Raw genomic sequence first — 72089 nt, forward strand, 5'->3', positions numbered from 1 at the left:
ATTGGTTTTGATTGGGATCTTGAAGTATTTCTTAAATGAGGTCCATATGAAAATTAGAAAATATGAGTCTTGCAAGCCATAAGCTACAAACCTAATTCCCTTCCAAAGGATCTGGTAATGACAACAGTAACTAGGATTATCATTCTGACATCAGTTGAAATCGGATCTCTTTACAACACAGAAGAGATTAATAGTTTGCAGCAGCACAGTAATTTCTAAACCCCTTCTCTAATTTACATAAAGCAATTAATATTCTGAAAGAATGTTGTCTAGTATATTGGTGGAAATATAATTAACAAAATCAACACAGCATTTACATCAGTATTTGTTTTGATAAACAACAAAATGTGCTGAAGAAAATGTTTTTGGAACAAATTGGTATTTGTTTTTTCATGGATGGCATGAGTTGGCCTAAAAGCTTGATTATCATTCAGGATTTTAATTGCAGCCATAGCAACGAATGCTTGCAAATTCCAACAATAGCTGTTGAGTTTTTTAGTCTTAATCACTCTTCCTTCATTGTAGGGAATATGTTCTGAAAACTATTTGCTGTTTAAATAGCAGTTCACCCTATAGTGCAAAAAATATGCTTGGCAGAAAATCTTTTGGCAGTGTTGGACTCAATCTTAAAGGTCTTTTCCAACTTAAACAATTCTATGATTCTATTCTATGATTCTAGATCCCCCAGGAAGATCAATAAAATTGTAACCCCAAGGGGCTCGACTAAGGCTGACTAGCAGATAAACTACAGATGATGCTCAGAACCAAAACCAATTTAGCATGAAAAACTAAATCTAACTTTAAAATCTTCATAAAAATACTGCCTCTAAAATTCTATCTGCTTTAAGCTCTATGGAGCATCAATGGCCGCCTACTCCTGAAAAGCAACAAAAGCCTCTCTCATTGTCTACACAACAGGAACATGCTCTTTGAACCCATCAAAAAACTCTGATGTATTTTAGGTCATAATTTCCCTTCTTTCCAAATGCAGCAAACTGATCAATGTGAGTACTGATTCTATTTTTAGGAGTAATACATCTGAACAAGAAATACACAAGCTTATATTTCCATGAACCTACAAGGTCTCAATAAGGCATGAAAAAATAAAGTCTAAGTGTGCATTAGGGAGCGGAATGTGATAGATAAGATTCGATAATTACTGGTGTTTGTGAGCATGCTTAATGCAAGGATAAAATGAGTAATCAAGCAGAAATTGAGATGTGTGATAGATAACAACAGGTAAGAAAACATGGGAAATTAAGAGTTGTGTCTTGGCTTCACTGGCTTCTTGATGAAAAGTAAGACTTGGAATGCTGTTTGTCAGTGACAGGATAATTCTTGCTACTTCAGACACAACATCAGATAAATGTATTTCCATGGCAAACCCAACCATAAATCAGGTTCTGCTGTTTTTTAAAGTCTACCTAGGCCTTTCCTTTAAAAATACTCTGAAAAAGTCCTGCCATACTTAAGTACACATTTTAATGATACTTTTACTGGCATCTATCTACTTTTTACGATTATGAAAAGAAGAAGAGTTGTTTTCAGTGCTGCGATGCCGCATATGGGACAAAAGGCTGTATTAATTTGCTACCAAGTGATTTTGGGAGCACCTTAGAACAGCCAAACAGACAAAACCAAGGAGAAGTGGTTTTGTTCTGGGCTCTTTTACAAAGCTCTGTTGCCGTCCACTCCCCAGCTATAGGGTTAATATTCGTTATTTCTTTCTCAGCTTTGTCCTGTACTCTCTGCTGACATTATAGGCAGTCAACGGAAAGATGTTTTTTCTTTGTTAGGCATCTTTCCTAAATATAAATTAATGTCAATTTCTATTTAGACATTTGTTTTGAAGAAATCAATACCTTTTACATTTTTACTCTGAATGATATTATTGTATTTAAAAATGTCAAAAACTCAAGAAGTCACTGCAACATAATTAGATCATTTCTAAATGTCAATAGTCATCAGTGCTTCAGAAAATATGGACCAGTACAACTATCACAGTTCTAAGTGCTACTGTTTTTTCTAGTAATTGATTACCAAATAAGTTTCCTTTGGTTATAGGAACTGCTAATCTAGAAACACATGTCCAAATCACCTTCTCTGGCGTGGAGGCATTCAAACACACTTGCTCAAATTAAATATGTGAATAAGAATCCAGGACAACTGTATTCTTAGTTTGTCCCTTGACTTTCATGTGAACAGCATTAGGTTCTAATAGCTTTTAAATAAAAAAAAATGATGGTCAGAGCTGCTAGGTTTATTAAGATGAAACTATTCCTCCTGAAATATAAGCTCTGCTTCTTCTACTTACAGCCAATATTTAGTTTTTGTACTTTTCAGCAAGTTCTCACTCTCTCATGTGTGTAAATGAAATACTGCTTACAAATGTAATTGAATTAACAATAAATTCTCATCAAATAAAAAATTACCTTTAGCCAGACTTCAGAAGAGAGCCCTTAGTAGAAAAGCAAAGATAAGTTGAACACCTGCTCTGAAGTACATGAGGTTCTCACTCAAAGTGCTATTTTCTCACCTATCTGAAACTCAGGATTCTCTACTGCAAAGAAAAATGTCTGAAATGAATCTACCTAAATCCTACCGTAGCACTATGAACCTCATTTATAATATTTTCATTTTAATTTAAAACGTGGTCCTGAATAAAAAAATCACTCCCTTTTATCATGCCGGTTTTGCTAAGACTGTGATGTTTCTTTCACCATATATTACTGAAATTGAATAGCCTACAGATGCATCATAATGAACAGCAGCTCCACACAATCTATCTCCAGGCTGTCCAACAAGGTGACACTGAAAGACTTTAATTTTAAGTTGTATAAAATTGTCTTACTTACTGAGCTCTAAGGTATGAACCAGGTCATGTTTTGACAGGTTATTTAACAGGCTTTGTTAACTTCACAGGCAGTTTTATCTTTGACCATAAAGCAATGTAACAGGAGTCTACCAGTTCCAGAAGGAAGAAAATGACTGAAAAAATGATATAAGAAATAATAATAAAAAAAAGCATACACTATAAAAAGAAAGAAAAAAAGGCATTTTCTGAAATAAAAAAATAATTTCAAGTTCACACTTTTCCTTTTGCAACAGCTGTAACATTCAACGCAATTTGCTGAACACTCTTGTTATTCTAGGGCACGTACCCATGACCATGTCACAATTTTCCTAATTAAAGAGAAGCAGCTTTCTGAGTCATATCCAAAGAGGGAATGCAGTCTTGTTAATACACCCACACGTGCACATGTGTTGGAAAGTCTGTCACTCTAAACCAGCCTTTTATCTAATTCTCACGTGGCTAAACATCTCACATCTCTGTCTGTATTTCTTTTTTGAGAATTCCCCTTTAGCCCTTAGTTCAATATTTCATATAGCCTTGAAGAGCAACCTTGAACATTTTCTTTCATGGGAAGTTTTGTATTCTGTATATGACTCAAACAGGAGATTCAAGATTGATTTTTTTCTTTTTTTTAAAAAAAGTACATCACCAGAAAAACTACTCTATAGCTAAATTAATCCAAAAAGTATGTTTCCATTGTGCAAAAGGCAGTATTAAAGGAAAAGTTTGCTAAAAAGAAGAGGATAAACATGGAGCTATCTCCATCAGATAAGCGGTGTATGAAAGAATATCAGTAAGAAGTAGTACACTATAACACAAAATATTAGATTTAAATCCTCAGCCCTGTAATTACTCTTTGTGACTAAAGCACTTTGCTCAAAATTCTTAAAATATAACTATGCAGTAAGCCTGTGTATTTTGATTTACTCTCTAGTAATATTTCAGAGTTTATGAGAATTTTCCCTGAATGTTTCATGCAAATATAACAATAGGTATATATATACACACACACACATATATATATACAAAAGGTATTCCTATGCATATGTTCTTGAAGTTGTCATGCTTTCATTGTAGACACAGTATGGGGATTACTGCAAAAATATCACCAGATATGGGGAAAAAATAGGTATAGCTATCAAAATAAATGAAAAAGAAGAATCCTCACTTCAATTTTATTACCGGAGAGTGTTAATTTCACACAGTGATACTTTAGGAAGATCAAGAAAAAATTTGTGCAGTCCACTTACTGTTTTAAGATTGAAGTTCCCTACAAATTTAAAATATTGCTTTGTACACAATGTTAATATTTTGGAACAGCTGAGTGATTTTCATTATCTATTAAAGAGATTAGGACTTTCAAACGAGGTGATTTTTAATCTGTCCCCCAGGAAGGAAGAATCTGGTACTCAGAACACAGCAAATGTAACATCCATGTTTGTAGGTACAGCGCCCAGAAATGTTTCACTAAAAACAACCCCTAAAACCCAGACCAGAATAGGAAAAGTACTACTTGTGCCTGCTTTTCATACAAACTGAGGTGGTGAAGGTATTCCTCCAGGTGTGATGACCTATTCTAGGTTGTTCTTAGACTGATGCAAAGCTGTCTTCCTCGGAAAAGGCTGTAAATTATCATCAGATGTTATCATCATCAGATTACAGACTGCTCTGGGGTAAATGGGATTCACACTTCTGCAGCCAGATCATCACCCAGTCAGATGCATTAAATGGACCAAGAGAGAAGCAAGGCTTAGAGTCTTAGGTTGCTCTCCTTCTGTATGAAAGGTGCATTTTATAATCCAAATAATATTGGGGATTGGTCTTATCTGAAATGAGGCAGATAACAGCTTCCAAAGAACTGCCGCCTTCATAGAAAAATAAGACACAACAGCAAGAAATGTTTACTAAGTGTACTCTAAATCAGCAAAGCGGGATGGAAAGGCAGTTAGCAAGTATTTGTTTTGGTTTGTTTTTTTTTTCAAATATAATGATTTTTCCATGCTGTATAGCTTCAGAAAACTTACAACATAACTCTTTAAATAATTGATCAATTTGCAAAAAATATATTGACCTTTCTCAGCCAAACAATTCCTTTCCCAAAACAAGAATAGATTTTTTTAAAATAAGTATCAATGTATCATACAAAAGGCTGAATCAAAGTAAGAACAACCTGGTAGATTCATACAAAATATTACAGAAATATTACAGAAAAAAGCGGATCGGGTCCCAAAGCTTAACATCGATTTGCATAATTTGTGCAATTTCCACTCCAAAAGCTCAGTTTCATTGAGCAGAGTAAGACTTAGTAAGTACCCTCAGGTATGAGAAACTTGGGAAATAACTGAGGCTAGTATGAAAAGCTACAAAGAAATAATATGCAACATTTCATATTACTGAGCATCAGTGTTCAAATCCCCCTGCAGCCATTGCCATACGCTATCCAAGTGTTATGATGAACTTGTACACAAATGTTAATTAGAAATTTCTTGGCAGTTTTAACAACAGGAAGAGTTTAGTGAGCTCTGACAAACACTCTGGTGAGCCACATGTCCTTTTCCTAGCGTGGCTTACTGAATTAACATTTACTCAAATGCAGCTACAGAAGGAACCCTGATTCGGTTCAAATTTATACCACCTGGTTCATGCACTAAAATTCAGATGCAACTTGAAGTGGCGCACACAGTTATATTAGGCTGTATATGTGGCTGATACACCTTAAAATAATTTTATATAGATTTCAAAAATGTCCATGCCAATCTGTTAGGAAATACCTTTGGCAGCACCGCAGTCCTGTTTACCATGAACGTGTAGGAAGCATCATCCATGTGACTGACAAAGTAATTTACAACAAGCTGAGCTCAGCAACTTCACTGTCACCATAGAGAAAGTCAGGTAACCACTACCAGCTCCACACTAACTCAAATAGGGACTTATTCCCAGTTACCAAAGTTAAATGCAAACATTCTTCCAAAACATGTAAGCACAACTTGAACAATGCTTTGCCAATGCTTTGCACACATCAGCACTTTGCACATTTTTGCATAACCCGTCCATTTTAACTTCTGCCTTGGTACCATCGAATTTCATTCACTATGCCAGAGAAAGACATTCCTCTTGAGCAGTCCCATGACTGTTAATTAGTCAGTTCACTAATTTCAGTAAAGATAGAAGTCAGATATCTGCCCGATCCCAATTCTTGTCTACAATTAAGTTGGTCTGTGGAGGAGATGTTATGCACTGCACTGCATCCATGTTCTCAGCAGCCTATATCCGTGTCTGCTCACTGTCCCCACTGTCACCTGGATACCAACCACCACCACTGGGAAAGGAAAGAGCTTCCAACTAATCGAAGAGACTACAAATCCCAACGGTCACTTAATCTATTAGTCTCTCTTGCTCACTGAAGTAGAAGACTGTAAAATGTGGAGACAGGGAGCAGCTCAGGGAGTTCTAAGCTGCAGGATCTGTCACCTGTTTGTAGCACCTTTCAGTCACTCTGTCCCAATCTTCTGTGGCACTGTAGTGTATTTAGAAAAATCGGTGTCTGCCTGCTGTGTAATCTGGGCTATAATAAGAAAGTTTTGCAAGTAATATTTGCTTACACTCTGGAAAAAAATACTTAAAAAAAAAAGAAAAATATTAAAAAATAATATTTTTGAGGATATAAAGAGTCTTAGCATTTCAATTCTAATCTCATAACAAAAATCACAACCATTTATAGATCACGTCCACATTTGGATATAAAAATATTTAAAAGAAAGCAATGAGAACAAAGAATAACATACATTTCCATTAAATTTCAAAAGTATCATGTGCCATAAGTTTCAGTATGTCTCCTGCTCACACATTTTCTCATACAGAGGAGCAGCACTTTGATTCACGTCATTTAGAGAAATCTGAATTAACAGGTCAAAGGATGTGTTATTAATACATAACACATCAATATATAATCACTGGTACAACCAAAACCAATGGACTCCTTAAGACTTCATGGAGAGGAAAAAAACCATATTTCAGTATCTGTGATTTTAAACAATGGCTGACTATGTCTGAAAAGCTTGAAAATACTGCTGTATTTTTTTCTTCTGTTTACATACTGTATATACTTCTTCACAGACGCACTTAATTGACTGGAACAATTCTACTTGGCTTCAGAGATTTTATAATTTGTCATAACCACCTCACTAACTGTTGAGGAGACAGACTTCTTCCCCACACTGCCAAAACAATCCTGTGAAATATGGTTTGGTTTAATTAAAGTATAATTAATACCTTGAATTTTAATTACTTCTGCTGTGATATGGAGATGAAAATATTCTTCTGCCAGAATAATACATTTAATGTGAAATGGACATGCTTAGTATTAATACCCATTCTTTATTAACTTCAGTAATGAGTTTCTTTGATGGAACAGCCAGCATTTGGAACAAAAAATCCCACAAACCTACAGCTTTTCTGCCTGTCAGAGTATAAATGTAGTTACTGAAAAATGGAACTTATTCATTTTACATGGCTTGCAAAAATAAAACTGAAATCTGTTTTTGAATGCTAAAGGCTATCTATTAGATATTTCTTTTTATCTAGTGATGTGACTTGGAAAAAATATTTCATGGTTAACAGGCAAAGAATGTTGAGTGACATGTTGACATCAAAATATTTTTGCTAAATGTACATGTTTTAAATTTTAAACCCATTCTGGAGGGATGTGAGAAGGGAAATTCCCTACTGAATTACATACAGAGCACTTTTTCTTTAGAGTAGTGATCTCATGTCAAGTTACTAGAAAACAAAGTGGAAATATTTCTTGCACAAATTGCTAAGTGTACTCAGAATTTGGCTGCAAGACATCGTTATTGTCAAATATGACATGGTTAACATACGGTTTACTACTGTTGACCAGAATTTATCAGCTGACAAAATAATGGAGACAGGTGGAAAACAAAGCAAAACAAACCAACAACAAAACAAACAAAACCCCCAGTTCATTCAGTGTTTACCAGTTTATCATTACATAAGCTTTTTTTTCCTTCCTTTCTGATCTTGTTAAATATTTTTCATTATGGAAGAAAAAGCCCATACTTTTCAAAAACAAAAAGAGAAGCAATTTTAACAGCAAGTCACAGAAATGGAAGATTCTAAAAAAAAAGAAAAACAAATAAAAAAATCTAAGCTCTCTCAAAGGTACCACCAGCTTTCTGTCGGAGTAGCACAACTTTCAGTTTGCTTTTGGAGATGCATGGGGATAGAGAGATGCTCAATCCTTTAACATTATATCAACATGAGATACAATTTTAGCTGAAGTAGTTAATTTAGGTTTTTTATTGGCTAAATTTCATGGCTCAAAATTACTTTTGTAAATGGGAAAAGATGGTATTTCTACCACTTAAAATGAGTGTGTAGTATATGAAGGATTTCTGACACAATCTCTTCTGTACTAAATCAATGACCTGAAAAAAGCTGTGCTGTTGTTGCCACCACCTTCCTTTCCTTCTTGTCATGCATTTGTTTCCATTTATGCCTCCTTGGGATTCTTTCACTTACTCCCAGAGGAGAAGGCTTAGCAAGCAGAACTGAAACAAATTCAAACAGTGACTCTAAATGCTAATTCCCCTCAGGTTGAGAATGAAATACCAATATATGCAAAAAAAAAAAAACAAAAAAAAACTTACACATACAGAAAAACAGAACCACAAACATATGCAGTGACATATGCCTTAAAATGAACAGTATAGTTCTTCTAAAATATTGTAATGTTTTTAGTTTTTGAAGACAGGAAAACATATTAACTAGCAGTAATATCATTAAAAATCTGGCAAACTAAGTTATCAAATGTTAAATACTGAAATTTATTGCAAATGTGATTTATAACATGCCAGCCCTTGGCTTCTATTTTGGCTGCTTTATTTAGTGTGGAGAGCCCTCTGGGTCAGCTGGAAATGCCCGTGATGTTGGGTAAGGCTCAAAAGCCTGCTGTGACAGAGGCGATGGAACTCCTCTGCTCAGCACCGTTTAACTAGAGCTAAGGTATATCTCCATACCTTAGAAGTACAGAAAATTATATTTTCAAGATATCTTCCAGAGCATAATTTCAGAAAAACAACAACAAACAAATCTTTTTTTCCCCCAGATTTTGTGTTTCCTGCAGAATGAAGGATAGAAAACTAAAACTACATTAAACACATTTGACAATGAGGGCTCGTCACTATGGTTTTTAGCTTCCAAGTAACAGAAGTAAATTGGGAATGAAATTCGGGTGGAATCAATGTTTCATTTATTTTAAATTGTTCAAAATTGTGAAATCAAATAAAATTTCCTGTCCCTCCTACTAGTGCAGTACTTGTACATAAAAGCAAATGTTCTGTTTCAATTTCTTGTAAACAGCACCTATAATCAAAGAAATTCTGCCAGTAATCCACATTTGATATCTCTTCTGCTTCAATCTCAAATACACAACATAGCACTTTCTCAGCCTTAAGCAGTGAGCTTCTACTAGATAAATTCTTAAAATTACTCCTCCACCTACCGATCACCCACAAAGTTACTTTAACATATTGAAATGTATATATACATATAAATATATGAAAGTAAAAATGTTATGTAATAGATAACATATTGTTTATATAAGTTATCTAATATACATTACACATACATAAATATTTTAGCTTATTAGATGTAGAACAGGAAAGTCAAACAATTGAAAAAAGGTAGAATCTTACTGGTAACCTAAGTGACTCCTCTGTTAACCTTGTATTATGGATGCACCATAAAAAGCTTAATGTCAGGGGAGGTGTGGTATTTTATTAAATGCTGCCAATATAAACTAGATCATGAGATAAATAACAAAAGAATTTGTGTAAATATGAACTAAACCTGGTTCATTTCATACCATCAAGTGGAAAAAAAAATCCAAACTAAAAAAAAAGTTGTTTTTTCTTGCTGCCAGCAAGAAAATGTTATTGGAAGCTTTGATGCTTGTGGCACATCATATCAGTCATCATTAATTTGAATGAAACTGTTGGGTTTGCATTACTTGACATGCATTTCTAGTTGGGGCTTATTTTCTGTGCACATTTTGACAAGCGTATCGCAGTACAAGTATTTCAAAACAAAGAACCAGTTTAGGATGCAGTCAGAGCAGTAAGGTATTTGGGCTAACAACCGCTTTGCACGCAAGTCTGGAAGCTGGAATGCCAAAATAGATATAAATATTTGCAGAGCAATAATAAACATATATGTGGAAAACAGTTCTTGAGATTCAGAAACCTGAGGATATAAGCACAAATTATGTAACTAATTCTATATCTTTTAGGTTTTTTTGATGACCAGCACTGTGCTTATTTGTGAAAAAACATAAGAAAGAACCGATGCTGAGTTCAGCATCACTGCAGTACCCTGGGGTCTATGCTAGTGCTGTACTACAGTGTGACTACTGTTGCTATTATCCCACAATGCTGACAAAATTATCCCTTCGTTTGGCTAATAAGATGGGGTTGGTGTCAGCCATAGGAATATTTGGGAAGGCAGACTGTAGATCTGCCAACCTGAAGATCTCCTTTTACTCTGAATTGAAGATCTGCAGTACCTGGTCTGGGGACAACTCTGTTGGAACTGGATGCCAGTCAACTGTACTTCCTTTAGGACAGCACTTCCCAGCCTCATCCAGGTCACTATTCGCAATTAAGAACATGTGAAGATGACAGCACCCTAAATTCAGATGCAATTCTAGAACAAAATGCAGAATGATCTTTCTAACTTAAAATGTCTGTGAACCACCCACCCAATAGTTTAACCGACATAAAGAAAATTCACTATCAAGATAGAGTGTGTTCTTTTTTCTTTTTATTATTTTATTTTCCAGATAGCTGTTCATATTCTCAAATCACAGTCTATTTTTGGAAGGGCCTGCTGAACTGTTCCAGGACAGAACATATAATACCCTCTAAGGTTGCCTTCAGCATTCAACTGTGGGTGAACTGGCAGGAGGTTCAGTAATACAGTGCGAGATAATGGGTTGCCGTGGCAACTCTGCTGCCTGCTGCCAAATTTTGGAGCTCAGGTTTAAAAGCTGATCTCGGACCAAGGTCTTTTCCAAAAAAATCACCACCCTCTCCAAGCCCTTATTAACAAAAAGCAAACACACAACCATATTCCTCTAAAAAAAATCCATCCCACATAAAAGGAACCAGTCCTTTCTTGGTCACTTACCGCAGTGCTGTTCCCCCAGCTCTTCTGACCACAGTATTGCCTTCTCACATTGAAATGCTGTATTGCTATTATGAATTTGCCTGACTTAAAAATCAAACATACAATATTTATACACTTCTATTCAAGAATTTAGAAGATATAGATGCCATTTCTCAGGCAAGCAGCAGAGTTTAAAAGGCAGTTCTTTTACTGTGGCTTTTCAGAGCACCTTTTTCACTGTACTTGAACCTTAGCACAGCTCAAAATAGACATTTCCAAGTAACTAATTTTTCAGTTTCCTAGAAGTTCTTAAAAAGTGGTAGAAATTGTTACCTTAAATTTATGCAGCTTAGGGGAGTGTGAAAAAACTCTAGACCTATCCAATAGTTTTATTATAATAATACAGAAAGTAAGGCAATAATGAGTTAAATTTATAACAGGACTTGAAAGTCACAAAACACAGCACTAGCACAGTTCTAGCATTATATTCTCACTGTGAAAGCATTTGAATTTGGGTTTGCATGTCCCTGCTCTAAGTTCTCAGACAGATAATATAGATTTAAACTGCATTGCAACAAAAAAACCCTCAACAATCTGCAACAACTCAAAAACCCTACAGAGAGAAAGAATGACAGGAGATACAGTACATAATGGTATTTTTCTTAAGAATATCAGTCTCTTTCTACTGTGTCTTCAAAAAGGGTCCACGCTTGGAACGAGCTAAAAGTAAGAGATGCAGTTTAACAATCACTGGCAGTTCAGATAAGAATGATCTTCATCATCTTCAAAATTCCTCTTGGTGATGGATACGCCTATGGATTTTCTCAAACTGTTCACTGTCAAGCAAATGCAATAATCCCTACATCAACTGGCAAGGCATCAGCAGAGCAGAATTTCAATCCACACGGTCTGCCTTGCACATCTTGCTTTTCCAGCCTAGAAACAAGACGCCTGCAGAACGCCTTTGCACTGCTCAGCACTTCGAGAATCCTGCACCACAGACCAGGATCATGTCTTAGTTGTGATAAGTAAAGGAGGCAGTTTGTATTCTCCAAAAAGAGAAGCTCAAATAAAAATGAACGTGGTGACAAGTCTGCAAAAAGTGTGCTCTACTTCATTCAGAAGGCTTCCCAAAAGCAAAAATATAGAGATTCTGAACCCAGAATTTGCTCTTGCCTATTTTTCTCTTTCAGAACATGTTGGGTCTGTATCACTAGGATTTTTCTCTGCAGATAACATCACAATACCAAGGTCATGGGGTGGACTACAAATATTAATAAATTCAATTTAGTCACAACAGGAGTGGTGAAATCCTAGAAAATATGAGGGAGTTGCCTTTAACAGCTTCATGTTGTGGTACATAAAGCTATCTGCAGAAGTTTTAGATTGTTGGGATCTGTTTGCTGCAAAAGCAATGTAATGGGGACACAAAGCACAACGGGTCTGGCTGATTCATGCATAAAATATAAATCAGATTGCCTCACAAAGTATTTTTAAAGAAGTATCTTGGTGAAATACTTTGTTCTGGGCGGTTTATTATACAAATAACATTGACTAAAAGTAGAATAATTGTTTTGTTTCATTTCTTTCTGCACTAATTGCAGGCATTATTATACATATTTTCCTAAAGCCAACTGAATCTCCTTCATCAGCTATAAAAAAATCCCTTTTAAACTATTTAAATCATTAACATCCCTGATTCTCTGTTGTGCAACGCTTTACACAATGGTCTTATTTCTACTTCCTATAATTATATAACTGCACATCTGCAAATGTGTATATTGTTAACAGATTGTGGCAACACATTTGAATCTCTAGAGGAAAGTTCAAGGATAATGTTCCACACACACGAGCAGTACAAAAGAAGACTTTTTAAGACTCACATTAGTTTCTCTGCAAGAATTTTAGGAAATTATCCTGTCTTTAATACCTTAGTAAAAATCTTAAGTACTTATAAATTCTAATGACTTATTGGTATCCACAAGTTTCACTGGTTCCCACACGTTTTTGAGCACGTAAAAGCTTTGTAGATCCAGATCAGAGAAGACATGACTTAAAACTCCCCAGAATATATTCTTGAGGTCAAGCAAAAAAGTACCTGCAACATTGTTCTGAAAATTAATTCCAGATAAGAGATCAGTAGGAGTTCTAGCAGTTTCATTCACATTTCAAAGCAAAATAATATAAGCACAAAATAATACCTGCTTTACTTTTGTGGTCCTGATCATAAGACAGTGAAAAAACATCTCAGAACCACTACAGCTATCCTCAATGTAGGTTGTTAACTACCTGAATCATTTAATATTTGATGAAAACACACACAGGCTTTGAGTTCCTGCTCTCTCACATTTAATACTGACTTTAAATCAGGGTGTTTACAGAACTGTGTTTCCTATTGGCATCAGCCATCTACGAAAGTACATAAACAGCCTGATGAGCTTGCCTGACATTTTTCCATTTGACTAAAAAATAATGGAACTTGTGGTTTTTCTTTATAATGGGAGGAATTTAGCCAGATGAATTTATTGGCAACAGGATTTTCTGAAATACAAAGTTGTATCAGGCAAATATACACTAGTCAAAGAAAAGTTATGTAGAATTATTTAAGTACCATATTTTAAGAGCAAAAATTTAGGTAGCTTAACAGTTGCACTAATGTGTTCTGTTCCATCACATTGTTCTCCAGTAAATCAAATATCTTGTGTCCAAAAGCACTTCCACTGAACCCCTTGATCAAAGCATACTGATGAGACAGAAATATTGCATACTGTCTTTTGAAATTTTCTTCTACTCAGGGGTATATTCTTGCTTAGTATTGGTTACCCAGTGAAATAGAGGGGAGAAGGATTGGCTTTGGCATGTAAATGTGGATTGGAGACATTAACACTTTTTGGTTCAGTCAATACCCTATCTGTCCCAAGGTGCTTTCTTCCTGGATGAGACAGATATATGGACATGGACAATGGTCAGGCCAAATTTGTTATTGAGGCCATCTGCTCTCTGGTGCCTGCTTTAATGAGAGAAGAGTCACAGAGAACATAAAGGTATTTTATATATTGTAAGGTAAAGACAATAGCACACTACTTTTCTAAAAAAAATCATAAAAAGATTTCTGAAGGGGTTCTTAGAGCCTTAGATCAAAGATCCTTAAAAAATACCCAGTACATATTATCATTGTAACTTTTAGACCAATACTGTGACATTCTTTGTCAAAAAATCCCAATTTCTTTAACAGATTGCTTTTACTTATTAGGAATTTAAGTATTTCTTATCTGTAGTTGGGCAAACTCACAGGCCACATTTTGTACCTACATAAGGAGACAAGTGAGAAAATTAAACCTACCACAAATACTTAAAAATAACAAGAAGGACAACAGAAAGAGCTTTTTCAAATACATGGCAGATAAAACTAACACCAGAGACAATATAGGCCCACTGATAAATGACGTGGGTGCCCTGATGACAGAAGATACAGAGAAGGCAGAGTTACTGAATGCCTTCTTTGTCTCTGTCTACTCTGCCGGAGGCTGTCTTGAGGAGCCCCGTACCGCTGAGGCCCCAGAGGAAGGCAGGGCAATGGAGGAGTTTGCCTGGGTTGATGAGGACTGCGTTAGGGAGCAGTTAGGCATTCTGGACATTCATAAATCCATGGGTCCAGATGGGACGCACCCGCGGGTGCTGAGGGAGCTGGCTGAGGTCATTGCTGGACCACTCTCCATCATCCTTGCCAAGTCTTGGGAAACGGGAGAGGTGCCTGAGGACTGGAGGAAAGCAAATGTCACTCCAGCCTTCAAAAGGGCAAGAAGGAGGACCCAGGTAACTATAGACTGGTCAGCCTCATCTCCATCCCTGGGAAGGTGATGGAACAACTTATTCTTGGTGCCATCTCAAGGCATATCAAGGATAAGAGGGTCATTAGGGGCAGCCAACATGGCTTCACCAAGGAGAGGTTGTGCTTGACCAACCTCATAGCCTTTTATGAGGATATAACAAGGTGGAGAGATGATGGCAGAGCGGTGGATGTGGTCTACCTTAACTTCAGTAAAGCATTTGACACAGTCTCCCACAGCATCCTTGCTGCTAAACTGAGGGAGTGCGGTTTGGACAATCGAGTAGTGAGGTGGACTGGGAACTGGCTGAAGGGAAGAAGCCAGAGAGTCGTGGTCAGTGGGATGGAGTCTAGCTGGAGTCCTGTATCTAGTGGAGTGCCTCAAGGGTCAGTACTGGGGCCAGTATTACTCAATATATTCATCAGTGATTTGGATGAGGGAATAGAGTGTACTGTCATCAAGTCTGCAGTTGACACCAAGCTGGGAGGAGTGGCTGACGTGCCAGAATACCGTGCTGCCATCCAGAGACCTGGACAGGTTCTTACCAAAGGGGAGGCAGAAAGTATCAGGAAGCTGTAATTTTTCCTGAAGGATGTGAGCCTCAGAGAGGCAGCGTTTGGGTTTTACACATTTTTACTGAAGGATGAGCAAAAATATTGTATAGAGGTTTACAATATGTTATTAATTGCAGAAAATGTACAATGTACACAAAATACAAAACTATATTTAGGAATTACAGATTATCAGAGAATTGTAATTCTGTACTCTTGAATTAAGTAGATTAATCATAGAATCATATAGGTTGTAAAAGACCCTTCAGATCATCAAGTCCAACCATAATCCAAAGATATGTGGGAAAAATAATAGAATTTTAAACATCTAAAACTGGACTGAATAAGAAAATATGTAATTGCCATCTATACAAAGCTCAACTATACATCTTTAAGTACTTAAATAAAGGCTGCAGTCTTCATGGAGTTGAAAATAACATCAGAGAAACTACCATGACACAACATAGTACAAGGAAAAGACATGAAGCTTACTGTCTGAAACAAACTACTTAGAAAGACATTGGGGGAAAAAAAACTCATTTTTTTTTCTAAAGGAAGGATGGATGTTCAGAATGGAGAGATGATATGTAACATTACATCAAATCCTTAAGAGGTACTCAACAGACTGCATAAGTAGCTTTTGTTTAAAAAAAAAATAGTCTTTGTTACAAAAAGGATCTATTTTTTGGCTTTTTGTACAAAACTTTTGGTTTAGTGCAACAGATACATTATTATAAGTTAACCAATATAGACTGTATACATTTACAATATTAAATGTAAACTAAAAGTCTCTCCGTGCAAGTGAATTTATTTGTCTTCATTTTCAGATGTAAACTATTGTAAGAATGTGTTTTTGTATTCTGGGCTAGCATCACAAAGTGCAGCCTCAAGGCATCTTGGCAGCTGACAACAGCTAGAGCCAGGCTGAATGACAATAATATTGTGATGTGGATCTGTATGGCTTTTTGTCTAAGTGAAAATTGAGTTATTCTGTGCTTTTACAGGTGGCATGGCCAAAATGATGGTGTTAGGATGCTGGGAGACAGTTTGCTGACAAGGATATTGGTTTACAGCACTTTTCCAGATAAGCTTTCACTGTGATACTTACAATCATACAATTTTAAAAAGTATTGTGTCCCCTGCATTCTTATAGCATCACAAAAGATAGATCAAACATCTGAGAAAATTGGTAGGAAAACTGATGACAACTGTGAGAGAAACTGAAGGGAGAAAAAAGATTGATGGATTATTATGCTACAAAACCCCAACAATAAAAGCCTCAAACTTACTTGCCTTACTTGTAAAGAAGTTGCATGTTTCCCTATGTTAACCTAAAGGTAAACCAGATGGCCCACCAGAACGCCTGTTTCCACACTTGTAAATACAACAAGCCAGCTTGCGTGGACTTGAATATGTGTCTGCGTTTGAATCAATCTGTGTACTGGAAGTTAGATAAGTCATTAAGGAGAAAGACTTGAAGTGACTGTCTCAAACCTCTCAGACACCTGCCCCAAGGCAGCTCATTTTTCCATGAATAATTGAAGAGCTCTGTAACCTCTGGTGTCAATGATTCAAAGGAGATGCATGGCCACACATTCTAATTTTTTTTTTTTATTGACATATACAGCACCTTTCTTGAGCCTCAGAACACATTTGTGGGCTTAAGAATGAAACACATCTAAGAATCGCTACCTTCTACAATGCACAGAAGTACAACTGCCTCAAGGGCCTCCCTCTCTTGAAATTAAAGGCAGCATTTATTACTTCTTAAGATACAATGAACTAGAGTCACATTCAAATATCAAAGAACCTTGGGCATAAGTCCTTATTCTGTCAAGGCTTTGAGATGGCATATGATACAGACCTATACTGACAAGTGTCAAATCTAAATACTAGGTTTTGTTGAGGGTATGCTAGATCCTTTCCATGCTCTTTAATATCCAACGATAGTAATTGGTGGTTAAATAAGGGTTGTTATCGTCAGTGAATAAGCAGAAAACTCAAGTATTTTCTACATGAACATTTTCTACGTGCCTCCAGGAAGATCAGCAAAAAGACTGAGCTAGGCTTCTCACAGAGCATGGTCAGAGGAGAAAAGATATCAGGCAGTGGATATAAATTAAAGCAAGGGAGGTTCATATCAGTTGTAAGAAAAACGTTGTTACTATTAGGACAGTCAAGCACTGGAACAGGTTTCCTAGAAGTGTTCCTATGTCTCAGTCCTGGAGTTTTTCAAGATGAAAGTAGAGAAAACCTTGAGTGACCTGCTCTGACCTTGTGCCAGGCCCTGTGTTGATCAGGATCTTGTAGAAATGCTGTGATTTTTTCCAGTTTTGGCATACAGCTTTGTAGGTGGGTTGCAATCTGTAGTACAGCTTCCAGTTATTTGAGGAAGCAATTGTGTTTAAATGTGTCAACACTTTCCCTTAAGTGGATCATTTCTACTGATTCCTTTGGTAGTAAGTGTCTAAAGTAACTGATTGTCTTAAACTGATTTGTGTTTGCTGGGATTCAAAGTTGAACTTTCCCACAGATATTAAATAGAGCTGTTTGTTTTTATCCTGTTCCTTTCCATTTGACTGTGACTTCTGTTCATGCTAGTGCTGTGCTATGCAGATGTTTCCTGGAATATCTCTTTTACAAAGGATGGACTAATGGGAGTTCTCTTGAAGCACCATTTTCAAAACAGTGTAATAAAAATATTCAGCTTCTTGTTCTCTTTATCTGGCTCCACATGCAGTATAAATGGGCAGACTAGGTACACAAACCGTGAAGACCTTGTACGATAGGTCGTTTGGGTAGAGTGACAGCTCTTCTACATAGGACTTTAGTTAGTTAGCAACAATCTCTACATATGTAGACCTCATTATAATTATTTCCCCAAATGCAAGCACTGTATACAGTATTGATATGACTTTGTCATTAACATGAATTTCTAAAAAACATTATGTCGGGATAGACTTCAAATATCTTGAAAAATAGGAGAAAACATTCTTTCTGTGCTCAGCTTGCTTTTTTGATTGTCTCATTCAGCATATGCAGATTTTTCCTATTTCAATCAGCTTTGCATTGAAGACCTCTGGTCCAAAGCTATCCTTGACTTTTATCTTCCTGGTCTGCCTCACATCCAGCAAAGATCTACTTCATTAGCTCTTGCTAGTAACCTAGTCCTTGCAATACTCCTGCCTTTGCAGTCTGTAGATGGTATCTTTCTTGAATTATTCTACAAGAAAGTTTGATGATTCCTTTTTATTATTCTTTGCTAGGCTTGTGGGAACAGATATATATATTTTTTTTAATAGGCTTTTCATACAGAAAGTGTACTATCAGCTCAGGGCAAACACAAAAAGAATAAGAAATCATTTGCTATGTCTCTTCTGAGAGGAGAATGAAAATTATATAACTGCATGAACATACTCCCCTTGCTTAAATTCTCAAAAAAAGAAATTACTGTTATTAACTAGAAAATCTGGACATTTTGAAATGCATTAGAAAATTCCTTTCTATAAAGTGTTTTGGTTGCAGATGAACATGGGAGGCAGATGTAGGTGGTTTGTGACAGAAAAAAAAATTCTCAGTTACTTCTTATGGGTAGTTTGTGACAAAAGTATTTTTATAATTTTCTAATTCAAATATTGTATTAGGTATTTACACTTGTCATCTTAAAATTATTATAAATACCTATTTAGTCTCTTACTATTAATACATATCTTTCAAATTATCTGGATGATCACAATTTTTAAAGGGTTGTAGAAACGTGATGTCCGACTTCCTGCCAAATGCCAGTCTACCATCATATTTAGTGTGATTTCCTAACCAGATCAAAGATTTTCCTGAAAAGCTTATACCCATTGAATTGGATGGAGGTTTTTTAGAGAATGAGGATTTCTTTGTCCTCAAGTCATTAGCAAGCCTCCTATGGGATGAACAATTCAACCCCCTCTCACCTGCCAACTGCAGGCAGTGCTGCTTAGGTCTTTTGCTTCTGAACTGGAATTGAGATTTCTGGAAATGTATCTCTTTTTCATAACTGACAGCTGCATTAGTTTTCCTTGGCTCTACTGTAGCTGTTAGATAAAGACCTCAAACACTACCTGGCATGTCACATAGCCACAGAATAATGGGTTGGAAGGGGCCTTGGGAGCTCACCTAGTCTGACCACCTGCTCAAATCAAGCCCAGGTAGAACAGTTCCACAGGATGAGTCCATTTGGGATCTTTCTCAGAGGAAGGAGATGCTGTAGCCTCTCTTGGCAACCTCTTCCCACCTGCTCGATTACCTTCATGGGGAGAAAGTTTTTGTTATGCCTCACCAGATTTTCCCATTTTTCCATCACATTCCATCATATGCTCTAGCTGTCTGACCCTCCTGGTGGCCCTGGCTAGACTTGCTTCAGCCATAGAAAATCCTGTTCTTTGGAGATTTCCAACCATGAGGGTAAAAAATAACATCATTATTATAGTAGATGTTTATATAAATGAGACTAAACATCTTAAATTAGGAATATCAATAACAGAAATATCTTATAACTTTTCACATCTAGAAGTTTGAACCCAGTCAGAGATACACCTAAAAATACATTAGAGATTTATAAAGAAATCATCAAGAAGTAAACACTCACATTGTATTCAGTTTCAAGGGAACTTAGTTTTTCTCACCAGAAGATAGATATAAATGATTAAAAACAGGTATGTGGCATATATATGTGTAAACATGGTACAGCTTCATACCACATACCTGCTCCTAATCATGTCAAGAATGAAGTTTTGGATTATCAAATCATTTACACTGCCCTAGTACAGCACGTTGAAATTTTAGCCAGAATGTTAACAAGCTGTGTAAAAAATAATTTACTTATGCCCTACTGGAAACATGTTCTGTGCTGATTCAAGCTGATTTTTTGAGCAAGAGAGTCTCTTCAGCAAATGTCCAGTTTTACTATTTTCATTTCAGCTGGATACTCTTTACATCTGCCAAAACGTGCTGAATTAGTAAGAAACAGACCCATTCACAAACAGAAGTACTGTTTGTACATTCTTAAGGAAAATTCAAGGAATATGCTTTTGATGATATCTTGGAGTAAAGGATAACTTTTGCAAAAGGGATTTAATGAAATGAAACCAACGGAAGCTTTGTGAGATGGTGAAAAAATATGGACTAAATGTATCAGAGCTGTTGCTAAGTGGAACTGACAGAGCTGCTGAGAAAGCTCTATGAACTGATTAAAACAGTAGCAAGAACCTATGTTGTCTGTCCACCTCTACAAGATTTTATCATAAATTATTTTGTTAACTTAGTATACAGAGACTCCTTCATTAAAATAAATCTCAGATTGCCATGTAGGCAATGCTGAGGAATATACATAGATAGCACTAAGTATCATTACATTTATGAAATTGAATAGGATGATATCCATAGGCATGTAGACTGAAATTAAAAAGTTGAGAGACATTAATTTAAATATAATATTTATTTAATTATTTTCAATTTGCATGTGAAAACATTTCGTGTATGTTATTTCAAAACACATTGGGAACAGTTTGCATAGCCCTGCCTATTAAAGAATGTATGGGAAGGCATATACATCATCTATTAAATTTGCTGAAAACATGTTGCAGTGTACACTAACAAAAGAAAGGTGTTTTCTAAAAAAAATCACACTCATTTCACTGTCCATGAGAAATTAAGAGCAGGATGGCAAAGGGTGTTTACACAGGCACTTAGCCAGGAAACAGTGTGTTTTCCACAGATACAGTCATTCCGGGAGCACATCTCTCATTTTCATGAGCTCTCCCCCTCTGTTCTCATACCCCTCTAATTATATCAAGAAATCTATCTGTAGGTGAGAAAATACATACAGTTCTGCACAATGTATTCAACTGCTGCCTCTTTCCTTTAGGTAAGTGCTACCACACTGAGGCCATTTGTAGGAATTTTACACAGCACGGTAAACAAATGCAAATCCCTTAAGGAAATACATGAACTGCATGAGAGTTTCACAGTGAATCGTTACCAAAAATCTGCGTAAGGAGACTATAAAAGAATTCTCTCTAAATCTTCTGTGCAATGCAGCATTGCTTATTAGCAGGCTTGATGGAAAACCTCGTGAGATAGAAAGTCGTGTCACTTTATTTGTCTGTGCTTTCCTGCATCTTAAGTTGCAGCTTAGGATCCCTGAGGATCATGTGAGGCTGGGTTATATATGAGAGAGCGGTGCTATAGTGCTGGGGGTGTGTAAGCCAGGCAGCTGGGTAGTGTTATGGTTGCTGCTTTCCTGTGCTAAGCTGATTTACTTGTTTAAGGTCTGACCTCATCATCCTGTCGGTATGGATTCCCACCTATACAGTTAGCAGCAGCTTAGCATCGGCTTGAAGAGCTTGCAGTATATTAATCAGAAGAGAGAGGGAGAGAGCTACCGGTATTTGTTCTTTTGTTGTCTTTTCTTAAGAAGAGGAGTTGAAACACAAGAGATAACAAAGAATTCATTTCCTTTCTAAAAGAATAGGCTTTTTTTTTTTTTTTTTTTTTCCCCTTGAAAAAAATGTCAGTATCTGGAAAGAAAGAGTTTGATGTGAAGCAGATCCTGAGGCTCCGCTGGAGGTGGTTCAGTCACCCCTCGCAAGGCTCTACCAGCACAGGGGGCTGCCATCAGCAGGAAGGATACGAGCACAGAGGGACACCGGTTCAGAGCAGGTTCAAGAACCACTCTCGGGACAGAAATGGGCTGAAGAAAAGCAGCAGTCCTATCCACCACAATATCCTGGTACCTGTGCCAGGTCCAACCCCTGTGCACCACCGATCTATTCAAACCTGGCATCAACAGAATCTCATAGAACAGCTTCGATCAAATGAGGATTTTCCCAAAACAAGCACAGAGGAAAACTGTGTCAAAGAAGATTCAAGTAAAACAACACAGGAGTTGCAGATGATCACAGAAGAAAATTCAGATGAATCTGCAGAGAGGTAGGAGTTTTAAAGTCTGCACTTAGAAAGCCATACTTCTGTCCAAGTTATTCCCTTAAGCTGTCTTAGTTTTTAACTAGAGTTCCTTACTGCATTAGTCTCACTTATATATGTGCACACCCACAGTCAAATGAATATGAACACACATTAAAAAATGAACAGGAATGCTGCCATGAAATTTTGATCTTTGCTTAAGATACATCATTTCATGACTTCCATAAAAATAACAATCTGCCAGTTCATCAATTTTTCTCTGTCACAGTTTACAACATATTAATTTTTTGTCTTGATTTATTATGTTAAAGTGCAATGAAAAACTGAGCCTTCTGAAATCCTGTCCTCATTCTGACTTTATCAATGGGTGCAACTCTGACAAATGGGAACTGCTGGAGGTGCACAGTCTGTGTGGTTGCCCTCAGTGTGTCAAATTTCTCACTGCTTTTTTTTTACTGCCTTCTTGACAAGTAAAATTAACCTTGAACTAGGTGGAAAGGAAGCATCATTACTTGCCTTTTTTTCCAGATTTATTTGAAACCACACTACTTTCACAGCTTGTTTAGTATACTAAGAGACAAACACTTTCTGCAAGGTCAGGTGAAAAAACATTACAGCTATGAGACCTTAAAGGTACAAGCACAAAGGAAGAGCTATTTTTAAGATGTTAATACAGAGAATATTATTTGATAAGGCATGCCTTTTAATTTTTTATGATCTTTTTTTCAAAATTGATGTCAGTATTATTAGCTTATACAACAACTTTACAGCACCTTGGACTCAAATTATGCATTTATAATGTGATTATTTGTACCATTTAATGAGATTGTCATCCATATTTGGGAATTATTTAGGTTACTTACATTGTATTTAAATACAAATCCATCTTACTTGAAGCTACAGTTTCAGTGGAAACAAAGCTGACAGTTTGTGTATTTTTAACAGTTATTATTTTTCAAGTTGTACATCTGGTATAGGGAACAGCCGCAGACTGAACAGAGAAAAGGGCATTCCAAAATGTCATTTTGAAAACAGTACTAGTAATCAGTGTGTACTACAGAAAATCATTAGAGAAAAAGATCAGTGAGGTAGGAATATGATACTTCTGTATGTTTACATACTAGTTTGTACTGTGTAAGAAGCATACACTTAGTATACCTTATTTTGAATAACAGTACAAGAAAATGAACATTGAATAATCAAAATAAGATTCTATATCAGGTGAAGAAGAAGGTAAAAAAAGAACCATGAATTTAGTTTAGAATGTAATAAGCCACTGTCTTCTAAAATAAGATGTGACATTTCCTGCAGCTATATATAAACTTTCTGCTGAGACTTCATGAAATTTTGTGCCTTTTTATTAATTAAAAGTTAAGTTCTTCTCTTGAGCTGTTTAAATTTGCAGTTTTTAGAAAAGTTTTGGTAATGTATAATATATATCTTATGAAGTCTGTTTATATTCAAATAAGTATTTTCTGTAAAGTTATCAGTAAAAGCTTTAAAAGACTAAATCTGTAAGAAATTGTTTAGAAAATTATTCATGTCTATGAGTTTCTCTATAAATAAAATTTTATTTCAAGAAAAAAAATAGATCAGTAAAGACACCTCAACCTAGTTCCAAGTTCTTAAATATGTACCAACAGAAATCATTAAGTAAATCATCATTCTCTTCCCCTATAGCATCCAGCACAGGCCACACATGAATTAATATGCTAATTGGCTGGGTAGAAATGAAATATTGAGAAGAAGAAATACAGAGAAGCAGCCTTATATCTATATCTTGTTGCTGAATATATTTTAATTGCTTTAGAACAATGCCTTATCTTATTCCTTTGAAATCATCCTATTAAGTCATTTTGGTTCTCCTTTTTCTTTAGAAATTCCAAATGGTCACGAATGATTGTAATCAATGGGTTCTGCTAGTAATTAACACAGCTGAAAAATGAGGCATTTCCAAGATCCCCTGGCTCCATTTTCTCATGTTATTAAAGCCATAGCATAATGAACTATACAACTATTGCAGCCAAATGCTCTTTCACGTTCATACCTGAGGACACCAAAGAAAATCTCATACAAATTTGCCTTTTATTCCTTAGAAGTGGTTGTGTCTAATGCAACGAGTTTACCTCTACCTGTTTTGAGCTGGGATTTAAAGCAGGACACTGTTACATGTCACTTGGACATTGAAAATAGTAGAAAAGGATAGAAAATCTGGTCAAAACCTCAATCTTGAGCAAACTATGAAAGCAATTTCTAGTAGCAGCTTAACACTTCCTACTAAAAAGTTCTGGAAACATGTAAACAATATTCTCAACTTCTCTAGAAACCACAGGTCTTAATGCTTTCAGTGTCACAGACATAAGAACATGAGGCTTGATGAAAAAGGGCTTGTTCCTAAATGATATGACCAATGACAGGTAAAGTCAATGAGGGCTTAAGTTCCCAAAACTTACTGGTTTTGTAGTAACGATAGCCAGTTAGGGAGTGACCAACCAATAAATTCTAGGTGCATAGCAGATAAATAAATTGGTTATTGGCACAGAGTAAAGCTTCCCAGAGTGCCTATCCAGCATTGCTAAGAGAACACACTCAACAGATATCAAAATATCCTGTAGGAGTAGTAGGAGTAGTTACATTTATACAGTCCTAAAATTACCTCTGGCCCTTTGAAGGCAACCTCGAGGTTGACGGGGCCCCCAGTGAAAATGAGTTTGACATCCCTGCTCTAGAAGCATCTAAAATGGTGGGCCTTCACCTGGTATAACATCCTTATGGAAATTGCATCAATAGTTGTGAAAAAAGCTGAACAGTGAACAATACACATTTCATTGACCCAGGCTGATTCTCACTAATCTACTCCTTGAATGAGGACTGGAAACTTTTCACAAGTGCAAACCAGAGAAACTCGCTAACACATGAAGAGATATCAATTTATTTTATTTAGACTGTACACTGTATTCCCCACTATAAAATATTATGGTATTACTGGGATGGTCAGAAGGCTAAACCCGCAGAATGTGGCTGTGCAAATGAAGAGTAAAAACCTTCAAAGATTTTAGGTTTTGCTTTAAGTAGGACCTTAAGTGATCTCCAAGACAATGCATGCTAAATAAACTGTGAAATGCTTCTGGTTCAGAAGGCACAGTTGTGGATTTTTGTGGTCATCTCTGATCAACTCTGTCTCAAATCACTCTGAGGCCCAGGCTCATCAGTCAGGAAGACCTCGAAGCAGTTCCATTTCTTTCAAAGAAAGTGATGTGGCCCTGTGTCACCATTTATACAAAACCAGGACACACTGGTCCAGAGACATGAGCAAAAACTTGAAGGATTTAATTGCTAGATTTTATTTGACAACAGAAAATTTTCTTCTGTGTGCAACACACAAACACACACTTGTGCACAAATAAAGCACTGATACCTCTTAATAAGAAGAATCCACAATACTGAATTACCTTGGTAAAGGTTGGGCTCACAGGTATGGCTGTATTGACCTTTCAATATGAGCACTATGCCTAGTATTTATTTACATCATACTACATTGCCACATCAATTGATGCATGCCTGCTGGGAGATATATTATGATTCTATATGTATACTGTCAAAGACCATGTGTGCTGGTAAAGGATGTGTGTACCTCTTTTCCCAGTTGCCCAAAGGCAGTTAGATTTCAATAATGAATCCATTCATCATTTTTGTCTTGCATATTTTTTTCTAATTATGTGGCTGAAAAATTGCTGACAGACCCTAGTTTGGTTGACAAATCCTAGTTCTGCTAAAGATACATGCTTTCTAATATCCCATATGAGGCAAAATATACTTCTAATTAATTTTAATATAAACTTTGGTGCCATAATCCAAGCATTTGGTACTGACGTACATGGAAACATATATTCAGGAGTAACCTCTTAACTGAGGTGATGCCTTTTCAGTAGTGACTGTATATGATGTTCAGTTCTTTTGATAGTTCATCTCAAGGCATGAAAACTTGTCTAATTGTCTTTTCATTTTTCTTGTCAGCCATGTGGAAACAACTAACAGACCGTTTCCCTTACTGTCTATGACATATACATATATACACATATACATGACTACTTTGGATATTATCCCCAACATGAGGGTTTTCCCTGGAGTTCTGTTTTTATTTCTTGGCTCATATTCCATTGTGAAATAAAAGTACCACCAGAAAAACCTATCCCTTTAATTGTTGCAGTATCCCAGAAGATATTGAACTGGTGGAAGAGAAGAAATCAGTGTGCAGTGCCAAACCCCAATTTCTTGCACATACAAAGCCATCTTGTTCAGTTAGTTAATGTGGCACAGATGAAAGACATATGATGTCATGTTTCCTTCTGCTGAGGACTTTTTTTGGGAGGAGCCATTACCCTACACGCTCATTACATCCTCTAAAGTTTGTAACAGATACTCACTGAAATGATATCTTAATTTTTCAATAGAAAAGACCATTCAAAAGAAAAGAAAACAGGTGATAATTTTCCTAGTGAAAGTGGAACATACGAGTTATTCTATGAAACCACCAGTCAAACCAGATTGAGAAGATTTTTTCATTAAGAGTACAGTTCTGAGTATCAAATAAGCAGAGTCCTACCACTGATTCATAAGAATGACTGAAAATTAATGACAATGCACCTGGTAAATGGAAGGACTACTGTGTATCCTTTGCAGAGGAGATGATGAAGTGCTGTATTCAGAGTAATACACATGACACTATTTTCTCCTCATGAGTAAGATTCGGTTTTCTGAACCATCTCTGACACCTAATGCAAAAGTTTACAAATGTTTATTCCTAATCTCACACAACAGCAGCCTTTATCTTTAGATGAAAATATAACTGCTCCAATTTTATTTTCACTGAGCTTCCAATGTTTTTTTTTTTTTTTTAAAAAAAAAAAAAAAGAAAAAAAGACAGCTTTCAAAAATCGTAACTTAAACAGATAAAAGTTTTGCAAATATAAAAAAGAATACTGGACACGTAGTTAGACAGCATGTCAATCCTATGACGAAGTTGGATCGACTATATTTAGGTGCTTACTTATCTGTAGCACAATTTGAGCTCATTATTGCCTTGATCTTTCCCCCATGACTATAGACAGCATATTGTTCTGCTTGTTCTTTGTATTCCTACACTATTCTTTGCACATTCCTTTATATGTTTCAAAATTGCTATAAGTCTAAAGAGCTGCAGCTCTTTTTTCAGAGGCCTATGCTAGAGACAACTGATCACTTTCAGTGCCCTCCTGACTCCAGTGTGCCTGTGGGTTACTTTCAGTGCTGCAATCAGATCTGGAAATGTGCTGCTTGAAGCCTGACAATTCTGGTGTAAAGGGCAGGATCACTTTCATGTCATTCTGACTATAAAACTGCTTTAATATCCTCCTCAGCAAGGGGTTTTTTTGCCTTTTTGTGTGTGTGTGTGTGTGTATCTGTGTGAACAACACGATGCTATTGCTCATGCCTGCTTTGTGATTCATACAAGCCTCCTGACCCTGTACCAAAGACCTGTTCCCCTACCATCTGTATAGCTTTGCAGTAATTTGTGCCTAAATATAGTATTTTGCACAAATAAATTCCATCTTATATTTATCAGATAATGTCTCATATATGCTGAGTTAATATTCAGTTGTGATCCTATTTAATGTCTCCAATTTACTGATTTAATATTCAATTGTGATCTTATGCTTCAATATACTTGTAGGTCTTCTCAGTTTGGCATGATCTTCAACTGTAATAAAGTCCTGTCTAAGGTTTCTCTTAATTTCCTCCTCCCTCCAAGTAGCTTAGAAAATTTATGAAAAGTAATAGTGGAACTTCAGAAGTAGCAGTAGAACTTCAGTGGGACATTCCTTAGGAACACAGTTTGATTTAGCTTCCTATTTATCAGTGAACCATCTATAACTACGTTAAAGGTCTGATTTCAAACCAGTTTTGCACCCATGTCATAATGGTTTACTGCAGACAGTACTTCAGGTTGAACTTAGTGCTATCTCACATGAAAGAGTGTCAGATTATATTCAGATTATATTCTCATGTCCAAGATATAAATTACAAGTACTTTTTTTCTGTTCTCTAGAATGCATACTACAACTTTTTAATGAAGGACTTCAATTTATTTTGACATATTATTCTCCACAAATCCTTGCTGACTGCTTGTCTTTTTTGAGTGCTTAGAAATAAGAATTATATTACTTTTACACTGCAGAATTTGGAAAGAAGAAATTACACTTCTATCTTGGGGAGAATTTTACAGCTTCTTTAATACTTATAACAACTTAATATATATTCAGAAGTGTATTTTAGAGGGATTATTTTATGCCAGTCTGCTATAGATAACCAAAATTCTTTATTATTACTCAGGGACAAGTGAAAACTAATTGTCTTCTAAAGATGACTTTTATCTAAAGGTCAAAATATTAATTGGAAACTGGAGACATTTGAAATGGGTTATTTATGATATTGTAGCTCATCTCTCAGAAGTGATGCTTGAGCAGCTCGTGGCCTTTCCACACATCAGTGCAGTGCAAGAGCAGTTGGCAGCAGGGGCATAGAGGTGACACTCTGGGCAATGTAGGTTGACGAACATCCCATTGGCATTATTGAGATGCTGCACCTGCTGGTGCCAGAGATTACTTTACCTATACTTATGAACAAAGGCGCATGTAGCACATGAGATAATTAGTGACATTAATCTGAATTTTAAGAGCATTTTACTGAACTCCAGTCAAAACTGGTTGAAAAAAGAGAGTAACCAAGAAAATTTTCCTTTAGTATCTACTATTTGCTAAGCGTAGAAAATTTATGAAGTTATAGTAAGTGACATCTGATGCAGGATTAAAATCTAAGAGGAGAATTACCTTTTTCCCAGAAGTTGATAATTCACAAGGAGGAATAAGATCCTTTAGGCAATGTGCAAATGTAATGAACAGTGACAAATGGAATAATTCTGACTAAACAAATGTTGTTGTCTCATACAAGAGCTCTTGGTACTGAAAAGAGAAACAATATGTTTCAAAGACATCCTCAGCAGATTTTATTCCTATTTCCTCCTTCTATTATGACATCTTATGAGGAACTTGAAATGGCCAAACTATGTAATGTTGAAGTGGGTTTAAATAGTTATTAAAAATAAAGGAAGAAGCAGGTTTGTATTTTGAAAATAATTTTATACTTAGCCTGTGAAAGGAGTGGATATTTGTTCAAAGATTGTTTTCATAGCTGAAAGCATCCTCTGGATGTCATCTAGTCTAACCCCATCTCTGCACATCCCCCCAACAAGGCTATAATGAGAAATAATATGACTTACTAAAAACTCACAATATTTTGCAGGCTTACATTTTACATGCAGAGCTTTCAAATATGAGTTATTATAGGCAAGGGAAAAAAAAACACCACCTACATTTAATAGCCATTTAAGAACCTAGGACAATTCTATTCATTTCAAAACAATTTCTTTATGATTCAATTATCTTCTCATTTCCACTCCACGGAACGGCTCACTCTCAGCAAAGACAGCTGTTCAATTACTTTTTAAAGAGTTATTACTGTTCTTAAAATCACTTCTTAATGTTGCCAGAAAAAGCTAAGGAGATGATTAAACACACACGGCCAATGCAGAGCAGTTTTTACAGACACGCTGAGCATATGCAAGTGTAAAATCAACAGGAAATCACATGGTTGTTGAAGGATTCTTGGAAAAGGGGCAGAGAGTTTGCTTGATTTGAAACTTGTAGCTAGACAGCATTTTGAAAGAAATGGATAATTTATTTTCAACATTTTGTGGCTGAATTTTTTGCTTTGATCTATTTGAAATACCATGATGAAGAACATTACTAAAATCTTTCACATTTAAAGAAATAAAGGCATTTGTTTCCTACAGTCAAACAGCTAAGTTAGCCTAAGATATACCAATTCCGGTTAGGTCCTTTCATTCTGCTAGAACAAAATAATGATACTATATTTAGAAAATGACCATATCAGGTGATAAAGAATAAGGCTTGCATCAGGCATACCTCTAGGTATGCAGACTAAATAAATACAAAAGTAAAGCTGAAGGACTGTCAGGATTCATAGAAAGAGCTTGAGTATAGGAAATAAACTTGAAAAATAATCTCTAAAATAAGGTTATAACACAGCTCTGACAACAAATCTTCTTTCAGCCCACCCCTTTCCCTCCTTTCCCAAGCACAGGCTTAATAGTCAAAACTCTATTCAAAGCTAATTCAAACAGAACAAGATCTTACAGCCTGGCTTTTTCCAACAATTCCACCTATCCAACAGTTATTAGCATAAACCATCTTTCATGTCATTCTAATAACTGTTTCCATTATATACAATAAGTCAGGATATTTCACTAAATGTCTGTATGCTACTCACAGGTGACAAGAAGGATAACTAAAACTATTTAAAGAACACCCTACCTACCATTAACTAGAAGTTTCCTATTACAATAAGCAGTAAAAACCACCACCATGCTTATAATGAAATGTTTTGAAGAGCAAACATGAAGGGAATACAGTTGATAAAGCAGACAGCCACTGCCACCATTGCCTATGCTTCACTTTACCTGATAAATTAGAAGACAAGAGGGAGGCATTCTTGCAAGAAATGAACATTTTGAAAGCCTGTTCATTTTAATAGAAGCTGAGAAAGAGAAGAACTGGACAAATATACCTTGATTTGAATGGAAATTTTGAGCAAACCACTAAGAAATCCTAGGAATTGGAAAAAAGCTATTTTAAGCTATTACATATGGTTTGCGTTGCTAGGGAAACCTCTTTTACAGTGTTCGTTTAGCACAGATGCTCAGGAAAGCTCTGTGTCTCCATGTCATACTGTTTCAGAATGCTTCAGAATGTGAAGAAACAGAGATGCATGTGGACAAAAATATCTCTGTAATTTTGTCTTAGTCATGTTCTATGTCTTTGCCGGAAGTTAGTGCTCTCCATTTCTGCCATGCCCACACTGATAAATCAAAAGCCTTGTAATTAAAAACCTTTGTTTCCAGACTGAGGATATTTGCTCAGACATTACCTTCAGTTTGGATTCATTTGTCTTCACGTTTTAGTCATCTATTTAGAACAAAAGATTTTCATTTGCCATATACATAGTGAAAATGCAAGGAGAAAGTCCAGCTGTGGTGAAGCCCTTTCTGGCCCACGTGTTTGACCCTGGGGCAGAGATGACTTGCCAAAATGTATTATATAACCTGTTCCATGCAGGCTGTGCTGTCAGAGTGTTCTGCATTCTCCCCTGAGCTCTCTGGTGCCTGGGTGGGTAACCTTAGGTGTGCATCCACACACCTGGCAGGCAGCTGCTGCTGGCCAGGATTAGGAAACGTGCTCTGCCTTTGCTTTTTCAGAGAGCAAGAGCTACAGAAATTTACAAAACATCAGACTTGAATTATTGAAAAATAATTACTTGTTCAAATTCTCAGTACCGCAGTCTGTCAGTTTTAAGAGACTTTGTTTGTAGTTTGGGGAATGGCATATTGTTACTGTATGTTGTTGTCTACTCTTGGTGCACAAAGAAAGTGCATTCTCACTCTGTGTCCAAGCAAGGTACATTAAAACAATTCATGAATTCAGGCAGGTGAATAGTAACCGCTGTGCCAGATGGACCTACAAATGTATGCAGAATCACGTTTTGGGAACACGTGTGCATGCAGTCACATCACAGGTATATAACTAGTGTTATGAGTATGCTGCAAGCTCAGAAAGCAGCTTTTGAGGGTTTTTTTATTGGAAAGGTTTGCTGATTTTTGCCCCTACTGTCCTTTTAGTGAATTCAACAATTTACACCACCTCCGTGGCCTTTCCCAACCTATCATTCTGACTTACAAGGGAAGCCAGTTGACTCCTGATTTTTATGTTTCTTGAAATTTGCGAATGGGTCTGCAATAAATTGCAGTTTTAAAAACTGAGCCTCCAAACTCAGGAACAAAATCTCATAGACAGTGACTCTTGAATAGGCATTTATATAATAGTGAAATTTTTAAATGTTTGTCCTGAGCAGTTGAACAAAAATTATTCGCATAATATTATAGTGCGAGTAAAGGTCTTAACCAGATCTAACTGTGCTTTTACACAGTAATAAGTTACAGAAACTCTTTACTATGTACATAGGAATCTCCCATTTCATAATTATCTGTATACAGCAAAATGTGCACAGAGAACTTTACCATAGACACCAGATGCTAAGAAAGGAACGCAGGAAACTTTCAACAAACTGTCATCCTGATAGCAAAGGATCAACAACTGAGGGAGTACACATGCTGATGAGAACAATCTGCACTGCAGTGAGCCTGGGAAATAATTTTATAATTAACCTCCTCTGTTAAAAAAATAAACATACAATTTCCAAAGGAAAACAGCTTAGTGGGTAGAGTGTTTGGATCTATCCCTCTTTGTAACAGCAACCCATGATGTGGCCACAGCTGCCAGGAGCGCTCAGGGGCTCTGCAATTTGGTTGCAGACTTTTTTCTAGCAAATTTCCCACCAAACGTGTGCCTTCTATTCACAAGAGAATTCAAGATACCCTAACACAAATTCATCCTAATATGAATCATAATGGCATTAATCTGTATATTATAATGTCTAGGGGGAAGAACAAAACTCAAAACAGCCACAGTACTTTCAGCAGGATGCTGAAGCTACTGCATTTACTCATATGCACACTTGTAATCCCAAATGGGAAAAGCTATTTTAACTAATGCAAACTGAGAATAGTGGCAGGTTTATGTTAACACTAGCAATAAAAAAATATTAAAACCAGGCAGTTTCAAGAGCACCAAGTTTTAAAAGAATTGTCAGTATTAACTTTCAATTTAGATAGGTTAGAAGTCAGCAGTCTCTCTGTTACTACCTCAGCAGTCATCAAGATATCATACAATTTGCAAAATTACTTTGCAAAAATACTTTTTTGGACCAAAGTTTTTTTACCCAACCCTAAAAACTTCAACACAAGATTTAGGTGTTACATTTAGAAAGAATAAATAATAAAGGCAACAATTGCAGTAGGAATTTGAAGGCAGAAGTTGGGACAGTTACTGATATGACATAATTATATCAGTGAGCAATTGGTACAGGTGCATCAACTTTATCATTATTTTACCTGTGTTCAGAAATGGCTTCCTGACTAAAACATTTTCCTTATTTCTCAGCTAGCTGATGCAGTTTATCTCTAACAGATGCCATGGTCCTATGACTTGAGGTAGGAAAACAGCAGCTTGCAGCCTCCAACCCAGCAGACAGAGGGTCAGAGCCCCAACAGCTGCACAGGAGATGCTGCCTGCATGGGGGCTGACTGTGGTTTCCTTGAATAAGCAGAAAAAAAATAGAGGGAGAAAAGAAAAAAAGATGAGTTGCATTGTAAATATTGCTGCACAAACAAACAGAACTGATGAAGCTGCAGTTTTGTCCCATGTCCTGTCACCGCTGAGGCGCATCCAGTGCCCCACAGAGCTGAAGTCACACTGCTACTTTCAGCTCTGATCAAGTCCTTAGGATGTCTCGTGTCTCAAACTGGTTTCCAGTTTGCTGCTGGTGGCTGCTCTGATTTACAGTGCAGAGCTGAGGTGATCCAAAATAAAAATCTGTGACACTGATAGCTGAACTGTTACTTGATTAAACTGAATTTCACAAATGTTATATCAGATTAGATAGGTACATTCAACAAATACCCAACAGGGAAGTGGTCACCATAAATATATAAATAATAGCCCTATCAAGAACAATAACATTAAAATACTGCATTTCATCCCTTGGTTTTCATGCAATACTAAGCTTCTAAGCTTCCTTATCATCAGATTTTCTTTCTGATTTTTGGCCATAGGCACACTTAATGAGGCACTTTAAGAACATACTGAATTTTAAAAAGGGCATGGCAAATAAATGGCATTTCTGTTTTATCATGTTCTAATTAAATAATGAGGAAAATTGAATTTATCCTTTATGTACTGATTAACGAAGAGCGCTGTGCTGATTAATGAAGAGTACTTTATTAAGACAGAAAATAATTCTAACATAATTCAGAAATGTAAGGAATTGTAGGAATGGAATGAAACATAAAACTCATCACATTCATTTTCCTGACTAACGAAAAGAGGAAGCTTTACCTCCACAACACCATTTTGAAACACGGCTTATTTAGGGTCCAGTATGTTTTAGCTATTACCTCAACTTTCCTTTTGTAGCCTGTTTCATTCAGGTACTTACACACAAGTGTGAGTATGTCTTAGAAAAGTAAAAGTTTGCCAATAAGTTCAATAAGGACAAGGGCAAAGATGGCTCTCAATTTAAGTTCTGTCCCCCAAAATTTTGCCACTAGTTATCTTATGTCGATGTAACAATTAAACACTATTTCTATTGTATGCTTGTCTATAATAAAAATATGGAGCAGCATGAGAAGCAGAATTTGCCTGGAATGCATTCAGAACGTCATCTGCCTTTCAGAGTGAATCTCTGATAAATTTTCATGAGTAGCTATACCAGTTATTCATATCTCTTATATTTATTACGCTTGAAAATGTCATGTGAAATGGTGTCAGAAGTCATCCAAAAGTCAAGATGACTTCTGACAACTAATGTTTTTCTTCCAGTAAGCTATGTTAGCTTGTCAAAAAAATATGTTATGACATGATTTGTTCTGAACAGCCATGCTGGCTGGTATTTATGACCTTGTTATCATCTAGACTTCTAATGTTTTTTGATTATTTCTTCAAGTTTTCAGTTTATATTGTCTGTTTCAAACTTTTGTGTTGCTTCTTTTGAAAAATGGTACCATATTTTCACTATCCTTCACAAATCCTTACAGGAAAATTCCGAAGTTATTTCACTTGGCTCTCAACCTAAGATGAAATTTATAGTGCTCAGCTACTTTGGAGTCATTCAAATATAGATTTATCTCTGCTCTCTCTAGGCTAATCTGCCTTCTTAAGCCATTATTGCTAACGCTAATGGTGTTAACACCACTCAACATCCTAGTGAGCACTAACGCAAAGATGTCATTAAGCAATTTGGGTTTCTGATTCTACAGAACAATTAATTGATCATTTTCCCTCCCAACTTAGTAGAAAACTAATTCCTTGGTCATCATAGGACTAAAGCACCTTTGAAACTTCTATTGCTCAATATTAAGTTTATTTGTTTGGGTTTTTTTTGTCCAAACTACGCATTTTAAAGAAAACAAATATTTCTCCATCTCCTACGTGCTTCCCTTCTGAGTAGGTTGACATGAACCTCGAGTTCTCTCATTGTGTTCTCACCATCTTGTCCCACACACAGAGAACAAGATGTGACAGGCAGACGTGTTCAGACATTTGCTGCCAGCTTGCCTATCTTTGTACTACAGGCCACAGCATCCCCTGTTACAATTCTACATAAAGGCATTGAACTCAAGGATATTTTAACTGATTTCTTTCTTCAAAGTACTTTAAACACCATCTTTAGTTCATTGATCTCCAGTACTATGTTTGTAAGTTCTATATTTGAGTTCTCTGCAGTGATATTTGAACATTAAGGAAAATATATACATATTTGAATTATTTTTTTTCCTTCCATTATACACTATAGCTGCCATTTTGAGTCAGCTGTTGAATATTAATTTTAACAAACTTAATGGAGCATTATTTTTTCCTGGTATTTTTCATTTTCTGAAGGCATTTGCCTTTAAAAAAATTGTTAATGGTATTTCAGCTGCAGTTAAAGGTCACTCTAAAAAACATATGAAAAAAGTTTCCAGGACTGAAGGAAATTCTTAGACTTTAAGTCCCTTTGTAAATGTTTGCAGCTTAAAAATGATTGCTCTACCCACAAATATATAGACACTGTGGGAAATTATTTATTTCAAGAAGTAAAGAGTCTGTTTCTCTGGAGACATTCAAAACCTGCTTAGACACGCTCCTGTACAACCTGCTCTGGTGAACCTGCTTGAGCAGGGGGTTGGACTAAGTGATCTTCAGAGGTCCCTTCCAACCCCAGCGATTCTGTGAAACTTGTACTGTGCATTTGCAATAGGGACGGTTGAGTATTATTTTAGCTGATTTCTGCAAATCTCAAGGATAAGTGCAATATAATACATACTTAAATACAACACTTAGAGTGGATATAATGATTCTAAGCAGAGATATTTTTGAAGAATTATTATCTGAAAATTGTTAAAGAAAGTTTAAGAGGTAAATATCAAAATGTGAATGTTACATAGTATGAAGTTGACATCAAGTAGCTCATGCAAAGCTAATGAGCATCTAATCCGATTTTGCGGCTTCTTCATTTTCAATGAAGCATTGAAGGAAAACAAATAAAAAAAGTATAGTAATTAAACTCACTGAGACAAATTAATTTTTGTAAGCTCTAAACTACAAAGGATACACATTATACGTGAACTTGATTTGCCCCTTTTCTTAGAAAAACAAAAAAAAAAAAAAAGAAAAAAGAACAAAGAAAATCCATTTGAAATTGTAATAAAGACCTTCAAAAGAAAGGTAGAGAGTTTGTTCCACTGGTCTGGTAAATCTTAATGTGTCTGCAATTAGTATAAACTCAGGTTGCCCAGACAGAAACACATGTGCATCCACTGTGCAGATGCACGTGGTGTCTGAGGATCTCAGTTGCGTCAAGTGTGCTGTGTCTCAGGTGACACATACACACATCTCGGGGCTACCAGATCTCAGTTCTACCAGGAATGATGTGTCTCTGCAGACTGTGAATGATCTTACATCTCCAGTGAGTCTGTCAAGGCCAGGCCTGGCTGAACACACCAAACTCTGGCTCATCTGAAAGGCATCAAATACATGCAGGAGCTGAAGGCTTTTGATGCACCAGTGTCTGAAATGTGCCATATTCCAAATGGGCTGTGAGATGTATATAAATACAATGAGAAATCCAGAAAGCTTCATATTGATAGATTTTCAGATGGAAAAAGTAGCTATGCCTGGAAAAACCCAGACACACCATATCCATACCAACTGTGATTTTGTTGTGTACCATCCAGAAAAGACTTACAGAAACTTTCTGGTATTGCACAGGAGACAGAAAACTCTATTGTGTTTCACTTGAATATTACATTATAATTTCATTTCTAATTATTCACCTTGAATTCTGATTAGCTATTTAATGACGCATGATCTTTGAAAATGTATAACCTAACTTCTCTCTGTTTTCTGATAATTTAACTTATTCAACCTGATTTAACTACTTGTATTTCTGAATTTTCTGAACTGGATGGTCAATTGTGAATGTAATCCAATATTCTGCTAAATTAAATATGTTAATTTCATTAGGAGATTTTTATCTCTCCTAATAGTTTATGAATACGCATTAATAGTATCAAAGACAATGCCTAAATTTAGTCAAACAGCTGCCATTATTTCCTATATGGCTTTGGTAATTAAAAACCACCAACAACAGGTGCTTTACTTTTTCATAACATATGATATTAAATTGAGAAAACATTTTTCTAAAGAAAAACTTTAACTAAAAAAGTGTTGAAGACAACATTCTTTTCAGGATGTAATATAAATGTAGATCAACAAATGCATTACTATTTTACTAAAAACAGATGGACATAAAAATAAATATTTTTGTAAGAAAATATCAAAAAGGCATTCCATTCTGCAACCTAATCCATATAAAAAGGCAATGGGAATGACGTCTCAAAAGAGAGTGATAAATTGTAAGTGGGACAGCTAACAAAATTCTGGAGTGGAAGGAATATATTTTTAAAGTACCTTTCCATCAAAAGACGGAAAAAATAGTTTGTCTTTATTGTTTGCATTTGGATTTTAAAGGCTATATAATGTACTGATTTGATCAGTTTTTAGTTTGGTAATTTGTCTAGAATTACATGGTCCTTGTCAAATTATCTTCTGATTCATTCCCATTTAGTAATTTATGAAGTATGAAGAGACACAGAAGTAAGACCTAAAGACACTTAATATCCAAAGTTTCATACCACAAGATATTTTAGGTGTTAGTGCCACAGGAAAACAGGTTCACACATCATTGACACAAAACTGATAGGAAAATGAAAACTACATAGCACCACCTACTACAGTTCACTGCAGTAAACTACAGTTTACATGCAGCCTTAGAAATGAAAACTCTCAGATACCAAACAGAAAAAAAAAAAGGAAGAAGGCATCATAAGACCAGGATCATAAGAGCTTTATAATTTTAAGCATTTCTGGAATGTCATTTGAACAAAAACTATATGAAGAATGTAATCAGTGTTTGTAATGTGGAACTTCCCACACTGCCTTGTTTCCTTGCAGGCTGTCAAGGACCAGCAGCTCCCTGCTTGGAATGAGCACGAATGGCTCCGATGAGTATTTCCACTCGACAAACCACGCGGAGCAAACTTTCCGCAAAATGGAAAATTATCTGCAGCAGAAGCAGCTGTGTGATGTTCTTCTCATAGTCGGTGACCAAAAGATCCCAGCTCACAGGTACATTTCCCAGTGTTGTTTACATGGGTTCAAAGCCTGACATTTCCAAATACTAGGTCAATTTACACCTACCCTGTTTAGTTATGAATGAATGGTTACTATAGTAGCCTCATCTAAGTGCTCCTGCTCCAGCAGGGGGATTGGACTGGATGATCTTTTGAGATCCTTTCCAATCCCTAGCACTCTGTGATTCTGTGATATCAGCTAACAATGGAATAAAATTATGTGATCAATATTTCATATTCATTATTTCAAATGGAATGAAATTCAAACATGAAAGATTGATATTGTCTATCTTCCCATCTTGCTGCTGTCAAACTAGTGAGATCAGTGAAGAAAATCTGCCCAAGCAAGCACTGAGAGAAAATTAGATTACTAATTCCACTTTTAAATTTATTGCTCTCTGCAATAAGATTTGAATCCTATGCTAAAGATAATGTTTCTATTACACACACAATTTATTACATAATAATAATGAAATTCATGCTTGCTATTGAGATTATGAACTAATTTGCAGTTCTCCTAAAATGCTTTTATTTCAAGGTTGGTTCTCAGTGCAGTGTCCGATTATTTTGCTGCGATGTTTACCAATGATGTGCGTGAAGCAAAACAAGAGGAGATTAAGATGGAGGGAGTAGACCCTGATGCGCTGAAAGCTTTGGTGCACTACGCCTACACAGGTAATTCTTCTTCCATTACTCATGTCCTTGTTGTAAAAGAAGATAAAATCTGGTCAACACATACATAGTTGTTCCTTCTTCCATTTCATACCAGCACGTAAACACATGCATAAATCTTGTATATGTGATGTGAAACTTTCTGTAGAGTGGATGAATAAATACGACTGTTTTATACAATAACAAATTCTAGAAGATATGCAGAAATATTAACATACAAATTCATATTGGGCATCTTTCTCTAACTAGATATGAATTATTTTAGGAATTCTAATAAAAGAAGAATGTATTTTGCCTGTTGCCCACCTCATGTAGTGACACAGAAGAGGGTACCATGAAACTTCCCGTCACCAGTAGCTAAAAACATGGTCTGCCTGGGTGGCAGTTCTTGGCTCACTCAAGGCTCTTGAGTAGGAATAATAAGAGGAAAATAGGAATAGGGTCACACTCATGAGTAGAGCAACCTTAACTATGAGAAAGTGCCACCACATTCTGAAAAAGGTTTACTTATGTTCTCTTGAAATATTATAGAGATTTTATCTTAATGAAAATGACTATTTCATATTCTTTCTTTTTCCTCTAATTTATTTTCTCCTGCTTTCAACATTAGCCCCTGTATTGCTGAATCCAAAGTGATTGAAACAAGCAGCCAAAAAGACCAAGACAGAGAACTGTGAAATCCCTTTCATCTGCTCTACAGTAAACAGGGAAAACCGCTGTAGAACATGACCGCTATGTTAGCATATATTACAATTAGAAACACCCAGATCGTTCAAACATATGCAGATTCTGTAAGTGTGCACATTGTGGTATCTGGCCAGCCTCTCAATGCAGATGGCAGCTACTCCAGCCAGAAAGGTAAAAGGGAAACCTTTTATCTGTGACACAAAAATGTCCAAATCTCAAAAGAGAAAATTACTCCCTCAGGATGTACCAACACTTAAGTGATCAGAATAACAGCTTTATGAATTTATGGACATCTGTTTGTAAACTGATCCATCCCCTCGGTTAACACCTAAATTACTTTCACTATATCCTGTCATCTGATATCCCGCACAGAATATTACTTTTTTGCTTTTGAATGAAAGAACAGAATTTTGATACCAAAACAGCAAGGCTGGAAGAGGTATCACAGGTATCTATCAGTATTTTTAGAGTACTTTAAAAGAACTTAGAATAACTAAAAAAAAAATCAAAATAAAACAAAGACCTTATTATAGTCACCATATTGGCATGAAACAAAAATGAATTTGTGAATCACAGAACACTTCTCAAAATTTTTCAGAGGAGGAGAAAAATTGGGGAGTGGGAAGCTTTCCGGTAATAAAAATACAATGACAATGATGAAAACCTTTTTTTTTTTTTTTCCCTATATACAAACTGCACAGGTATTCTAGAGTTAAAGGAAGACACTATAGAAAGTTTGTTGTCTGCAGCCTGTCTTCTGCAGCTCTCCCAGGTCATCGAGGTTTGCTGCAGCTTCCTGATGAAGCAGCTCCATCCCTCCAACTGCCTGGGGATTCGCTCTTTTGGAGATGCTCAGGGCTGCACGGAGCTCCTGAAGGTGGCCCACACATACACCATGGTAAAGTGACCCACCGAAATGCTTCACAATTAATGTTAACAGCAAGTGTGAATAATCTCCTGGAAAACATGTGGGCTTTTTCTCAGCTGAGCTGGCTGAGCAGGGCTCAGGAATGCTCCTCTCTCTGAGACTGATGCTCTGCTCTTCCTACACTGGCAGGGGCAGTTTTTGGAAGTCCCCGATGCAGGGATCTCTCTGCTCAACTCCAAAGGGAAATTAAAGAACTGTGACTGTTACAGAAGTATGAGAAGGAGAAAAAAGTATGCTCAGAAAAACAAATGTTCAGTTTTGTTTCCCGTTTCAGAGTTCTGCCTTGTAGAAGGATATATTTATTGGATTTAAATTTGCAGTATGATTTGCACACATTTCTTACAAAAAAAAATGAGGCCTTAACATGGCTAATGTCAAGATGCAAACAGCAACTGCCCATTCTTATGCTTTGATTCAACACAAAGAAAATTCTAAAGCTGATTTTAAGGTGAGACACACATAGAAAGAGACAAAATAAAGAATGTATGGGAAAGATTTGGAATGCTAAAAAGCAGCACAACCCTGACTGGAACATAATCCTGCTCTGGCTCAAAGCAAGAAATGAATATTCAGAGTGTGGGAAACAGAGAAGCAAGATAGCTTGCTGTGAAACCAAATTGAGGGATAAATATTCAGGGCAAAAAGATGTGCTATAGCAACTTTAAACACAAAAAGAATGGCAACTGCTACAGCTAAGTTGATATAAAAAGAACTACTTGTTAGGAGACATATGGCAACTTTATGCTTGAAATATTAGCGTAGTACGTCAAAACCAGTTTGGAGGTTTCATAATGCTGAGAGCATTCCAGTAAGAGGTTGTCCACACGCTGAAATAAATGACAGTGGCAGCTGCAGGTTGAGGGCACTGGTTGTGCCCTTCCTGTCATGCTAATGAATGATTTGTTTAACAGCAATCTAGATTATTTTTATATTTTAAATTTTGAAAAAGGGCATTTAAGATAGAGGTTCACTCAGCCTCTACAAAATTGTGTTGTCATTGCTGCTCCACACCATTTTATACTCCACCAAAACCAGGAACTTCCCCCCATGGCTGTTGCCTTTTTTCTCCCACCAGCACCAGCACATGGGCATCAACTTTAGGCATTTAAAATTCACAGTCCAGATTTCTGCAAAATTGAAATAAAATCATATGATTAGACAAATGATTTTATAATGTCAGACAATAAGAGAGGTTTTTTGGTTAGTTTTTTTAACCAGATGAATCCTCAGATCTTTCCCAGGAGTTAGATTTTACAATTTTTTCAAACTGTTTGTCATAGAAATGACAGTTGGGTCTTTAAGAACCCTGGATAATGTGAAGGATCGTGGTGACTCTGTGATACTCAGCAGTCCTGGGCATATGTAAGCTTTACACTATGTCTTCCTGAAACAACCAGGAGCATTTCCACCCCCAGAACCACTTGTGTGCAACGCAGATTGAGAATGCTGCCATGACGAGGACCTTGCATGTCATAAAAGCACCTGTCAAGTTTGTAGCTACTGACAGTTCAAAGGTAGAAAAGGAAATCTGCACCCTTTGAAACAGCCTTTAAGAAAATTTTCTTTTAAACCCTTGAAGTAATTTAAAAAAAAACAAACCCAAACTTAGAAGGATAAGAGATCATAACAATGCATACACACCCAAGTGTTGTGAAAGAGGATAAATAAAACAACCACTTGAGAATATGTACCTTAGAGGAAAGTCTATGAAGTTGTAATGCAAATGCAGAGACCATTCAAATGAACTAGTAGTATTCAAATATTTTCAGAAGACAATCAGCTATAAACACCACATCCATTCAATAAAAACAGACACAATGGAGACCTTTCCCTTCAATTGCTTTGGCCATTGATGTACAGTATTAACAGCTTCCTGCCTGGTACCTTTTTGTAGAGATAGAACTTGTTCTGATAAACATCTTGTGCTATATTTGTAACTAAATGTGGACTGGCCTTGCTGTGCCTATTCTCTGAACATCACAAAATATTGAAGCAGGGTATACATAACAGGGCAAAGTTAACATCTCCTTTAGTCACTGACACTTCTCTATTTACATCCTTGGTACTCTTGAAAAGAGTTACCAAAAGCTAAGAAACTGGTGAAAACAAAAAGTACCAATAATAGTTACAAAAATTTCTTCATCTGCCCTATTTCAGTCTGGTTCCCAAATAAAACATATTACTCCCAGGTACATAAACAAATAATATTTCAAATATAGACATGAATTCTTACATGCATTTATTTGCAAGTAACATAAAACCCCCCTATCTCTGTTAGCAAAATTTATTTTTTCCTTTGGAATTAGCACAAGTAAGCATACTTAATATATTTTAATTCCCATTCTAATATTATAGTAACTTGACTGTACAATATATTATTTTAATGAAAAATAATTATTTGAAAGATTCTAGGGATTAATATTTGTGGCCACTTCTGGAGCTGGTGAATTTTATCATAGCAATAGCTTAAACACTGGGGTCCCTTTGTTCGGACTTGTCCAATTCTCTGTTGCTGAAAAAGTGCTGTTACAAAAGTGAGTGTAGCTTCCCTTGCTCTACTAAGAGTAGAGATATGCAGTCAACACCTGGCACAGCTCATTGCAAAAGGATTTGAAGATTTCAATGTAATTTTCTTAAAATTCTTGAATTATAACAGAAGTTACACAGTTTATTTGAATGCCTGCTTGGCATTCTTAAGATACACATTGTACCTTCAGATTGTTTTCCTATGTTATTATAGAGTGTTAAGATCCCATTGGTGGACAAAACTGCCAGTGGCATGTCCCTAAGACAGGACATAGTGACAAGAAGCTTGAAAAACACACTGTAGTTTGAGAATAATCATTATTCTTCAGTTCTGTGAGAGTAAGGCAGCAAAGAGCAACCAAAATCTCCTTTAAATGTCAGCAGAAGATTCAGTGATCTTTAGATCACTGCATTTCCCTATGCCATCGAACAGAACAGGAATGAAATATATGCAGAGCCTACCTTATATAAGAAAATGTTATTTCACGTTGTGAAAATCATCAGTGCGTTGATTTTTTTTTTTTTTTTTTTCATTTTAGGAACACTTCACAGAAGTAATAAAAAACCAGGAATTTCTTTTGCTCCCTGCTAATGAGATTGCAAAGCTCTTGTCTAGCGATGACATCAACGTGCCAGATGAAGAAGCCATATTCCAGGCGCTAATGATGTGGGTGAGGCACGATTTGCAAAACCGGCAACGAGACCTGGGAATGCTCCTTTCTTACATCAGACTGCCTCTGCTTCCAGCCCAGGTACGAGCGCGAAGGGCTGACAGGGAACCAAACTATCTACTGAAATGCCACCATCATTTAGATAGAGAAAAGAATTCATTGGAAAGGTTTCGGCTGGGGTTTTTAGGTTTTTTATATATATATATATATATATATAAATATATTTGTTTGTTTTTTTTTTAAATATAGTTGATGTGTTTATTATTTGTAAAAACAGATGAAAAAATATCCCCCAATGCCAGTGTAATTACTAGGCTCAGAATTACCTCTATAAAAATGTCAGGCTAACAGTATTAGAAAAATACAGTGTTTCTTTGCTGGGTAGCAATGGTAGTAGTTTTCCTCTAATAATACAGCAACTTGTATACCATACAAAGATATTTATTTCAATATTCCGAACTGCAGTAGAGATAAGGCACAATACTTATTTCTTTATTGCCATATAAGTAGACAAAACCAAAAGGGCTTAGATTATTGCTGACTGTTCTGAGCATTGACATACATATGTTAGATTTGCTTATACTCACATCAATAGTTCTTAATTCAGAGGGTGCAGTACTATGTTTGCTTTATTTTTTCTGAAAACTTTATTTTAACCTTTATAAAAGGTTAAAATTGCAAAGACATCATACTTAAAGTCTTTGTTCCTCCCTTTATATTGTTTTGATTGCATTAAAGCAGAGTTTCCAGCAAAGCTCGAATCAGAGGTGAACTGAAAATAGGTGCTTGTATCTACAAACATTTTAGTTACTAAAGTATATACAATGTTAATGATTTAGAGATATGTAAGAGCCTCACTTTTCATTTCTTAGCTACTAGCCGATCTAGAAAATAGTCCAATGTTTGCAGACGACCTGGAGTGTCAGAAGCTTCTTATGGAGGCCATGAAGTACCATCTCCTACCAGAAAGACGGTCCATGATGCAGAGCCCTCGAACTAAGCCTAGAAAATCTACAGTGGGTGCACTTTATGCCGTAGGAGGTATGGATGCCACTAAAGGTAAGTTCAGAAATTAATTTGTCTTAATTAATTGCATTACAAACATCCAGAAATATATGACAAATATTTAAAGATGCATGTTAAGAAACCAACAAAGGTTGAGGAAAAGATAAATCACAGAACAACAACAAAAGTTACAGAACGTAGATGTTATTTCTTCTTGCAAGAATCATCTGTTTGTAAATGATATACACATACCTTGAAGTGCAGACTAAACAAGTTTGATTCATATGGGTGATTTTAAAATTAGGGTTTGTGAGAATTCATGTGTATAGTTTGAATTTACAAATCAGAAGAAAAAAATAATATTCAAAATATTTCAAGATTTGTTTAATGTTGTTTTAGAACCCTTTGCTCCACTTCCTGACAAAAGTTAGAAGGCTGGAAAAGTTTGTGGAGAATAGGAAAATAAAACCAAAAAGCATTACTGAACTAGTGAGAACTCTTAGCTAAAGTTTCTCAATACTTGTTATAAAACTTCAGATGGAGAGATTTGTATTTTTTCATAAGTGCAACAGTATATGCAGCTTTTTGCGGACTTCATACAAAGGAGTTTTTTCAGGTTTGTAGTTGAAAGTTGAATGTAATAAATGTATGTCAACTTCTATTATTTGATTTTCACAACTGTAATCATGTTACAGCTTTATACATTACACTATTCTATTTAATAGGCAGTATATTAAATAATTTTCTACAGAAACCTTAACTTCAAACCCACAGCTTGGAGCCAAAGAACTATAATTGTTTTATAGTCTAGCAACTTGCTTAACAATCCTACTTTTATCTGCGTGAGTTCACTTTTAATAGAATCACAAGGAAGCTAATCCATTTCATGGTTTGCAAAAGTTGCTGATAACAGATTTTTCCTGTACAATAGATCTTGCAGTACTACCTTACAATTTCTATGCAACCAAATCCAGTGTAAAACACCCATTCATCACCATCACTCATTCCTAGGAGAGTTTAGCAAAATGAGGTTAAACTGTAGCAATTAGTATAGTTTCATTAGTGATACTGATTATTTACGAATTACACAAACCAACCAAGAATTCAGGGTAGTCTTTAACTTCTACCAAAATAAAAGTTTTCCAATAGAGTTTTCTCAGTATAGGTTATATAAAAGAAGGGCTATTTTGGTCAGCATCTGCACTTCCTGTTGGTGCCTCTTTTACTTATTACCTCGGAATAAAGCCAATTGTTTGAACTTTTGCCTGTGCTGGCTCAGAAGAGCAGCACTTCCTCTCCTCCCTGCCGGCCTCTGCAGCTCTGACTCACATTTCCAGCCTGTGCTGAGCTGTAAGATAAAGGAAACAGCACCTCGGAGACAAGGATGCGCTGGAATAACAGCTTTGAGAAGGGAGTAACTACCACCTCTGGCAATAATACACTTTCTGTGATAAAGAAAACTCTCAGGGAATGATAGGTTTGGCTTTGTGCTTATCTCAGGTGGTATATGAAGTCAAATCTCAACTTCAAATGATCAAAAGAAGATCAAAGAGCCACTTTTGGGCTGGTATTTTGAAAAATGTGATTGTGACTAAACCACATTAACTTCCAAAACCTACCTTCAAGTCTCTGTAAAAATTACAGCCCACAGGATGTAAGAACACACTGTATACCTGAATTTAGTTTTCCTGTTTTTTTAGCTAGTGTGCGGGATACTTCTTTTAAAGCTGAGAACTTTGGGGTGCTCACGTTTTAGCATAGAATAAAAGAGAAGGAGTCAAAGCAAACAAGAGCAAACAGACTAGTAAAATGTAAAGCACAGTCAAAGAAACCCAATTGCTCAAAATAAGACAGGAAGAGAGAAAAAGAATTTCTCTCTTTTATTACAGATAGATGTGGTAGTTTCTTTCCCAGTCTATGCATCTGGAAAAGCAGATAGAGGAGAGAAAATATATAATGAGATAAGCTCATAATACTTACATTTTTAACAGGTACCACTACAATTGAAAAATATGACCTTAGGACTAATAGTTGGATGCAAATTGGTACCATGAATGGCAGACGATTACAGTTTGGAGTCGCAGTAATTGACAACAAGCTCTATATTGTGGGAGGAAGAGATGGTCTGAAAACTTCTAACATTGTTGAATGCTTCAACCCTATCACCAAAGTCTGGACTATAATGCCTCCGATGTCAACGCACAGACATGGCCTAGGTAAGAGGTGCTCTTCCTTTGGAACTATCTTGGATCACATACAAGTGAATTTTGATTGACACAAACACTGTTGGTATCCCTTTCTAAAGCATTTAATAGCATATGGCAATATTTGTAGAAGATGTTTTTCAAAGACAGGGTTACCTATTGCCATATTTTAATGACTGCGATACTTATTAGTATTCACCTAACTTGCACTGGTCATCCAGAGTTAATTCTTCTTTTAGAAAATTCCAAAATATAAGCAACAGTGAAAATAATTGACTCTTCATCCAATTTAGTAGTCAAGAGATATGTTTGCAATACAACAACAATCTGGTTTTCAGGTTTTTCTAAATTAAGACTTAGCACATAGGTACCAAATGTGTCTGAAAATCAGATCAGAGAATTATTCACACTGAAGACACCATTGTGGTAAGGAAATAAGTATGACCTCACAAATGTTAATGTTGTAATTACCACAACTTTTACAGAGCACTGTCATGTCTTAGTGTCTATGGGTCTTCACTGCACAATAATCCTTAATACTATTGACAGTGCATGGATAATATGAAATCTAGAATTTATTTCTGGATCTATAAGAAATGAGAATAAGTTTACAGTTGAGGAAACCATAAGGGAGGGAACATGAGAATTTCTGAATTATTTGTATAGCAAAGTCCTTATGAAAAAGCTGGCTTCTCTTAAGTTTACAGGAACAGGTAATGTTGGAAATCATTGGTAAGTTTGAATGGCACAGAATATTTTTATTTTAAGGAATAATAGAAAAAGCTTGATCCAGAATTATTCAGTGAACCTTTGTGGCCTGTGTTACCTTCCCCATCACTTGGTGGAGAAAGTACAGAGTAGGGCTCTTACCAGCTATTCTGTCAAATTTATAAAAGTGAATACTAGTAGGTAGCAAAGGGAAAGAAATGAGAACAGATGAAATTATTCTCATTGAAGTCTTCATAATTACCAACTGCAGGGGCACAATTCTACCCAACAAGTAGGTCTCAGTGGTAAATTTGCGTGCCCACAGTTAGGCTTCTATCTGTGCATCAGACTGTTTTGCAAAGCTGCCTTACAAGAGTTCCTATTAGCGTCAGTGTGATTTTGTGGGGAGTTAGCACTTTTGAAAAAATCAGGCCATGTATATTTAGGTCTGAAAAGACAGATTTAGAAAGCTTTTAAGCAGCCAGATTCAGCCGTTTTGCCTTACCTAAGAAAGGCAGTGAATAGCAGCAGACCCCCAAGGGGAGGTACCAAAGCCCTTCCCTCAATGACCCGGGATCTGTCCACCCAGAGCTCTGCAGAGACAGCCAAGTGCACTCTCCTGTGCCTCAAGGACACCAGACACAAGCCAGTTCTCATCCAAAAGTGTGTTCCCCTTATAGGCATTGAAATGTTACGGTACTTTAGCTGTAAGGACAGCCAGCTGCCCACCCACTCGGGCTTGCGCTGGCGGGACTACAGAGCTTCAGCTGGCTCAGAATTAGGGATAGGTGGTTGGTTCAGGCATATTTTTCATTGCCAGGCTCAATCTTTGCCTTGCTTTGAAAGAATAGCATTGTTTTTCATTTAGGGGCTTAAATTTGCTTCAGAACAAGGTCAACAGAAGTGGAAGAGATGAAAGTCCAAGAAGAGAACATCAAAACTAAAGCAGCTTTTCTCTAATCTTTTGGCAAAAGAGAATGCTTTTGCAGAAAAACACTGTATAAAGTATTTTGTTTATCTCTGTTTATTCTGCCAAATGACAAAGCAGCTTTTAAATCATTTAATACCAGCTGAAATTGCTTATATGCATAGAGGGAATTAAAGTGTGAAGTTAATATGCTATTGGTCACTGAAATGATTGGGTACTGCAATTTGTCTCTAATTCTATCTTTGAAGGAGTAGCAATGCTTGAAGGACCAATGTATGCTGTTGGTGGCCATGATGGATGGAGTTACCTTAATACCGTAGAAAGATGGGACCCCCAAGCACGGCAGTGGAACTATGTTGCCAGCATGTCAACCCCTAGGAGCACTGTAGGGGTTGCAGCATTAAATAGCAAGTATGTCAACAGGAAAATCTCTCTTTGGTTTTTCATTTGCTTCCTTCCTTGGAAACAGTTTCTTAAATTTTCAATCTTATAGTAATTAATCACCTCAAGAAAACAAAGAGAAAACGTAATGCACAGAAATAAGAAAGAAAAGCTTTTCCTCTGTTGTGTAGTATTTCTTTTTTTCAAACTTGCAGTCATGTTTTAAACATGTTTCAGCCCTTTAGAGTTATAGCAATTTACAAATGTTGTTACACGCATATCAGAATTTTACCTAGAATATAACGTATAAGGATATAAAATCACTTGCTTTAAAGAAATATTCCAAGTTTATGTTTACATTTTAAAATCAATGTGTCTAAGTAAGCAGCATTTGAAAATCTGTACAGAAACAGTCATTCCTCTGTCATTTTACACCTCCTGCATGCATCTACAACATTAACATACAAGTTCACAGTCAAGAATCATTTTTAAAAGGCTAAAGGTATTTGGTGTGTTCAATGAAAGAAAGACTAGTTCAATAATTAGGAATGGAATGAACAGCCTTCTATAAGTCTTAATTGTATCCAGATTTATTTTGCCCTTCATCTATTGCTCACATACACTGAGCTCATGTGTTCACTGTCCATTGCTTTTCCCAACAAGATTTTCAAAATTTATTTAAACATCCTCCTAAGACACTAAAGCAACTCAGGCAGTTTTACACGGGAAGTATGAATCCAGTGTGTAACCAGTATTGAACACGGTGTTACACCTTGTTGTACGTTCCTACTTGAAAGTAGTTGTATTTCAGCACAAGAAAGAACAATTCATAAATTGATGCTTCACAGATTTCTGTTTTCCTCTTCAGCAACATGGTCTGGTGCTGGAAATACAGAAGCCTTGTAAAAGGCCCCAAATTATATTGGATAATATGGCTTGAGCCAACCTCATTCTTATTTAAATCTGTGGAAAGCCCTTAGCAATGACAGTTTGTAGGGGTCAAGAATATTACAATTGCAGGCAGATAACCACATTTATCCTGAAACTTCATCACTACCTTCCCTGTTCACTTCTTAGCTTCCAGAGAAAGAGAAGGAGTAGAGAGTAGAAAGACGTCAGCAAACAGATGTTAGCAAATACAAAACTTCATTATGTACAAGTCAGGATTTTGCATTTAAACATGACATGATTTTAATCATCAACCCAAAAGTCCAAGAGAGGCAGAAATGCCAGTTCAAGTCCGTGTTGTATCTCAGAGGAAACATTCTCAGTGTAAACTTCACCAGAAACTCCTGTTGGTACCTTCCACAGCCACATGCAGGAAATACTTTGTCAAAGAGGAAATCCAGCCTGATCCTGACTCTGTTTCTCAGTCACTCCTGATAGAAGCTGTCTCCAGCCTGGCTTAAATCATGTCTGTTAGTCTGGTGATGTCATTTCTGGCATGCCAGGGGAAGCTGAGATCAAATGTCCATCGTTAAGTGCTCCTGCTGTGGTCAAACCAAGCAGAATGCTTCTCCTTTTCCTGTTTCCCTAAGTCAGACTGTATTTTTTTTTTTCTATTCAGCCCCACCAGAAAAAACTTTATGTTTCTGTTGGGCAAGGCTTTTTGACCAATCTGATGTCTATTGAGAACATCAGTCAAAAATGCTATATTTGTTCTTTTCCATAGAGAATGGGAAATACTGCCATGTTTCTAGACATGTTATGGAAAACAAAAATTACCAACCAATCTGTTTGTATATACAGTGATTTCCTCTCTCTGAAACCTGTCTAAACAAGTGGACTGTAGCTAATGGCATAATGTGAAAAGAAAGCAAATAAAATCTTCAAGTTTTTAGGGGTCAAGCACCAAACTGCACAACAGAACTCGTCTGTCTTCCATTCACAAACAGTAGAAGAGAGCACTGTGTTATTCTAACAGTGGTCAAGAATTTTCTAGTTAAATACAAATCAGAGCAGTCTAAAATCTCTTCCCGTCACTGGAGAAAAGCAGGTACTTCTCAGGCAAAATTCAACTGACCTGTTTTAGGTGACTTACTCTGGACAAGCCTACGTATTTCCTTCATCTCTAACTAGTGCACTAAGTTAATTCAACTTAATGATGGTAACAGCCAGGATTCGAAAGGAACCTGAACAACTGGCACACTTGACATGTAAACATGTCTGTTGACAGATCCAGGATATTAAACAGCATCCAAGTTAGCTTGAAATAGAAAAGAAATACTTCTGTCCAGCAGATTTTCTCTAATACAAATATGGAGGAAAATATATTTAATATATTTTGACATATGTTTTTGATATATAATAACATTATTAAAAGTCTTTTAAATATTAACAGTGTAGGAAAAATGCTTACTGCAATATTAAGGTGTCAAATAGTCCACAAGCCTGTCATAGGGAATAACACCCACGTGTTTCAAACATACGTAGCATCTTTCAATTAAATTCCATCTATAGGTCACATGTCAAGAAGCTGATATGCATTTTTAAATTAATTTTCATGTGACTGCCTGAAAATTTACACTGCAAATGAAGACTATAACCTTCCTTTAGATAGCATGCAAAACACTCTGTGCAAAGAAAGTTCCAGAGTGTAGCTGTCAGATAGCAAATAATGGGCATCATCATAATTTTGATGTGGTCTGAATGAAGTTAGCCAAATAAAATTCCTATCAATATGAGAGAGTAAAGACTGAAATTGTTTGCTTTCTTGTGGGTTATTATCCCAGACTATATGCTGTTGGTGGAAGAGATGGGAGCTCCTGCTTAAAATCAATGGAATGTTTTGACCCGCACACAAACAAATGGAGCATATGTGCATCGATGTCCAAGAGAAGAGGTGGCGTTGGTGTTGCAACATACAATGGGTTTTTATATGCTGTGGGAGGTCACGATGCACCTGCTTCCAACCACTGCTCTCGCCTTTCCGACTGTGTAGAAAGGTAAGCATTTTTTTTTTTAAATTCCAGGAAGGAAATATAAAATAATTTGTAGAAAGGAAGGTAAAATCTCAGTATCTCTTCACGATTGGAATGTTATGTTTGTCATACATATTATGCTTTTTAAAATAATATTTTGAGCAGAACAATTGATTTCAAGTGCTGTCATGGTAACAGATCAAGTAATCTGTAGAAGAAAATTCCTCCCAGCCCTGCCCATGTGCCAGGTAAAGCCAACTTAACAAGAAAGACAAATTCAACATGTGACCTTTCTATTTCTCAAGTGCCAAACCCCAGGTTTGGGCTACTTGTGTCATACATAGTAGGAACTAAATATTTTTCAAGTGTCTCTTCCTCCACTATTTGGCTGATATTGACAGAAAGGTTAAAAATATAATAAATATCACATATTCAAACAGGCAGTGGTCACTACACGGGTGTTTTCTGATAGAGGAGACTGACAGAAAAAAACTAGTTTCTGAAAGAAACTATGTTGCTATAGGAAACCAGGCTAAAACATATGTAAGTATCTGATTTAAGATTAAAAAAAAAGTAAACATGCACCAAAGCAAACTACTTTAACTTCAATTCTGACTTTAACACTAAATAGTGTATGAATACTTTGGCTTAATGATTTTAGTAGCACACAGCAACTAAGCAGTGAAATCTTGGCTTTATATCCGTTTCTCAAAGTAATTACTCTTTTGCTTGAAAATACTCCTTAGCTGATCCTTTTTTAATCTCATTTTTGTATTCTTCACTGATGAGCACACTTGTTAAGAAAATGCAAATATTGGTCACTTCCTTTCAGAAACATAAGTATTGTGTGCCAAGTGTTGCTTTGCCACCACAGTGGCACAGGATGGGACACGGGACAGCACTTGAGCCTTGGCTGAGAAGGGGACATGAGGACTGGGGACAACTCTGCATGGTTAATGGGCCATGGGAATCCAGACATCCTCATGTCATTTGGGGACAAGAAAGGAAAACTGAGCAAGTATTCAACTCCCTGTTGTGAATAACAATGGCTGAGTTTTGATCTCAGTTAACCGGTGTAAAGCTGGAACTACTCTGGAGTTCACTTGAATTTATATTGGAAACTGGCTGACTACATATTAGAAATAAAATCAACACTGGCATAAAATACTGCCATGCATTTTATGTTATAAACTTTTAGCAACTATGTGAGATACTTAACTTCTTTTACAGTGAAATTTTCTGAAGACATTAGTTCTGACAGGAAGAGAAAACAAAAGTCTGAGTCAACTGAGGGCATTGCTATCACTCCATGAGCCCTCATTTATGCTCAAAATGTATTGATTGTTTAATCTGATAGAAATGGAGAGACTGTAATCAAAAAGCAAATATATGGGCATTTTTCATGTACTTGAAGATCCCCCTAGTGGCTAAATTAAATATTTATCATTTTAGTCCTAATTCTCTATACTAGTTTGTGGTGTAAGGTGAACTACAACACAGCAAAAAATAAACAAATATCAGTCATTTAAATTTGAAATAGGTTTCTACAATGTACTTTTTTCTAATTTTGGTCATAAAACATTCTAGGTATGATCCTAAAACAGATGCTTGGACAACAGTGGCCCCATTGAGTGTACCTCGGGACGCTGTTGGGATTTGTCCCCTGGGGGACAGATTGTATGCGGTCGGGGGCTATGATGGCCACACGTACCTGGATACTGTGGAGTCCTATGATGCTCAAAATAACGAGTGGACGGAGGTAATGGGAAGAGTTACCTAATAAATATTGTGAATTCTTCCTGCACATGGGAAGAATTTTGTCTGAATAATGGACACAAATGATTGTGTATCAAAATTATCAGTGGCGGTGTGGTGACCCCGGCTGCATAAATCAGTCTGTGCTGGAAGTGCTGAGATTTGCCGGGATGGCTTGGCCAGCGATGCCCTCTGCTGGAGCCACTTCCAGGTGCTCACCTTTATGACCAAGTGCGCATATTCGTGATCAAGAGGGAATATTTAAAACTGCCAAGATCCTTTTGTAGCTATACAGTCCACATTTTTTGAACTAGGATGTGAAGGTCTATTACAAAAGTTAAGAGCATCAATACCAGCCTACACTCCTGAAACTCTCAGCAGCTGACAAAGTTGTTTCCCCAAAAGCCAATACTCTTATCAGTGCTTCAGTTAAATCTATTTATTTTAGCAGTACAGTAGTTTAAATAAGCAAATTGCTTTCCTTTTTATCTACAAATAATTTCTTTTAGACCTATCCCATAATAAAACTGTTTCCTCTTTTTTTTTTTTAAAAAAAATTTTTATTTTATTTTATTTTAATTTTTTCAGGAAGTTCCTGTCAATATTGGAAGGGCTGGAGCATGTGTCGTTGTTGTGAAGTTGCCCTGATGACTATAAATATCATGAAACTAGACTGAGTTTCATGAAGACCGAGTCAGGAAGAGAAGAAATCTTTCGAGAAAGCAGTACAGACTATACACATCTTAGCAGCCCTCTGTTACAGAGAATACTTATCTCTGAGCCATCATGGTATTAGAGCACAAACGTGTCTTCCTGCATTACAGAAATGGGAGAATTTTGCATAAGTGAATTATTTTCTTATGCCTAATGCATAAAAATTCAATAATATGTTTAAATAGTTCAAGTTTGTTACAAAAGCGTATCCGTTACTTATAGAATGCAGTAGTGAAGTGCTAAGTGGGTGTATAAGATTTCATAAACTTATTTCTTTTCTATGTTGGCAATAATGCTAATGTTTATAAAAAGAGTTTTTATATTTTAAGCAAATGAAAATGAAGAAGGGGAAATATCTTCAACAGATAACTGCACAGAAGGAAATACTTGCCCATAAATATAATTGGCAACAGAATATTCTCTGCAGAAGTAACTTCATTTCTATATTTAGAAATTAAATTACTTTAGAATCAAATCAGAGAAGCACAGAATTTTGTTGCTATTCAACTTCTGGCATTGTTAGTATTGTGACAGAATATCCATTTTTAGCAGTATATTCAATTGAATAGTGCAAGTAAAGAAATAGTAGGACTAAGGTATCTTTATGTTATTAAATACGTGTCAAGAGAAGAAAAAAAACCCAAACCTCCTTTGTCAAAGCAGGATGCTAATTTGAGTTGCAAACATTTTAACACTGCAGAGATATGTTATATTTTAATACTGATCAGTGTGTCAGGTTATTCACGGATTTGTCTTTGCCCACTAACCATCTGTCAGTATGTGCTATACTAATTTACTATACTTGGGATAATCACCACGCATTAAAATTTAAAACAATAATATAATTACATTCATCGAATATAACTTTAAAAATGAAATTTTATATCATATTGATATGACAATCTTTGACCTCAGCTGAAGATTACCAGCATTCTCTCATGTACAGGAGAAATATGGTAAGCAAAAAACCACATCCGCTGTGTAACATTATATACCCTTTATATAAGCATGTTTATGTTTTATGAAAAAACAGGAAAAGTCACTTGAAAACAGCACATAACATTCCACATGCATGATATTTTCTTTTTGTGTGCCAATTTTAAATGAAAATTTTGATTTGTTTTGCATTAATTTCATTTTTTATATTTGCAATTGCTGAAAGTGTATTTTAGAAAAAGAATGTATGTAAGATATTCTATGCTGTAAAGCACAATATTTGGACAGTATGTACTTTAGTGTTTGATATGTTGCTGTTTTGTCAGTATCAGAAAAGTCAGGACAAATATTAAAATTCTCTGAATGTGTAGACTAACTTTCCTGATAGAATACTGTGTTTTCAGAATTCAGCAATATGTTATTTTAAGAAAATTATAGTATTAATCTTACTGAATGCTTCTAAAGGCAAATCCTCATAAGCATATTTATAAAAGGAAAAACATTTTTAACTTTAAAAATCTATTATATTTATATGTAGCATGCTACATTCAAATAAACTTTACTTTTTCTGCTATGAAAATTTAGACTATGTTTTAAAAAACTTTGTGGGTGCTATTTTACATCTTTTCAAGAATAGAAAACACAGAAGTATCAATCTCTTTCGTACTCTGAAAGAATAAAAGATCCTGTCTTAGTGTCCTCACTGCATCTAGCCCACATAAACTAAAATTTAACTTCCTTCTAGCACTTTTTGAATAAAGTTAATATTTTTTCTTTCTTTGAGTCTAAAAGAGTTACCAATAGCGTCATTTCAGGTTGCCTTCTGCTGCCCTACGATAGAAACTTATCGGTGTGTCAGCTTAGAACTACCTTCATTTAGTGGTGAATTTCTAGATTGGTGCACAAATTTCTTTCTGTCTCATTTGGCCAGGAAATAAACTTTATTTCATGTCCATTTTCATATGGTATTGCTCTGTGGTGAACAAAAAAAGGTGGGGGGAGATGACAAAAAATTCCTACAACCCAAACCAACACAGAGTCAAGCAAACGGGGAACAAACCCTAAACTAGCTGGTGGGTCACGAGTTGGAGAATTCACATCAGAGGAAGAAAGTATTTTTACCTTCCACCAAATCAATAATCTGAAGCCAATGTAAGGCGTTGGCTGCCCAGCTTGACAGTGAATCTGCAGAGTAAGAAATTTGTGAACGTGAGGCAAATATTCATTTTATCTCTCTCCCCTGTCCTAAGGGCACCTGTCTGACCACCTACCTAGAACATCTTTTTGCCCTATTCAGTTTTATCGCTGCTTTGGTCATGCAACAGCTGTGTGCACTCTTTTATGTAAATAAAAATCTGTGTGGATCGGAGGGAGTGGGTCACTATTGCTTATCATTCCAACTCTAAAATCACTCTTTTCTTCTTTTCTCCTATAACAGCATATCACTGTTTCCAGTAACCAGTATAACCTAATTTATTCTGCTCCTGTTTGGAAAGCACTGATATTGAATGCCCATTTTCATAACTCTAAAATACAAGTTATGAGAACAATGTGCAACTAATGTCAAGACACATGCAAGAAGCACATCAGAATAGACACTGATAAACTGCCAGTGCCTTTGTGTTGAATTTGATGTTTGCTTGGGGTAAAAGGCAACACAGTCTCAAGTGAGAGAATACAGGTATGGGCCTTTAGCTTCTAGAGTGTTTTGCAACATCTAAAGCCACATCCAAAAACCTAAGCAAGTCTACAGTAAGGAATGAAAATGAAGATTGAAGCACAGAAGAGGTCAGTTTTGAAGAACAGGAACCATAGGTGAGTACCTTAATACAGACATGAGAGCCACAGGACTTACACATGTTATGACTGAAGAGATGACATGGAATTCATCTGCCATTGTCCGCTCCTCCTTTAGCTTGCAAATGTTATTAAAAGTTTTATTAGTAAACAAGACATGAGACACTTAGAAAAAAAAACCCCAGATGTAAACAATCCCTTTAAATATAGATTTTAATGTGCTACCATTTCCATAGTTGAATAAAGTCTCAGAAAGAGTTTCAGAAAAAAATTATAGTTTCTGTATTTCTTTACTGTTCTCTAAAGAAATTGCATCATGAGATTTGCTTATTTAAAATATAGCATAAGAAAGAAAAAACGTAGCATTCTTTTAGCTTGCAGCATGCAGCTACTTTTATTTAAATTCAGTAGCTCTTCCTATCATTGAGCCACAGCCACCAAGACAGAGTATTTGTGAATATTTGCATGTGTGTCTTATGTGATGAGACGGTCTACTAAGGCTGTAGTAACTCACACACTTTTTAAGTTTGCGGCTGTATTTTGTAATAGGAACAACACAAAGATAAACATGGATAAGGGGAAATGGGCGAAGAAATGAAGGATATGAAGAGAAAAGTCAGTCTAAACTGAATGCAACCTTATAAATGGAAGCAGTCAGCTGGGGAAAAACTGGATTTAAAAACCACATGTGAAGAAATAATTCTGCAACTCTGTCTCCTTGAGTGAAAACTCAAGCTTCAATCTCTGTCTGAAGAGGATGTACTGAAAGATCCGCTATTAAGGTGCCAAGAGAAGCAGAAGTAAAGTTTCTTAAGTTTTAGAAAACATCAAAACAAAATTTGAGCAGATACTTGAATTTAAGCAATAAAAAGGCACAACTGAATTTCCTAGAGAAAGGAATTCCTCGGTGTTTTTAGTACTAAAGTTTATTTTAGTTTCTCTTCCATTTTATTCGTAGAGCAGTGAAAAATCATGTGAAAGGAAACTTGTAGTTCACAAAAGGAAACTAGACACTGAACAGGAAGATGGAAGAAAAGCAAACTGAGGAGAATTTGGAGATGTTTAGACATTATTATGTGAGAGGAAATACTAGAGATTCTCTGATGAGGTGTCAGCCCTTCATATTTCCTGTGTCTCCAAACATGAGTAGGTGCAAGAGTCATGTAACATCTTTGGTGACTGGGTACCCAGACAGCTGCACGCTCTCTGCTTTTTATCATGACTCTTGCTGGCAGAATGATTATTATTAGTGCTATTCCTTTGTCTTCCCCCGCACCACTCATTGTGTATTCTTTCCTGCTAAGCCCTGGCCCTTAGCCCACCTTTTCCCTCTTTGGACTGGGTGATAATCTCTGCATGAACTGGACCAGCAACGATATTTTCTATAGTGTAATATGTGGGAAGCAGAGATACCACTTACCCCATGAAATCAATTCTGGGGATGACTGAAGCTTTAGCTTAACCACTGTCATGTCTCTATCTACCAGCGGGAGATACTTAGGCAAAGAGCATAAGAACCAGCTAGCCCCTAGGAAATCCCTTTCATTGCTTTAACAATGCTACTTTCACTGAATTGTTTTCAGTTTTTATGCATATGAGGCCACCTGAGTTCCTTGTAGGAGTTTTGGTTTTGTGGTTTTTTTTTTTTCCACTTGATTTTCTATAACCTGTTTGATTTGTGTGCACTTACAAAATTGCTACCCTTTGGCCACACAATTTTCAACCTTTACAGTATCATAAGCATCTCTCTATTCCACTGCAAAATAGACCGTTACAAAAATATTGCGACATCCCTGTAATGTCTTGCCCAATATATAGCCCAGAAAGCATTCTGTAGCATTAAGAGCAACGCAGAAAATACAAAAAACAGCATAACCAAAAAGAGTATAATTTTTCATTTCTTGCATAAAACCCTTTTTTCTAAACCACAATCTCGACTGATGAGTGTTACATGTCTTAGAATTGCAGAACCAAGGACTGAATAGCCTACATTCAAACCCTATGGCAACTTTGTCAGCGTTCCTTCAATCTGTGCAAAATGATATATATTATTATCAATAGGGTCACATGTGCTTCATTTTCTACATAGGATTTTCTCATTGTGAATTTCCTGAGAGTTACTTGATGTTTGCCAGTGAATTTTTCAGTCAGGGAAGACATGAACCTGTTAAACATAGACCCACTGCTTAGTAATCTGTCCTTCTCCTCAGCAAATTGGATACAAGTTCGCTCATAATCCTGTGCTTGAAAAGTCATTTATTGACTAATGGAGGTTTTCTCATATTGCTTTAGTGTCCAGTGAGTCACATGAATTCAGTTTGATAACAGTCTGCAATACAGGGTTTGCTCAGATGATGGTGCTACATGACAATTTTTAGAGAATCCTGGCTCTTAGAGCATAGGAAGCTACCTTGTAGTAATATTTATCCTTTAAATATAAACTCTTCCTTATTTCATAATCTCAAGCCTACTACATTTTTAGTGAAACCACCATTCCTACACTTTCGCCACATGCACAAACACATGCTGCTGACCTCTGAAAAGCAATTTTAAAACAAAAGTTGTGGCAAAGCACCTTTTGCAAGGATTTCCAGTGCAACAAGTGAGATCTGGCCCTGTGCCTGGCTTGGACTTTGGGCACATAGAAAAAGTTGCTTGTTTTTTCTTTGCTGAGCAAAAACCACAAAAACCGTTTATTTAGTCTCAAAAATACCAATGACATGTGGACAGATGGGTGGAGAGAAGCCGGTATTTTCCCATTGGCCCATCAGCCCTCATCACCAGCCAGCTGGCCCAGACCACCTTCCCCTGACTTAACCCAGACACATTTAAGATGCAGCCCCTGAGACAGGGTCTAATCCACACACCTAGGCCTTTTTTAAAAGGGACAGGTTTTCTAAATAAGACAAGTCGATAGCTGTTAAGACCATAAATAGTATACGTTATTTTCTTCTGTTTTTACATTTACCATACTAGGAGACTCATGGAAAGGGGACAGAGGTGAATACAATGTGTTTTACATGAAAGATAAGGAAACTTCACATAGTCCTAAAATTTCTTTCTATAGGTTAAAAAACAGAGCATCATCCTTCCTCCGTAGCAGCAACCAAAGAACCCGCTCCCAGACCTTGGATGCAACATGTTCAAGATTCTCTAACAGTCTTATCTCATGTCTCTGTAAAACTACTAAGCTGCAACTTGCTTTTATATATACAAACTATTTCTCTTTATCACCTAGAATGAATATACAATTCAATTATATTACTTCTGGAACTCAGAAACAGGTTCTGAAGTACAACAAAAAATACAGTTTATGAATTATTCCTTTCAGAAAATAGAGACCAGTTTACAAGCAGATTTATAGAGTTTACAAGACGTATCTAAAAAAAACAAACAAAAAAACTTGTTGGAGGAAATGAAGTGTGACACCACTTGAAAGCTACTGCTTACTTTGCCATACTTTAATCAGAGATAACTGTTCATTACTGACTGACTTGCCCTGTGAACTCAAGATAACACTGTGCTCAGAGATTTTCAACTATGCTTTATCTAGGCAAGTTAAAATACCATAGATTTATTAATACTCTGTATTGAATACCAGTATTATATGGAAAAGTTTGCTTTGCTTTTTTAGGCCCAGCCTCCTCACAGATGTTACTTCAATAATTATGACTGTGGGGCAAAAGAAAACCCAAAATGACTTGATTTCTGAAGTACAAGTAGCAGAGAGAGAAAGAAATCCAAAAGTCCAAACTGATTCAATGTCTCAGTTTCCCAAACTGCTCAGTCTCCAACTGGTCCCTTTTAAAAGCTAGAGCTAATATTTGGATGCAATTCTTTACATGAACAGTCCCCGCTGCTGTCTGTCTCTCCCTCCCTCCCTCTCATTACCAACCAGGAGCTTTGTTCCAATTTCTTCCAAAATTTAGAAGCATCATTTCACTAGAGAATGGCTGGGCTATTCAACCCATTACCTGTGCTTCTGTTCTCACAGACTCCCTTAAAAACAAATATCCTACCCTCAAATTCCCCAAACCTCCATAGGCCAATTGCCTGGACTTTCCTACCTTTGAGTTTTTCCTTCAAAAGAATTGGTTCAATAGTTATGTGACAGTGCTTACATCTAAAATCATGCAAGATAAAATAATGCCAGTTGTCAAGAAAGCAGTCCAAGTAGGAACAGTTTTAATTTCAAGCATTCAAATGTAAGTTAATCTTTGTTAAAATAAAGATCAAATCAGCACTTCTGGATAAAAAAAAAAAAAAAAAGCCTATGTGTATAGCTACTAAACAACTGATGATAATGGAAAAAACACATTATGCCCAAGATATTTCTGATAAGAATTGATTATCAAAGACCTCATTACTCTCTTTCACTCTACACTGTTTGTATTGAACAATAGTAAATAAAAAGTCTTGTGATGATTATGCCTTTACAACTTTAGGCATTACACTTATACTCAGAAAAGCACATGCTTGTCAGATTCACAGTTGGGAAAAACAGTTCACCATATAAAGAAAATGCATTTTAATCACACTCAGTAATCAGATTCTTTTGTGAAAAAAGGGGCTTGCAGCTGCTAGATGGAATCAAACACACTTCAAAAATAAAGAAAAATCACTGTGGCATGTTTTTCCCAAGCAATATTGTACACACTTCATTACCAATATTCTATAAAAATGAGAACGATTGGAGAGAATAGGTCAGGAGACAAAACAGACACTGAACGGGGCGGGGGAGGTGGGCAGGCGGTGGCGCGGCAGAAAAGAAACTGGAGCAAATATATTCAAACTCTGAGCAACCTCCCAAAGTCCATTTCATCTTTTTAATAAAATAAAGTACACGATGTAAAATCTCATTTCATGATTTACCACGCTGAAATAAAAGGACCATGAAGCAAAGCAGAAGCAATGAAGCCATGAGAGTATTCAAGAGCATTTTTTACAGATTTTTTTCCTGCCAACTAAATAATTTTGTCAGATCAGAAAGTAATGTTGCTTTTAGAATCTGTTCCACTGTATATTTAATATCTTAGACATGAAATTTTTATATATATTCATAGTTCAGTTATCTGTGTTGAGCTTTAACCCCAGCCAGCAACTAAGCACCACGCAGCTGCTTGCTTAACTCCCCTGGTGAGATGGGGAAGAGAATTAGAAGAGTGGAAGTGAGAAAACTCGTGGGCAGAGATAAAGACAGGCTAATAAGTAAAGCAAAAGCCATGCATGAAAGCAAAACAAACCACGGAATTAATTTGCTACTTCCCATCAGCAGCAGGCATTCACCCATCTCCAGGAAAGCAGGACTCTGTCACATGTAATGGTGACTTGAGAAGACAAACATCATCATGCCAAAACATCAGTGTGTTATCAACATTATTCTAATTCAGAATCCTAAACACAGCACTATACCAGCTACAAGGAAGAAAATTTACTCTATCCCACCCAAAACCGGGGCAATATCACATGCAAACATAGAAATGGAGTTAAAATACATAGTGATAAATGCCAAGAGGTTTTTATTTCATTTAGCAACAGAGTCCAGAAGGCCAACTGTATCCTGGGTTGCATCACAAGGAGCGTGGCAGCAGGTCAGGGAGGGGATTCTCCCCCTCCACTCCCATGAGACCCCACCAGCGGTGCTGTGTCCAACTCTGGGGCCCCAAACATAAGAAGGAAGTGGACCTGTTGGTGCGAGTCCAGAGGAGGCCATGAAGATGATCAGGGGCTGGAACATCCCTCCTATGAGGACAGGCTGAAGGAGTTGGGGTTGTTCAGCCTGGAGAAGAGAAGGCTCCAGAGAGACTCTTTTGCAGACTTTCAGTGCTTAAAGGGGCCTTATAAAAAGGTGGGAACAAACTTCTTGAGTGGGGCCTGTTATGATAGGACAAGGAGTAATGGTTTTAAAATAAAGATGGTAGATTTAGACCAGATATAAGGAAGTAATTTTTTACAGTGAGAGCCTGGTCCAGGTTGCCCAGAGAGGTGGTGGATGGAGACATCCCAGGCCAGGTTGGATGGGGCTCTGAGCAACCTGAGCTGGTGAAGATGTCCCTGCTCATGGCAGGGGTGGCACTGGATGACCTTTGAAGGTCCCTTCCAACCCAAACTATTCTGTGATTCTAGGATTTAAGGGCCTTAACTAATTTTTGGTTAGAAAATTAACAAGATCCAAAATGTGATAGAATTTTCTTAAATTTTAAACATCAGCCTCAGTCTCTGCAAATTTCACTTTACACACATTTATCTGTTAGCTCCCTTTATTTGTTCTCTTTTGTTCACAAGTCAAGCCTTTTTTTTTTTTTCTTCACTAGATTGTCATCATAAAGTTCTTATAATTCTCTCAGGACTGTCAAGTTTGTTCAGCCCTCAAGAGACAGATATAATGCAAGTTCCACTTCATATGTTGGCATCTTGTCATAAATGCACTGTAGCTAGAGATGAAAGTAAACTTTTGCTACAGTTTGGAAACTGATTCAATAATTGTCACTATCTTGAAAGGTTTATAGTCCCATAATTTATTTATATAACTTATTTTTTTATTACTATTTTAAAGAAAATCTTCCCAGGGAAACAACCTTGAAATGTCTTTATGTAGTTTGATCACTTATTTTCCCTTCTAGTATCTACTGTGGCAGCCCACTTTTTTCCACGTAATACATGTTCCTATTATCTCCAAATGGTTGGCAAAATGGCATTAAAGTAAACAGACATACAAGAGAAGAATTTGTGATGAGCCTCACAGTATCTCAGATCCAGCCTTGACCGATGCAGTATGTTTTAAATACAGATAAAAAGTTAACTAGGAGTCCAACTATTGTCTATTTGTTTCTAAATGTACCGCAGAGTTACACGTTTTATTGGACAGACACACAAGATGCACTCAAAGAGTCTCAGCACAAATTCTCATTTGAGAACAGATAATTGTGGAGGTATAAACACAGGATTTTGTGGAATTGTGCTTGGATATTGATTGATAATTGCAAGTAATAAATAAATTTGGAGTTTGCTGCCCTGGTCAAAGCCGGGTCAACTAAAGCAGGTTGCCGTGTCCAGTCAGATTTTAAATATCAGAAGGCTGGAAATGACACAGCTTCTCTGGGCAACCTGCTCCAGTGCTTGACCATTCTCTCTGAAATATATATCAATAACCTTCTGTGTTTTACGGCCATGTTCCTGAGCAACCTGATCAACCTCAAAGTGAGGTCTACTTTGAGAGCCTACAACGTGAAGTGTTCCCTCTAATCTTACTCTTGAAGAGACTTTAGTTCAGAAAAAGCAACAGAAGATCTAAGTTTCAGACTGAACTACATCAAGACATTTAAACCAAGAAAACAACTTCCTATTTAAAATTTTTTTCACACTCCACTGAAGGTTTCTTTGGTCTTGGTCAGCATTAGAAACATAACAGCCTACAAGGAAAGGAATTCTCCTAGTTCAGGGATATTGTATTGTGATGCCACGCTGTGATGCTACAGGTTTTAATACCAGTGCCAGAAAGTGCCAGTAAGCTGTAACATTAGCTGTAGTCAATCAGTAGGGTCTGACCCTTGATGCACTAACCTATAAGCAACCACACATAACTGGGCAGAAAGACTGGTACAAGCTGAGTAGCTAACTCTTATTTAATGCCTCTTCATCCTTCTGTGCTAGGATCTCCTCTTTTGTACACAAGAATAACACAATGAGAACAGCTTTTAAATAAATCAATAATTTGCTCTTAGGTACATGAAATTCTATTAGGTTTTCAAGTTGGTCTTCAAGAGGAAGGACAAACTTTTTTTGGAATCCCATGAAACAAAAAAGTATTAGCACACAGAGCCTTAAAGGGACATTACTGAAGGATTAAGTGTGTTATTCATTCTTATTCTATGCTTATTACACAGAAATGTAATTAAGCTTAGTAGACCTTTTATGAATAGTATAATTTATATAATGTATAATTTTTAATGGAGAATGAGGTTACTTTTTAAAAAAGGTAAATTAAACATTTTAAAGAGTAAAGATTGTAAGCAAATGGAAGCATAATTCAAAGCTGGAGAAGAGTTATGCTACTTGTTGGAAACCGAACAGTACTAATTTGCATTTCTGTAATCATTAATAGAGGTTATGAGGTGTCAATTATGTTCCACGTGTGACCTTTTTAGTTTCTAGGTAATGTACCTCAATTAATTGTCTGTGGCATCATAAAGCACCCTTTTCACTGCACCGTGACTATGAAAAGCAATAAAATTCTTCCTCTGCAGCTGAAGTATGAAATGCACAACTGACCTTAGCACTCAGCAGTAGCTCACTGATGCTAATGTAGACCTTCTATTGGCATAAATTACAATGCAGTCAAAATCCGAGTGCTTAGCTAATGCTTTTCTCGTTCATGGTAGATTTTTGTAAAGTCACAGAAATGACCATGTTTTGAAATTTCTGTTTCAATCCTCTGTTGAAGTGCACATTGAGAATTCTGCTTTAATGAAACTGAATAAGATGCTCTGATTGCAGTGTAGACATTGCTATGAAAGGGGAAACTATGGTTCAGTTATACTGTTCCTTTCTTAGGAATATAAATCAATAAAACCCCTTTATATTGACAAGCATTACAAACAGATTGATGAGCAAAATCAGATGGGTGTCATGCAATATTTTCTAACCCAGAGCCTTATTCTGTAAATAAGATGTGGAAATGTAATGTGTAAATTAAAATCTATCATTAATTAATTCACTGTTTTGCATTCATATGTTTGCATATGCAATTTTCATAGGCATTTATTTCATTTTTCAAAAATAATCCAACAACCTTAAACTTAATGAAGCAAGAAAAATAGTTTTTTAGTTTTCAAAGCTATTCACTTGCAAAATCATATGGAAGAAAGAAGAGGGGAAAAAAAGGGGGGTGATGGATAAAATATAAGCAAATGTCAAGTAGTGAAATAAATTAATGTTATAGTGGATAAAATGCAAGAAACCTGCAGAGCAGATTTGTGTCTGTAGCAGGTGTCTTGGTTACTATTGGAGAGATCTGGACAGAGAGGGGACCTAAAGTCACTTCTTCTCTCAAAATGTTGAAAGTGTTTCATAGTGATCTATATTCTAGATTGTGATATAGTAACATTGTGCATTTGTTAAATGGTATTTCTGCAAAATTTATTTTTTCCAAAAATATTGTTGAGAAGCCTAAATTGTAGTTACAGTATTATATTTAAAAGGAGGACATTTTGAAGAAAGGAATAACTTTAAAAACCCCTGAACTTTCCTCCAGCTTCTCCTCAAATATGTACTACAGAAATAAAAAAACTAATCATAAACAGCAAGTAAACTAAATACAACGTAATGTTTTGTTTTTCTCAGCTTTCTAAAGCTTCAAATAAATGCCATATGTAAATATATTTTACAACCTGACAAAGCCAAGGTGTAAGAAAATCTCTAGGGTTTCAAGCAAATGTTTTTTGATGCTGATAAAGACTCTATGAATCAATGGTGAGATATTTAATGATGTTTGTACTTCTCTCAAAGACTGCTTTTCAAAGCCCACCTGTCAGTAGTAGCTTTATTTTGTTTTCGTTAATTATTGACCCACATGTCTCTGCAAAAAGACAGATATGGCAGAGGATTTATCTCAAGTTCAGAATCACAAGGCAGCACAAGTTCACAAAGTATGTACTAGTATACATATAAAGTTGGCATTGCTGGAACTTTTAGAACAAAAGAATTATGTTAAATGAGTTTAAGTACAAATGTCAGCATTTCATGTAGAAGCTTCAAGAAGTTCTATGAAAACTCATGCTCAAAAACATAATAATTGTGACCAGTATGTATCCTGATGAAAATGGACTTCCTAAAACACTTCCATTTTTTCTCACTATTTGACTGTAATACTAAAAGTGGTTAAAATTGAGATGACTTTAATATTAAAATTGTCAAAATGTCTGGATTTAGAAGTAATGAAATGTGCCTAACTATTTTACAAGCTATTTTCTTTGAGTCCTTAGCCTACGCAGACTATATGAAAACCAGAATATACTCAATGTATATGCAGTTTTATGGCTCTGAAAAAATGCAGACATACAAAGTCAGACTTTTGTCTTTCTTTCCCACATACAGTATTCAATCAGCTGTACTATGAATGGGGAATCATATTTAGGAATATACCTCAAGCACTCTCAGAACTGGTAGGTAACTAGCATACTAGTAGCTATAACAGAGCGTGAGAGTGTCTTAAGTTTCCCTATTAAAACAAGATGTAACAGACACACAAAATATACTTTATGTACTCAAGAAACTACCTGGCATTTAAGTGTAGCATATTTATTTTGCCTTGCTGGTAACTGTTACAGCACAATGTAAGCCATGCTGGGCACAAGCTCTCTCTCACTGGTAAATCTTTATGTAACAAATAAAATTAAGTCTATTGAGTTCCTTGTGAAACATAAAATTTCCATATGTGTCCCATAATAAATAATATGGTTGAAAAGAAATTATATCAACTCTCATTAAAAAAGTATTATATGGGCCCAGTTTTGACCAAATTGATCACTTTGAATAGCTCAAACAACTTGCAGACTAACTTTTCCTTCAAATTACTTCATGTGACATTGGAAAATGCCCATTTTTAAAAGGAAATCAGTACAGGCACAGCAAATGATGTGTAAAATTGAGTAGAAAGATCTTCACTTTTTCTCCATATTTATTGTTGCCAACGATTCTCAGAATAGCAAGGGATTGACAGAGCATTCAGTAGAGGTTTCCATCCATCTGTAGCTTGTTTTCATTAAAGAGAATAATTTTATGTCAAAGGAATTTATGTTCTGTTCTGACATGCATTATACTATATGTCTTAGATACAATAAAACGGTTTCTGATCACAAAAGTTTGAGAAATATTCATTAATTCCACTTACCTTGTTCAGAATATGTCCTTCATTTCCTTCATAATAATTTCTGAAGCTTTTCTTTTGAGGAACAGTGATTTTGCTAGTAGGACAACCATTAATCTTGAACTCCTGGTGATTAAAAGGAACAGCTTATATTAAAATTGAAACTTAAACATTTGATTACTTCTAATTACAACAGTCCTGAAGGTTTTATTGGATTATAATATCTCAAGTGAAAATACATACAAATAAATTATGGTTTTGCTGCAGACATATATAGACACACACACACATATAAATGTACTTAGAAGATGGTTGAAAAAGAGTGTGATGCGTAACACAATTTGCCTTTTAATTTTACAAGAGTTATTCTAAATCCATAAAAACAAACAAAAAACCAATAACAACAAAAACCAAACAAAAATCCCCACAAAACACCCAAACCAACCTTCCTAGAAGCTGGATATGTTAAGCAAGCCTTGCACTGGACGTGGTAATCAAAGACCTGCTAGAAGACACGGGAAGGACACAACTCATGCCTGAGTCAGAGGTTTGGATGAAAGAGGGACAAAGCTTTTGTACTGTGGAATTAAGAGAGACCAGTGCATTCCAGGTCAGGGCGGCTCAAAAGAAGGTTCATTACTTTTGCTCCATACACGTCTCTGCTTTTCTGTGGAAGAAGGAAGCAGCAGCTACTTTGAACACTAGAAATCTGAGGGGAGATTGAAGTTTAAGCTGCTGCAAGGGGAGTGCAAATAGCCTGAGATGTTAAAGCAGTCACAGAGAGTCTTTAAGTCTAGCCTGTTAATGCATTTTAACTTCTGTAATCCTGTTTCATTATTGCAAGCCCTCATTTTAAATAAATGTATACCTTCAGTCTTAAAACTTGCCAGGTGATAGAGATGAGCACAAATTATTCTAGCACGCAATAAGACATTTTGTTCTTACAGAAGGGGGCATCCTTAAAACCTAGCCATAGGACAGCCTAACAGGTTTCTAGGCTTATTTTTTTGAAAAGTGCATACAGGGTAAAACAAGACCTGCTTCTAGAAGGTCTGCAAAGGCCACTTGGGCAACATGTATCAAAGGGCTCTGAAGAAGAACAGGAATCTTCATGAAACACCCTGTCACCTTTTGGCATGTGATAGTGAAGCTGGGGAACACGTCTGAATTCGGAGGCTCCCAGCAGAGGGATGACACATGACAACAATTGAACAAGTTCTGGTTCTGCTCTGCTAAGCAATCTACTCCTACATGCTGTAAACCTCTCTGAGGATTTTGTGCTTTTCTTCCATCTAGAGTTTCCCCAGGAGCAAAAATGCGGTATAAAAGACAAAACAAAGTCTTAATCAAATATTTCTTCATATTTACAGTACAGTTTTGATCACATTCTTTATGTATTTAGAAATTCATTAGCAGCATTTCAAGGTTGTTTGTCTGAGTTGCTTGGTAAATCACTTTGTGTCAGAAACAACCAATGAAAGAAAACAAAATAATAAAAAAAACCTGCTGAGAACAGTAAAAAATTAGTATTTGCTACTTTTATCTTCAAGAATTATTCAGAATTTTAATCACTCCACAAGTAAGACCATCTTCTGAGTGTAACATCTTTAATTTACAGCCAATACTATGATCTGAGAAGGGAAAAGGAAACAGAAAAGGAGAGGAGCTTTTTGTAGGGATTCAACTTGCCCTTGTGAGAAGGGGTAGGCCAGTGAATTTCTGCTTCATTGACTTGCCCATGAATAAGCACCATCAGATGATGCTTCTGCACAGGGTGCAAATAATGGCTTCTTTTAGGTCCATGTCACTTAACTGCAGGATGCCCTGACTGTCTTCCCTGAGGGCTGAAGATCAATTTCTGAAGGTTTAGGAGAGCCTAACCCACTCTTGAACTCAAATGAGCACTGTAAAGTGACTTGCATCCTCCCATGTGAAAGGAAGGGTTTGTTTCAAACTCAAGCCTAGTGCTTAAACTCTGAGCCTTTGGGAATGTAGGGCCTACAGGACAAATGTCCCAGGAGAGCCAAAGAGCCTGAGGCTTCTTTGGGATTAAGGCCCAGATGACAGCAGAATGCGGCACCAGGCAAACAAAGGCAGTGTCACTGGGCAGTTCTATTAGCAAGGCAATGTCTAAAGAGTGTCTATCAGCTTCTAGCACTGTCATACCTTCAATTCCTTTTATAACTGCACAAATTTCAGTCAACTGTGCTACCATTCTGAATGATCCAACTAATCATCTGATGAAAGACTTCATTCTTCAAGTCTGATCCTTTCGAACAGAAGGGCTTTACAGACAGATCCCACTTAATCAACTCCATACTTAAAATTTTAATTGTGTGAATATTACTAATTTAATTCCAAAATTATTAGTGAACAATTATCCTAATATTGGCTGTCACTTATATGCAAATGATCCACACATCCTGATCAACTTTACAGTGCAGTTTCCTGTCAAGGGTCATTAAAGCTATTTCCATATACTCTGTGATATCTCTATTTTTATTCTAGCCATAATGAATGCTTAAATCCATAGTAGTAAAGCAAGATTTTTTTCAGTATATCCTGATGACTTTTTCAGAAAATATCTTTGGACTTAAACCAGAGATTAAAAAAAAAAAAATCAGCAACCTTCTATATTCTGTATTTCATTCTATATTTCATTTTCTTAGGAAGTTTAAAAAAGGACATTATTTTCAAGTCATGAATCAGTGAACACTCCATTTTTTTTTTCTTTCTCTTTTTTTTTTTTTTTCCTTTCTTTCTTTTTTGTACAAAAAATGCTGTATGTGGGGCTGGCAGCATTGTGCCTGTGAAAATGCTGTATCATAATCCACATCAGTAGATCAATGAACTGTTGGACAGAACCACTCAAAATCACCTCCCTTCCCATTATCATGCTTTCTGGTCTTCCAAGCACAAATTACCCATCAACCTCCTTGACCCAGTTCCAGAAACGCTGCCATAAAGAGTACCTGTCAGAGTGATACATGTGCAAGCCGGGTGCAATGACAAATAGGAAGCAATAGCAGTTATCACAAGGAATAACAATTTGGCTACAAATCTAGCTCAGCATCAGACTGCTTTGATTTCCCATTGCAAAATCTCAAAATTGCCACTGGATAGGACATTATCATGCCAAATCTTCGTGATTCACCATAGAACAAATTGCTGGTGAGGTGTGTGACCGCAGGAATATCCTCCAGTCCTTTAAATGCCTGACAGCAGATTACTTTCTCCGACAGTAAAGCCTGCAAAAGACAGCACGGAGAAAAAGCTCCCTCCCCTTTCATCAGATCAACTTGTAGAGTCGACTTCCCAGCCTGACATCCTAAGGGTACTCACCACCAAAGTCCTTAGTAGTTTCTGTCTGTTAAAAAATAGTGCTTAATTAAAAGCATATGTGCTTCCAAATCGTAATTAGTCATATGTGAAATCTCCAGAGATGTAATATTTGGCTTAGATTTTATGCTTATCTACTGTTTCTAGGCTAGAGGGACAAAACAGATTTTCCTACTTGACATTTAGTTTTGGCACTAGTAAAGCTATGCAAG

General features: G+C 36.3%; 1 protein-coding gene across 1 annotated transcript; it reads left to right on the forward strand.

The window, feature by feature from the left end:
- Nucleotides 1-21637: 21637 nt before the first annotated feature.
- KLHL4 (kelch like family member 4) lies at nt 21638-54872 on the forward strand (the record flags this gene model as incomplete). The annotated part of the gene is made up of 11 exons (XM_080352611.1): nt 21638-22382; nt 38660-38833; nt 39377-39513; nt 40899-41095; nt 44191-44403; nt 45195-45381; nt 47319-47543; nt 49416-49578; nt 52281-52493; nt 54057-54228; nt 54813-54872. The coding sequence occupies exons 1-11, from the start codon at nt 21961-21963 to the stop codon at nt 54870-54872; spliced, it is 2163 nt and encodes a 720-aa protein (XP_080208737.1). The 5' UTR covers nt 21638-21960.
- Between the last annotated feature and the right edge of the window lie 17217 nt (nt 54873-72089).

This window comes from Nesoenas mayeri (assembly GCF_963082525.1).
Source record: "Nesoenas mayeri genome assembly, chromosome: 13".
NCBI lineage: Eukaryota > Metazoa > Chordata > Aves > Columbiformes > Columbidae > Nesoenas > Nesoenas mayeri.